Here is a 72,089-nt window from a genome sequence, read left to right on the forward strand (position 1 = left end):
TTCCATGTCTCTTGCTACATTATTTGGTAAATTGTAGGAACACGAGATGGAACTCCAACGCCTTAATCAAAATGAAGAAAATGACAAAAAAAAATAGAATTATAGCCCTTAAAGCTTCACCATCAATGCAAGAAGAAAACGAAGAAGAAGATTCAGATGATGAAGAAGATTTTTCTTTCTTTGTGAAGAAATTTCATAAATTTATCAAGAAAAGAAGAATTGACAGGCATCAAAACTTCAACAATGGAAGAAAATCACAAGAAGATTCTCAAGTCCTTAGATGTTACAAATGCAACCAAATTGGTCACATCAAGGCCAATTGTCCTTCAAATGAAGAGTGGCCCGAGAAAAGCGAAAAGAAAAGGTTTGATGAAAGAAGGACTAAGAAAGCCTACATTGCATGGGATGACAATGATTCATCTGATGGTTCAGAAAAGGAGATTAATCTTCTAACCAAGGATTATGAAAGTGATGAGAACATCTCTCAAGAATGAAAAACAAGGAGAAAAAGTATGATCCTCATCTTTGAAGATCTAGACACTTTAATCATGAAAAAGGTAATATCAAAACAAGTTCTCTTATTAAAATTTCTCATAAGTTGAAATTTTTCTTCAATCAGTTTCATTATGATGACTAACAATTTTTTATGTGTTTGTTTTGATTGTTTGAAATTATGAATATGTGTTCTTGATTGAGTTTATCCTCTAAGCATGAAACTTTCATTAAAATATTTCAATAATATCTATAGTTAATATTCTTCATACTTATGTTTGATTGCTTTGATATAATTGATTATCTACATGTTTCAATGGTTTTGCATAATATGATATGTGAATTACTTGATTGAGAATTACTCATAAAGTATTTTTAATATATTTTTTTCTTTAAAAAGTATCTTGATAATCACTCAAAATTTCTTTTCTCCTAGAATGTCTATTGGTTTTTGTTTTCTGGCTAAAATAACCTCTGGTAATCGATTACCATAATAGTGTAATCGATTACAAGCAGTTATTTCTGGCTATGTTGCTCTCTAGTAATCGATTACCATATTTGTGTAATCGATTATAACGCGTCCTTGCACCTATATATTCAAATTTCAAATTCTGAAACCTACAACTCTTCTCTCTCTCGAAAACCCTCGCCCCCAAATCTTTGTCCAACCATATCTCACTTATTTCTTGTCCAAATCACTCCCCACAATTTCCACACTTCATCTTTTTTCATTCTTTTTCATTTGAACCGATTGAAATTTTGAAAAATCTCTTCAAATGGCGGAACCATCAAAGAAGCGAAATGGCACTTCAAGTCGGAGTCAACGGCATTCCGGGTCACAGGAAACACCAATTCCTTCATCCATTCCTTCTGGATCATTGTTTTCATCTGAGGAACAGCGGATACGGTACACAAACCTCTTTTCCTCTCGTTCCATTATAGACCCAAAATTCATAGATATGGATTTATTTTCAAATGAGAGTTTTGAATGCTTTCAAGCATTTGAAAACTCCAATCTTATTCCATTCACGTCTCTAAAATTGCCTGTTTATTCTGATCTTGTCAAAGCCTTCTATTCAAACTTAGAAATCCAAGAAGGCACCCTAATGTCTGAGGTTTATGGGATTAAGATGGTCATTGACCAGTCCCTATTCTATGATTTAACCAAATTGCCAAGTGAAGGTGTACCATTTGAAGGTGCACTGATTGACGATTGGAAGTTTGATTTTTCTGTGCATGATGCCCGCCGGTTGGTTTGCACCAACCAAGCGGATATGACCGGAAGGCTTCTTGCCGGTTCATTGGCTTTTGAAAGCCGCATCCTTCATTATTTAATTGTTCGCATCTTGCTTCTGAGATCTTCAAACCTTGCACAGGTTTCTGAAGAAGATCTCATTTTTATGTGGGCCTTTCATAAAGGTTTACAAATTGATTGGGCACATCTTATTAGATATCGCATGCATAAGGCATTGCGATTGAATGCTCCTTTGCCTTACCCTCATCTAGTCACCCTTTTCCTTCAACACTTCAACATCCCTCTTGATTCTGAACCATATGTTCCAATCAAGAGATCCTTCCTTATAGGCGCTTCAGTCATAGCATCCTTTGGTTATCAAAAAGAGCATGATGGCTCTTGAGTGAAGAACGGTGCTCAACATGTTGGTGAAGAAGGACATGATGGAGAAGATTCATCTCTTCTTTCAAAGATTTTGGACAGGCTTGATGGCCTTCAAACATTTGTTGGTGAAAGGTTTGACAATTTGGAATTACAATTAGATATGTGCTTCAATGGGATGGAGTCAAGAATCACTAAGGTTGAAGAAGATGTGTCTTACATTCGTTCAAGATTTGATCTACCACCACCGCCGCCACCATCATCTTAGTTTTATATTATTTTAATATTATTAGTACTTTGATTTTCAGCCGTGTATTTGGCTATATTATGATGATATTTGAACAATTTACTATTTCTTTATTTGCATGGTATGTTTGAACAAATATTAGTTATGTTATGTGGATTTTATATTTGATCTATTCATGGTTCTTGCTTCATAATTTGGTTTATATTTTTCAATGAATGATTGTGTGGATGCTTAGTTGTATTTGTATGATTTGAAACTTGTTATGCACTTTGGCTTTTTGTTGATGCCAAAGGGGGAGAGAAATAATCATAAATCAAGAAATCATATGAGTAATCAACTTAATTTTAAGAGAAGCATAAATTCAAAAACAAAGGGGGAGAATGGAAATCTATGAGAGTGATCGACTAGGAAAAAGTGTGTGTGTGTGTGTGTGTGTGTTTCTTGATTTCAGAAGTTGTCATCATAAAAAAGGGGGAGATTGTAGAACCAAGCTTCATGATGAATCAAGATTGATTCAAAGAAGTTTTGATGATAACAAAGGTGATGCCAAAAAGCTCAAATATCAAGAACAACTTCATGATAACAAAGATGATGATCTCAAGAATCAAAGAATGAGTTCAAGATGTTCAAGATTGAATCAAGAACATTTCAAGGTTCAAGAGGAAATTCGATTTCAAGATTCAAGAATCAAGATTCAAGGTTCAAGCTTCCAAGAATCAAGATCAAGATTCAAGACTCAAGAGAAGAATTAATTAAGATAAGTATGAAAAAGTTTTTTCGAAAACTGAGTAGCACATGGATTTTTCTCAAAACATGTTTACAAAAGAGTTTTTACTCTCTAGTAATCGATTACCAGATTGTAGTAATCGATTACCAGTAGAAAAATGGTTTTCAAAAAGCTTTCAACTGAATTTACAATGTTCCATTTGATTTCAAAAAGCTGTAATTGATTACAATGTTTTGGTAATCGATTACCAGTGTGCTTGAACGTTGAAATTCAAATTCAAATGTGAAGAGTCACATCCTTTCACAAAAAAGCTTTGTGTAATCGATTACACTGATTTGGTAATCGATTACCAGTGATAGTTTCTAAACAAATCAAAAGATGTAACTCTTCAAATAGTTTTTGACTTTTTCAAATTGGTTTTAAGTTTTTCTAAAAGTCATAACTCTTTTAATGGTTCTCTTGACCAGACATGAAGAGTCTATAAAAGCAAGGCTTTGTTTTACATTCCATTCATTCATTCAATCAATCATTCTACACATCTATCTTTTCCAATTCATTCTTTACACAAGCAATTGTTCAACATTGATTTCTGAGTCTCTTTGAACTTCTTCTTCTTCCTTGTGCCAAAAGCTTTCCAAAAGTTTTATGGTTTTCTAAACCTTGAAAACTTGTGCTATTTATTCTTTTCATCTCTTCTCCCTTTGCCAAAAAGAATTCGCCAAGGACTAACCGCCTGAATTCTTTTTGTGTCTCTCTTCTCCCTTTTCCAAAAGAACAAAGGACTAACTGCCTGAATTCTGTTGTGTCTCCCTTCTTCCTTGTCAAAGAATTCAAAATGACACAGTCTGAGAATTCTTTTGATTCTTCCCTTTCCCATATACAAAAGATTTCAAAGGACTAACTGCCTGAGAATTCTTTTGTATCCCCATTCACAAAGTTTCAAAGGTTTAACCGCCTGAGAACTTTGTCTTAACACATTGGAGGGTACATCCTTTGTGGTACAAGTAGAGGGTTCATCTACTTGGGTTTGACTGAGAACAACAAAGGGTACACCTTTTGTGGATCAGTTCAAGTGGAGGGTATATCCACTAGGTTGTTCAAAGATAACAAGGGAGGGTACATCCCTTGTGGATCTTTGCTTGTAAAAGGATTTTTACAAGGTTGAAAAGAAATCTCAAGGACCGCAGGTCGCTTGGGGATTGGATGTAGGCACGGGTTACTGCCGAACCAGTATAAAACTCTTGTGTGTTTGTCTCCTTCTTCCCTACTCTTTTAATTTCCGTTGTGCACTTTAATTCCTGCTTTTACTTTTGGTTAAAGTTTCTTTTCTATTCTTTATTTTCTTAACAACATAGTAAAAGCCTAAGAAGGGTAATTTTTTAATTAGTATAGGTCTAGTAATAATTAATTCAACCCCTCCTTCTTAATTATTCTGAGGCCACTCGATCAAACAACGTTGAGACGGGTCATGAATCGTAGCTCGACATTGAATCGCACGAGTGTGTGGCACGTGGGGCATGTGGCAACCTTGAGGAGCCACGTGTTGACACACCTATAGTGAAATGCGTGGCGCATGCAGTGAGCTTTCGACACCATTGGACATTGTGAAAGGTGTCCAAGCAGAGGACACAATGGGAGTTAGGTCAGTTTTCGGGTCCTTTGGCGACCCAAAAATGGGGTAGGTTGTTGATATCATGAGGGGGGGGACCTTTAGAGGAGGCGGGGGCAGTGGTAACGGAGGGGCAAAAGCAAAGGGGGTGGAAGGTGCCATTGAGGAGGAAGAGGTCGAGGAAGAGGAAGAAGAGAAAGGTAAACAGAAGCATGATGATGGGCTTGAGGAAGAGGGAAAGGAGATTGGGGTTAGGTTTTGGTTGGAGAATACACAGAGCGTGAGAGAATAGAGAGAGATATTAGAAACAGTTGTAAACCTTCTAAGATGGTTTTGTAAAAATCGTCTTAGAATGATAGCCTTCTAAAATGATTTTTGCAAAATCATTGTAGAATGGTTGTATTTATTTACAAAATTGTCACCGCGTGATATTTTAAGACGATTCCGCATAACCGTATTAGAATGTGCATTGTAAAATATAGTTTTTTTAGTAAGGCTAGATGGCTTTCTTTAAAGAATTAAAATTTTGCAAGAATTGGTTTTGAGCCTAAAGGATGAACTTCACAAAGAAGGCGATTATGGATGGAAAGGATCGAGATGAGCTCTTTCACAAAAGAGGAAGGCTTAAGAAACAACTAAGATTATGAAATGCTTTTATGTGTATGCTAAAATAGGGAATGAAAATGAAAGATTATGAATCCAAGATAAAGGACAAAGAGAAAACACTAGTGCAAGGGGAAGCATTTAAACTTTGTTGTTTTGATTAAACTTTTGTTGACTTGCTATGAACAAAAATGTATCACCTTGACGTGAAAATTCATATTTTTATGCATGATTGATATTTTGATCACCTAGATCAAAATCTGTATTATATGCTTGGCTGGTACGATAATCCTATATATACGCTTTATTGTATATGCTCTGGTAATCTTATTGTCTTGCATATATGAGACTCTTCCTCTAATTTATATTGCTTTTATTTAATTGAATGATTGTATATATGATTTTGATATGGTCTGATGTAGTAAATGATGTCTTTCTGACTCTTATAGTCCTTTATATTTAAAGAGATGATCTAATATCATATTTAATAACGTCATGCCTCTTAACAAAATTACATGCTTGCTTTGAAACATCTTATAAAAACTTGTATATTCTTGTCATCATAAAAGAATGTAGAATTTTTAAATCGAATGACATTTATGTATCCCTCACATGTTTTGCGTATATAAAAAAAAAAAATATATATATATATATATATATATATAAGTTTTTAAGTTTGAAAATAATGAATGACGGACAAATCATATTGACAGACGAATAAATAACATGCCACATTTTATTATATATGAACAAATTCTATACCATATTTATTTTTGTATCATCTTTTTTTTTTTTTATAATGTTATTGGTCGGAGTATTCATAGACTTTTGCGAGTAACTAATCCCTATTGGAGAACCTAGTTTCCCTCCTTTGGTAGGATATTCACATCCAAAAAATTATATGACAAAATGTGCGCACAGTCCGAATAAAAAAAAGCTTCACTTTACAGTCAAAATGCATTTGACAATACCCACCCCATGGAAAGGCGTGCTTCTAAAAAAAGGCACAATAGTGGAATATATTTGATTAGTCAGAATGTACGAGAAATGAAAGATAAGAGAGTACTTTTTACTAAAATGACTAGTTGGAGATTAAATGTTATATTTAATGTCTCAAACTTTCATTTTCTCACTGGATCGAAGGAATCCTCAACATTCATCAACGTAAACATTTACCGATCTTATAAAAAGCTTAGACCATGAAGAAGTAGTTGATTACACAAGTTTTGGAATTTGAACTTGAACTTTCTCTTTTCTTTGAGATACTCATTGTAATTTGTTTAGTGTTTTTGAGTTAAACTATTCTTCAAGGACCAAATTTCCCAAACCTATACAATTTCCAAAACCAAATTAGTAATTCGCCCCAATAAAAATGAACATACTAACGATGACCACCACAAAAAAATTGAAAGAAGTAGCAACGGTTAAAATGACCCATCTACTCAAAATCCCTTTACTAAAACAAAGGGAATTGTTATATTCACCTGAAACATTTTAAAAAATAAACCTGAAACTCCAAAATAACCTTACTCCCCCTTCTTTACACTCTTATTTTCACCCTACTCCCTTCTCTTTTAGAATCACGTTTCTGCCGCCACCACCAAGTGACCTTCACATTTTTGGCACCCCTACCCCATGACATTGTCACACCAAGACAGCGGTGACCTTACAGTTCAAGTCTTCTGAACACTCACCCCATCACGGTCTTTTGCCATTAGAAAGGCGTGATTGTAGTTTTTTCAAAAATCCTAGATATATCGAAAAACAAACACAAATAAATCCCATTTTTGCATGCAATAGTAGGTTGACGAACATCAAAAATGAGTTTCATTGTGTATCCAAATCTGGATACATTGCAAAAACTCGTTTTCATTATATACCAAATTCCAAATTCAGATACATAAAAAAAACACATTTTTGCCATGTATCTAGATTCTAATACATATTAGAAAGTCATTTTCGCATGCGTGTATCCAAATTTGTATACATGGAGGAATTCGTTATGTATCTAAATTTGGGTACATAATTAAAAACATGTTTCTTCTATGCTTATTTTAAATTTTTATTTTTTATTTGTTTAACTTTTTTATTTTTTTATATTTATTGATTATTTAGTTAATTTAATTCAATCTCAACTCCGGATATGTAATTATTTAATTATAACATTTATATTAATTTTAGTATTATTTATTTTAAATCAAGTCTAATTAGTATGTATTTGAATTAAGTTATAGTCAATTAGTTAGTTAATTCTTAATGTAGTTAGTTATTTAAATGAAGTTATAGTTTTAATTATCTAATATTTAATTAGTTAGTTAATTATCCCTCAGGCACAACCATTACTACAAGCCCTCTCTGAAGAGCATGTATCTGATGTAGATCATTTTCATGTGAGGTTACTATATATTTTTTATTTTTACCTCATATAGCTAGTTTGATACCGACTAATCCTCCGTTAACAATTTTTGTAATTGTTTGTGTAGGACTAGTGGTAATTAGTTGATGAGAACTTGGAACACATCATGCAACTTAGATTTGCACTTGATGACACACATGTTTATATTTTTTGCACTAGACATTGGCATTGCATAGGCAAGCTTGGCAGTTGGATGCACGTCTCAAGCACATATGAAGAGGACCAATGTCGAATGAGTAGAGACACTACTAAAAAAGCATGATTTAACATCATTGTATCTAGGTCGATTTTAGAAAAAACAATGCAGAAAACATGTGGTGGCATTTTTGAAATTAATTCCAACTATTTTAAGACGGTTTTATAATAGTCGTCTTTGATAGAAGACATTAACGACGATTTTTATAAAATCGTCTTTGATGTGAAGGTTACGAAGGCGGTTTTTGAAAAACCGTCTTTGATTTTAAGCTAACTACTACAGTTTTAATAAAAACTATTGTTGAAATGTACTGGTATTTTTTAAGCTCCCTCACATAATCTTCACCATTCACCTTCTTCTTCTCCGATTACAACCAAACTTTTCTCTCTCTCATGTTCTTGTAGCAGAATCATTCTCGCTTCTCAGAGAACATGGCCTCCATCTCCTCCGTTGAACTCAATTACCTCGTTTATCGCTACCTTCAAGAATCAGGTTTCTTTGCTTTTCCTTTCTTTTCTTTTCTTCTTCTTCTCCTCTCTTATCGCATTCCAAAACCCATTGATATGTTTATATACTTGTCTCCTTTTCTTCTTCTTTTTTTTGTATGTGAGTGTGTCTGTAAGATGTATTCTATTAGCTTTACTTAGTTTTTTTGTACATTCAAGAATCAGGTTTCTTTGTGCTTCATTTTTTCTTGCTCTCTCTCTATTCGTGTTTCAAAACATGTAGGATACTTTTCTCTCTCTTTCTCTCTTTTGTATGTATGTGTGAGAGAGAGATGTTAAGGTTCTGATGTTTTGAGGAGTATCGAGCTCTTTTTGTAATTTCTTTTCAATTTAACATTTTCGAGCTGGTTTAGGCGTTTCAATGTTGCTTCAATGAATTAGGGTTTGATTGTTGAGAAAAGAAAAATTAGTCTCGCGGGAACAAAAATAGTCCTTAAGCTTCATTTTTTCTTGGTTGAAGATATAAGGACTTAAAATTGTTAGATTTGCTACTGAAAAAAATAGATGTGGTGTTAGGGTTGATGTTTGCAGTTCTGAAATTCTCTGTTTATTTTATCAATTATGGGTTTTAGTTAAGATACATAGAGACTGCAATTATATGTTGATAATGAGTTGTTGTTGTTCATTTTAAACTGAGTGAGATGTGTATAGTGAATCAAAATGATGCCTATGATGAGATTCATTTTTTGCTACTCCTACTTGATTATGTTGTGGTTGTGGTTGGTGTAAGTTAAGAATTATATTTGGAAAAGGATGGTGTAGAATTATTGATTGAAAGGAAGCTTGATGGAGTTGTGAGCTATATGGAACTGAGTGGTTGAGCTATGAGTTGTGAGTTGTGGTTGGTGTAAGTTAAGAATTATATTTTCAAAATTTATAACATATTTGTTGGCCTTTCAAATAGCAAACTTGAGTAAATTATGTCCTGTTCTTCAGGCACTTGACAACCAGGTTGGCTTTGGGGTGGTGGATTCGTTTGACGCAACCTCTACTGAAAAACTACTTAAGAAACAATGCATTATACAAGGTAATTGAATATGAATTGTTCACTAATTCTTTTCCTTCCCCAATTTTTTCAACATTGTAAGCTTGTTCTGTATTTTTGCTTCAATGTTTAGTCAATTGTTAAATCATGATTGACTACATTACTTTGTACTATTTTACATTGAATTTTTTCTTGAAATAATTTTGTTTTTCAGTTAATTATAGGTATGCTCATTTTCCCCTTCAAAGTTAACTCAGTTTTTAACTTGGTTCCTTGATTGCTTCAATAGTATTCCACATCCCTATAAGCTGTAACTATTAAAGGAAAAGTTTGATGCTCAAATGTTAGTAATATGTTATGCTTTGCATGACTTCTGGTAATTACACCAAGGAGCAGTTGGGTATGTGAAATTTGAAATTTCCATCATGGGGCATGGGAATGACAATCACTGGAAACTGGAAAGCATGGATTTTTTTTTTGTTTTTCCTATCTATATATTAATTCTCGGGTTCTTTCTCAGGTGGTTTCCCAATCAATTTCATACTTAAGCTTTGATTTTTTGTACATGTAGGAGAGTCTATTAACTTAGAGACAATACTAAGTGTTCAGAAGCAAGTAAAGGGCCTCCATGCACTGGGTAACTGTTACTTTCCTTGGATCTGGTTGTGCTGTGTATTTTTTCAAGATGTTGTTCATTCTGGATCTTATTCACATGGTGTCATAAAATATGCTAAAGACTTTTCGATTTTCTTGTCATAAAATATGATTTTCCAATGCTTATAATTTGATATTCTCCTCTTAATTTTCTGTTTGTCATATCCATGCATGAATGCGTTATATGTAGAATTTTAGCCTTATAGAATTCCTTTTTTTAACATTTTGGAAAGTGAAAATGCATTTGAAATTTTAGAATGAATTGTTAAGCTCTAGCTGATTGATATTGTTGTTATCTTGTGCTAGTGAGTAAAATAAAATTGGATTGCTTTGCTATTTGTAACTAACATATAGGGTGTGTGATAGGGTGTGACCCCCAATTAAAAAGGTGTATGAAAGAAATAAGGGAATAGAGATGCTTAAGTTAGTTACATAAGTCAGCAGAGTTAGTTAGAAGTAGTTAGGATTGAGAGATGTTTTTCCAAAAGGGGAGCAAGGCATAGGAAGGGATATTCAGGAAAATTGGAAATTCATTGTGGGGAGGATTCTGGTCCCTCAAAGAACTAGAGCTATTCTTTCTATGATTCAATTCATTATAGGGGAATAACACAATTTCATTCTTCTTTTCTTTTCTTTTCTTTTCTCGATATTCTATTACTGTTATATCCTGATCCAGTTTCTATGAGTGTATCATGAACATATAGTGAAAATTGTACTAGATATTTGTCATCTTTAGATAAATGCTGGAATAATTTCTGGTATTTGTATTTTGTAGAAATTAACTAACAGGGGAAAAGATTTCCCTAGGAAAGTAAGGATTCCACTGTAATTTCTAACAGAGAGGAACAATGACCCTTAGGAGATTAAGGGTTCAAATGTAATTATATTGTTGACTTTGTAGTGAATTTAATCAAAGAGTTTCAGTTTGTAACTTCTCTCTGTGCCTTGATCCTTCCAAAGAGAACATTCACATGACAATTTGATATTTTTTTATCGACAAATGTTACTTGTTATCTTTCTTATGCATTTGGCTTGATAATATTTTTGTTTCATACATGAACCATACAAGGTTTCAATTCTATCCACTGAGTTCATTTACTAATCTTTTAATGGAAACTTGATTGAGAAGCTTCTATGGAGGCTGGATCTTTGAGCTTTAATGAGGTCCTTCAATGGTGATTTTCCACCATGGAGATGCAGCGGAAGATAAAGGAGAAGAGGTTAGAGGAGGTACCATCCACTAGGAAATAAGCCATGGAAGGAGAAGCTTCACCACTAAGAGAGTGCCTTGGATAAGAAGCTTAGAGAGAAAGCTTTAATGGAAGAAAAGAATGAGAGAGAGAGGGGGCGGGAGGCACGAAATTGAAGGAGAAAAAGAGGGAGAGAAGTTGAACTTTGAAGTGTTTCTCACAAGTTTCTCATTCATCAAAGTTATGACAAGTGTTACACATGTTTCTATTTATAGCCTAGGTCACTAACTAAATGAAAGCTTCCTTGAGAAACTTCCTTCAGAAGCTAGAGCTTAGTTACACACACCCTTCTAATAGCTAAGCTCACTTCCTTGAGAAGCTTCCTTGAGAAGCTAGGGCTTACCTACACACACCCCTCTAATAGTTAAGCTAACCTCCTTGAGATGAGAAGCTAAAGCTTAGCTACACACACCCCTCTAATAGCTAAGCTCACCCCCATGCCAAAATACATGAAAATACAAAAAAGTCTCTACTACAAAGACTACTCAAAATGTCCCGAAATATAAGGATAAAACCCTATACTACTAGAACGACCAAAATACAAGGCCAAAAAGAAGGAAAACCTATTCTAATATTTACAAAGAAGAGTGGACTCAACCTTGGCCCATGGGCTTAGAAATCTTCCCTGAGGTTCATTAGAATCTTAGGGCCTTCTTTAGCCACTCTAGTCCAATCCTCTTGGAATCTTCTATCCAATACCCTTGGGGGGTTGGATTGCATCATCTGTGGGCAAGATTAATATCCTTCCCCAACAGAGTCCAATGAATGCAAAGTTATTCTTTTCCTATTGTCAGACCCTAATTTCATCCAGGAACTATCATTCACTGATGTTTTGATTCTCGCTAGCCGAACGGTGTTGCTCGACACTAGTTACCGCACAAGATGAAAGATCGTTTGATGTTTTGATCAAGGATGCGAAAGATACCAAAAGGGAGGGGCAAAATGGTCTTTTCAGTGAGTTTTATGGACCCCAACTTGCCTAGGCTAGCCTCTGGCTCTCCTGGGCCCCCAAACTGCTTCAGGCAGAAGGAACCAACTCGCCTGGGCGAGCTAGTTACTTTAGGAGTAAGCATGAGCTCTCCTGGGCGAGCTGCCATGGTCCCAAATGCCATTTTTCCCTATAAATAGACATGAAGGGGAGCTGAGGAAGGGGTTCCAGCATTGAGTAGTGAAGAAAATTGATAGAAATAAGAGAGAAGAAGAAGAAAGAAGAGGAAACAAGGCCGAAGCGTTGCTGAATCATGACCGTGACCAATCCCTATGCCGTTTCTCGCTCCGTGATCTTCGTTCGTCATTCGATTAGTGTTTGTTTTTTAAGGATTTGATCATGATCTATGCACCCTTAGGGGTCCCCTTTGTTTTTTTTGTGCATATTCATCTCCTTCTTCTATAATTGGTAATCTCTTTTCTTTTGTAAAGTAAATTTTAACCGATCATTAGTGTTGTAAGTCATCTTTTAAAGAGATTGAAAGTTAATAAACAAAACCGAGATAAAATCAACATATAACTGAATTTCTCTCCATTAAAGCCACTTGAGATCGTTCAAGGTCCAATGCGTTAACGACCTCTTTTTTGTTTTTGTTAATTAAAATGAAATCTTTCAAAAGCATAAAACCAATTCAACACATAACTTTCTCACTTTAAAGAACTACATAGGTCTGAATTCCTCATCGCACCTGAGGATATGCAGGAGCAAGGGCAACACCCTTGTCGACCCCAAAAAAATAAAAATATAAAAGGGAAACTAAATAATATTGAAGTCATGTTTTTGCACACTCTATTAAATGCTGTAGTCCCTTGTGATGGGCGCGTGGGGTGCTAATACCTTTTCTATGCATAAACAACTCTCGAGCCATTCTTTTCAATATTCGTAGACCTTCTTATGGTTTTTCTAACATTTTACTTGAATAAGCGTTGGTGGCGACTCCCACGCGTTTTCCTTTTTGGAAGACGCCCTTTTTATTTTGCCTCGCCCTCTCGCCAAAGGGTAGGTTGCGACAGATGGCGACTCCACTAGGGACTTGTTAGAGAGTTAGGCCATTCGATCACTGTGCAATGGTTTATCATGACTGCTTCTTTATTTATGTTCCCTTTTCCCTTTTATCTTTTGTTTTTTCCATATTTGTATATAACCCTTGCTGTGTTACTATGTTTTTGTATGTCTACCTATCTATTACATTCGTAGTTAGGAATATTTGTTTGTTCTATGCACGCATGGCACCTACACCTTTGAACACATATTGAGGTATTAGGGCCTGTCGCAACCTACCCTTCAGCGGGAGGGCGACGCGAGACTCACGGGTGCGTCTTCCAAGAAAGGAAAATGCGCGGAGTAGCCACCAATGTTTATTCGAGGAAAACGTCGGAAAAACCGGAAAGGTGTGGTCTACGAACTTTAAGGATAAAAGGTTCGGGAGTTGTATTTATGCACGGGGAAGGTATTAGCACCCCACGCGTCTGTCACAAGGGACGACAACCTTTAATCGAGTGTGCAAACATGACTTCGATTTGTTTTATTTTCTCTTTTACGCTTTTTATGTCTTTTTATGCCTTTTTATATTTTTTATCTTTTTGTGGTCGACAAGGGTGTTTCCCTTGCTCCTACGTATTCCTCAATTGTGATAAGGAAATTAGACCAATGTAGTTCTTTCAGAACTGAACGTTGGTTAAGTTGTTTTTATCTTTTTTGCAAGATATATTATGACCAAACAAAAATTCGTTTAAGGCGTTGGACCATTTAAACGATCTTTTGATTCTTTTGAAAGGAGAGAAAACATTAAGGCATTGGACCATTAATGATCTCTTGGTTTTTTGAAAGTAGTGACAAAGTTATGGGTTGACTTTAGGCTTTCGAAAGTCCACGTTTAACCAATAAAAGAGGACCATTTTAAGGCGTTGGACCTTAAAATGGTTTTTTAGGTGACTTTTATGGACAAAGCTTGATTTGCGAGTTGATTTTAGCCTTAGTTTCACTTTGGTTATTAGTCAATTCAATTAAGAAAAATCCCAAAGAAAAATGTCTGATTGATTTTTTTTATTATTTTATTCAAAGATATTTTTTATTATTTTATTATTACTTTGCCTCTTTTGGTTTTAAACGTGGTTACGGCGTGAAAGATCGGTTGGATTTTATTCAAACAAAGATTAAAAGATATTACAACTCAAATGATCGGTGGAAATTCATTTTATTATTGATTAGGTGAGAAAACGGCTTAAATAAATGGTTAAAACATGTCAAAAGGGGGTACGAAAAGGAAATGAAATAAAAATAAAAGCACGCGAAACAAGTGGGGACCACTAAGGGTACATAGAAGGAATTCAAATGTTCGATTTCGGGAACTTACCGGTTGAAGACCGAAGAACGATGAAGAACGGTGGAAAATCTTCATAAAATCACTCACGGAAACGTCTCGGAAGCGCCTCGGCTTGGATTTTCTTCACGGAAACAATTTTTCTCACTAATTTCAAGTGAATCCTAAATCCTAGAAGGGCTAAACGAATTTACTCTTCCCTCTTTCCCCTATTTATAGGGGAAAAGAGGGAGGTGGTTGCCGCCCAGCTCGCCTAGGCAAGCTGGGTTGCTTCCACCAGAAGGCACCGCCTTCTGTTGGAACACCCTGGAAGGTCCAAGTGGGTCTGGTTTCTATTTGCACACCCATTTTTACTAAATACACCCCTTTGCTTTTTTTTATTGATTCTTTTTCCGTAATGTTACGGAACTTTACGGATTACGTAACGGTACTTGTTTTCTTTCCATAATATCGCGAAACTTTACGGATTACGCAACCATCCCCTCTTTGACTTCTGGAATGTTATGAAACTTTACGGATTGCGCAACAATGCTTCCTTTCGACTTCCAGCTTGTCGCGGAACTTCACGGATTGTCTAATGATGGGTGTTATGTACCCCGAAGCAGTCAAGCGAAGGTTGCCTGCCACCAAAAAAATGGTCCCCGGATGAAATTAGGGTATGACAGTTGCCCCTCGTTACTTATTTTTTATTGGAGATGTCATACCCTAATTTCGTCCGGGGACCATTGTTTGATGGCATGCAACCTTTGCTTGACCGCTTTGAGGTACTAGGCACCCATTGTTGCACTATATGTGAAGTTCCATAACGTGCCAGAAGTCAAAAGAAAGCATTGTTGCACGATCCGTGAAGCTCCGTAACATGCCGGAAATCAAAAGGAAGCATTGTTACACAATCCGTGAGGTTCCGTAACATTCCGAAAGCCAAAAAAGGGATGATTACGTAATTCGTAAGGTTTCGTAACATTACGGAAGGAAAAGAAGTATCGTTACGGAATTCGTAAAGTTCCGTAATGTTACGGAAAAGAATCAGCAAAAAAAGGCAGGGGTGTATTTAGTAAATAAGGGGTGCAAATAGCAACCGGGCCCATCTGGGGCTTTCGGGAAGTTCCTCCAGAAGGCACCACCTTCTGGAGGAAACAACCTAGCTCGCCTGTGTGAGCTGAGCTCGCCTGAGCGAGCTGGGTGGGAAGCTTCTCCCTCTTTTCCCTATAAATAGAGGGAGAAGGGAAGAACAAAAATGTTCAACCCTCCTGGTATTTGAGGATCACTTGAAATTAGTGAGAAAAATCGTTTCTGTGAAGAAAATCCAAGCCGAGGCGTTTCCGTGGGTGATTTCGTGAAGATTTTCCGCCATCCTTCGTTCGTTCTTCGGTCTTCAACCGGTAAGTTCCCGAAATTGAACTTTTCAATGCATTCTATGTACCCTTGGTAGTCCCCACTTGTTTCGCGTACTTTTGTTTTCATTTCATTTACTTTTCGTACCCCTTTTTGACGTGCTTTAGTCATTTATTTAAGTCATTTTCTCGCCTAATCAAAAAATAAAATAAATTTCCACCGATCATTTGAATTGTAACATATGTTAATTTTTGTTAAAATGAAATCTGACCGTTTGGTCATGTCGTAACCTCGTTGGAAACCTAAAAGAGGTAAAATAAATAATATAATAATAAAAAAATATATTTTAGTAAAATAAAACAAAAAAATCAATCGGACGTTTTGTCTTTGGGATTTTTCTTCCTTAATTGAATTGACTAATAACTAAAGTGAAACTAAGGCTAAAATCAACTCACAAAATCAAGCTTTGTCCGTAAAAATCACAGAAAAAACGTTTTAAGGTCCAACGCCTTGAACGGTCCTCTTTGCTTTTTATCGGTTAACATGGACCGTTCGAAAGCATAAAATCAACACATCACTGCCTTTTGTGAGAACTACGTAGGTTTGATTTCCTCTTCGATGGAGGATACGTAGGAGCAAAAGCCCTGCTTTTGTCGACCTCGTGAGATGGTTAGAGGTCCAACGCCTTAGCTTTTCTCACCAAGTAAAATGGATGATTTTAAGGTCCAAATGCCTTAAATGACCACCTTCCAAGTAAAAAGAATCACATGATTCGCCCCTTTTGAAAGAACTACGTAGGTCTGATTTCCTTATCACAATTGAGGAATACGTAAGAGCAAGGGAAACACCCTTGTCGACCACAAAAAGATAAAAAATACAAAAAGCGTAAAAAGACATAAAAACGTAAGAAAGGGAAAATAAGATAATTTGAAGTCATATTTGCACACTTGATTAAAGGCTGCCGTCCCTTGTGACGGGTGTGTGGGGTGCTAATACCTTCCCCATGCGTAAATACAACTCCCGAACCTTTCACACTTAAAGTTCGTAGACCACGTCTTTTCCGATTTTTCCGACGTTTTCCTCAAATAAACATTTTGGATACCTAGATTTTGAATTGCCTTGGTCTGAAGCTTTTTTTGGTTTAAATATGATTTATACATGATTTAGGACTTGTAGGATCCAATTTAACCATAAAGCAAGATTTATTTACAAAAATCAATACAAAATAACCATAAATTGATGAACTATACAAGTTTTGGAAAATGTTTTCTATACAAAAGTTAGTCATATAAGACGACTAACAGTTGTCAAGTATTTAAAATTAAAACGGAGTGATTCGAGTATCGAACTCAGGGAACTTTCCTATTAGACAAAGTTTTATTAAGAAGTAAGGCATTGTTGGAACAACATTGATAATCAATGGTTAAAAATAGAAATAAACTACTTCTATGGTAAAAACAATAAATGCAAGTAAGTAAAAGTTGATAGCAATAGGTAAAAAGCGTTGGGTCTTTCTAACGAACAAGTTGATGCATATGAAGATATTTCTCTAATTAATCATGTTCGTGTGTTCTATGTTGTAGCCTAAAGTACTAATTCTTGATCCCTCGTAAGTTTAGACTAATTTAACCTAAGCTTCGTCTGCAGATCCCTCTTGTAAGACTAGGCTTAACTTAAACAGCATTATCATCACAGCATATTCAGAAAACCAAAACCCCAACAATACATCCCTGGTAATGTGGTTATTCAGTCCTGCTTCTATCAAGTTCTAAGGCAACAATACATTTCCCAATGCTAAAGTCACCTAACTGTACACACAAATGGGTGATAAGACCAAGTGCATGCAAAAATTAAGCATTGAACACATAAAACACAATTAATTAGATATTAAAGTAATTACATCAGTTGTTCCTTAGAAATCCCCAACAAGGGTGTTTAGCCAGCCATTACAGAAAAACCCTAACACAAATGAGATTGAGAGTACAGAATAATTGTTCCTTACACAAGAAGGGGGATCCCTCCTCCTCTTCTCAGCACCTGACAATCACTCTACAACTCACTAATCTCTCTCTAATTAAAGAACCCTAGGCTTCTCTGCAAAGCTACCCCTCTTGCTGCCTCTAGAGCTTTTATCTCGAAATTAGCACTGTGGTGTCCTTGCTCTGGAATTCTGTATTGCTTGCTAAATATTGTGTACTGTTAGTCGCTTCATACGACTAACTTTTGTATAGAAATCATTTTCCAAAGCTTGTATAATTTCCCAATTTATGGTTATTTTGTAGTGATTTTTGTAAATAAATCTTATTTTATGGTTAATGTTGTCTCTAGAACATTTCCATTGGATTTAATGATGAAATCTGTGCATTTTCAGGTGAAAAAGAGGCTAAGTTTTGAATTTCAAAATGTAGCAGTTGGGCTAAGCGCATATCCACCGCTAAGCGCAGCTTCAACGCGCTTAGCGCAAAGGAGAATCAGGCTAAGCTCGAGACTGGCGCTAAGCCCAATTTCACTTACTCGCGCTAAGCGCAGCGTCGCAATTTCAGAGCCTATTTAAAGCATGTCTTGTGCAGAATTAGGGTAACAACTTGTACAACTTTTACCACCTTTATGACAGCTTCTACAGATGGCCAGGGCACAAAATTCCAGAGCAGCCATAGGCCTATTTGGGGAAAAAAGCCCTAGAAGGAGAAAAGAGTAGTAGCTTGTGCATTGATGCCTAGGTTTTGTCATTTGAGAGACATTATTGAGTAGAGAGTGAGTGTGAGATGCTGAGAAGAGGAGGAGGAATTCCCCTTCTTGTGTAAGGAACTATCATTCTCTGCTTTTAATCTCATTTATTGTTAGGGTTTCTTTATAATGGCTGGCTAAACACTCTAGTTGGGGATTTCTAATGAACAATTGATGTAAATACCTAATATCTAATTGATTGTGTTTTCTGTGTTCAATGCTTCCTTCAATGCTTAATGTTTGTATGCTTTTGGTCTGATCACCCATTTGTGTGCACAGTTAGGTGACTTTAGCATTGGAAAATGTATTGTTGCCTTAGAACTTGATTGAAGCAGGATTGAAACTTAGCCTTACATGAGGGATCTGCGGGTTAAGTTTTGGTTTTAATTATGTTGTTACAATAATGTTGTTTAGTTTAAGCCTAGTCTTACATGAGGGATCTGGGGACGAAGCTTAGGCTAAATTAGGCTAAACTTTAGTAAGCTACTTGAGCTGAGTCTAGTCTTACATGAGGGATCTGCAGACGAAACTCAGTTTAAGTTAGTCTAAACCTAAGAGGGCTGTCTAAATCGGGTGTAGTCTTAAATGAGGGATTTGCGGACGAAGCTTGGATATTCAGCCTGACGAGGGATCGAGGGTTTAGTAATTTAGGCTATAGCATAGAACACAAGAGCACGATTGATTAGAGAAATATATTTCCATGCATGAGCTTGTTTGTTAGAAAGACCCAACATATCTACCTACTGCTGTCATTTTATTTACCTTGCATTTTATAGTTTTTTTTAGCATACAAGTTTAGTTTAAATTTTGTTTGAAATTATCACTTATACATGTTCTCTCAACAATGCTTCAATTCTGAACTTAATTCAGGCTAACAATAGTTCCCTGTGTTCGATACTCGGATTCATCCGTTTTAATTTTAAATACTGACGACCCGGTGCGCTTTCCGGTGAAAACTCCCCATTGAAAATTTCCTTGAGACATAAATGCACAAAAAGTAACTACACTGGGGAGTGATCATGTACCCTAATTCTGCACAAGACACGCTTTAAATAGGCTTTGAATCCGTGACGTTGCGCTTAGTGCCACCCTCGCACTTAGCGCGAGTTAGTGGATTTGAGCTTAGCGCCAGTCATGCACTAAGCCTAGTAAGAGACAAACGTCTCGCTTAGCGAGCTGATCTTGCACTTAACGTGCAGCCTTGATATTTATGCTCTGCCAGATTCTTTTGTCACGCTAAGCATGCTGAAGCTGTGCTTAGCGTTGGATGCGCGCTGAGCCCAAATGGTGAGCTGAGCGCAACTGCCACTTTTAACACTTCAAGACTTAGCCTCTTTTAACCTGAAATTGAACATATTTTATCATTAAATCAAATGGAAAATATTCTAGAGACAACTTATAACAATAAAACAAGATTTATTTACAAATCCCTACAGAATAACTATAAATTGGGGAAACTATACAAGTTTTGGAAAATGTTTTCTATACAAAAGTTAGTCGTATAAGACGACTACCAATTGCTTTCTAGCTTTTGAATAACTCACCTTTTTGAAAGTCTTGCTTCTGATTGTAGAATCTGTCATGGATAATCTTCCACTATAGGCTAATGCTTCACACTTGTGCTATTCTTCTGAATATGTCTTGTCTTAATATAAACACTTAAAACAACCATTAGTAGCTAAGTTTAGAAACTTTGGTTTTGCTTAGTGGTTTATCATCATTAAAACATATAGTTCCTGGAGGGACTTTGTCTGAACACAACCTTCATTAGAAAAATCATACAAACTTAATATTCCAACGAACATAACATCTCTACTACACATTAAAAATAAGAAAAAAAATAATTCCTAACAATTGCACATTTTCCTTATCCTTACATTGCAGACTTCCAATGCTATCACAAAAGAAAATATATGTCGCCAGATTGGTCAAATCATAGTTTATGAATTAGGACGTTGTTGAGGTGATTATAGGTTACTAAACTCGTCATCATCTTCTTCAGAAGGGAAAGCAAGTAGAGGTAGTGAGGGTGATGAGGTTGAGATCAAACGATAACAAATCGATGACTAGGTTGTGATTGTTGCCAGAGTCTTGACGACACTACTTTGGTGTTCTACCTTGCGCATCTCTTTATGATGGTTTCAATTTCCCCAATATGTTGAAATAAAATTTTGTAGATACATCCATATCTCAATTTTATAAGACTAAATTACAAAATTCATAACTAAAATATTAAAAAGTATTCAATCTTTAACCCCCTCCTTTAAATTTTTTATGAATCTTTAACCAAGGAGGTCTAGCTCAATTGGTTGAGTAGGGTGTGTGAGTGTTGTAAATCGCCTGATACCGTGTTCAATTCCCAAGGATAAAAAGCATTCTAATATAAAATTTATAATTAAAATAAGCTCGACTAAAATATATTTTTCATCCCTATAAATATCAGAATGCTTGGAATTCGTCCTTGCAAAATTTTGAGTCTTTTTTTCATCCTCAAAAAATTGAAATCTATTACTTTTTAGCCTGAACTTAGGATAGGGTAATAGAACCTGCGCGTCACTCTTCATTGAATCCATTGATGACTATGAGAGTGAGTGATTTCTGAGGATTAAAAACCGCCACAAAATGTAGAAAAAAAATCCCACAAATTTGTAAATCTCTCTTTCGTAAGATTCTTCTTCCTTAACTTTCTTCATCTTCTTCGAATTTAAATAAGTATTTTTTTTTTTCTTTTTTAAATGTTCTGTTCAACTACAATACCAAACAACAACTTGTTGACCATATCATCTTCTTTTTCTTCTTTGAATTTCCCTTCCTTCTGAAAACCTAACACCTTCACTTTCAAACTCAACGTTACGAATACCAATTTTAATGTTTTATAGGAATCAAACGTTGCCGACAAACTCAATAACTTGGATTCCAAATTCACCTCTCTCAGATTAGCTTGCTGGACGGAAAAGATGAAGAAAGTTAAGGAGGAAGGAGGTTATGGTAGAGGGATTTACAAATTTGTGGATTTTTTTTCAACATTTTGTGGCGATTTTTAACCCCCAGAAATCACCTACTCTCATAACCATCAATGGAACTAATGAAATAGTGACACTAGATTGGAATTTACTCGAACCTATGTCTCGGGCCAAAAAATAACAAATTTTAATTTTTTGAGGATGAAAAAAAGACTAAAACTTTTGCATAGGTGGATTTTGAACATTTTGATATTTATAGGGATGAAAAAATATTTTAGCCTATAGTTTAAGTTGTAAAAATTGGTTTGTAGGCTTGGATTTGTCTAAACCTGACTCCGAACAAAAAAATAACACATTTCAATCTTACAAGGACAAAAAATAATACTGATAATTTTGCATGGACAAATTTTGACCTTTTCAATATTTATAGGAACAAAAAATATATTTTACACAATAATATTTTAATTACATTAAATCCTTCAAAATTATTTTTATTAAAATTATTCTACCCAGTTTTTTTTTGTTTTTTTTTATCTTAAAAAACTTTAATTATATTAGGTGAATTTTCATCATCACAAGTGCACTGACTCCCTCACTACATGCTTCAACATAAAAAAACAAAAATGCACTCCCGCACCCTCACTCCCTCATCAGTATCACACTGTTGCGCACAGTGAAATACCTAGGAGGGGGCGGTGACAAGAAAACAGAGATGTTAGCAGCCGCGTCTGTGACCACCAGATCTTAGCCATTTTTTTTTCACTGTACAACAACAACATCTCTCTCTTTTTGCAGCCATGAATTCTTCAGGCTACGAATATCAACAAGAACAACAACATGGCTACGACCCATCTCAAACTCAAACTCCATCGTATGATCAATCATCACAACCTTATTATCCCTATAATTACGCACAAGATAACCAACCCCAACCCCAATTCCAACAAGACCCTAACTCGACCCCAATAGCCCCAGAACAGTCTCATTCTGCTGAACCCTCGCAAGCCCACGCGCCGGACCCGCTACAGGCTGCGACGGTTCCCGGTTCCATCAACCCGGCGGCGGTGGCGGTTGTAGCCGGAGCTCTGGCGCAGCTTGTGGGGAACCTTGACGGGGTGCCCAGGGAACTGGTAAAGTTAAATGAGATCAATTTTGTTGTTTATTTTACACACTCTCATTTTCCTTTTTCTCACTCTCAAAATTATTTGGTTAATTCTTATAATGTGAAGGAACCGCATTGCATATTGAACTTTTGTGTCACTATGAGTGGGATGCCATAGATGTAAGATAGTAAATGGTTTTCTTCAACTGCTGAAAATTGTGAGTAAACAATGTACCATTATTTGCTCTTATTGTTGTTCTATCCACTTTTTGCTCAAACATGGAGTGGAATTTTTCCAAATAAAAGCTCATGGTGGGTGCTTCTGTTTGTTTTATATTTATATTTTATTTTTTTTAATGTTTTATGAGATGATGTTGTATAAATATGTTGTAGGCGTTATGTTCTTCCTGTCATATACATTACCTGATGTTGAATCTCCTTGTAATGCTAGAATTTATTATCTTGTATCTGACTTTGTTTATGTGCATGACATTCACTTTGGTACTATGAAGCTGCTTTGAAATGAGTGATTTGTGTTTCTTCACTCTGTTTTGATGATTGATTGGTTAACCTTAATAATTGGGTTCGTATTTGGTTGATTCGGATAAATTTGCCTTGCGTGTTCTGTTTTTAGGGGTTTCTGTGTGCCATATCTGGTATTGAACTCCCATTTAAATTTCTATTAGTGTTATAGTCAACTTGTAGCTTCAGGCTGGAAATACAACAAGGAGTTTGGCCAACTGCTTTATATTGTTGTCTATATATTAAGGTTAAAAGGTTTAAATTGAAATGAACAAAGTTCAACTAGAGGTGAGCCTCGGAAAGTATAGGAAAATGTTCTGTGAAACTGAAATAACTTATGGGGCATTTGAGTTGCCTTCACATAGAGTATACATCATCATGTACATAAGTTTGATTGTTAAATCAGTTACATTACATGTAAGACATAAATGTCCATGTTAACAATTAAACAATATAGTAATGACTTTTATCTGAAAAGTGAAACGCAACATTGTAATGTTTCTTGGTCATAAGCTTATGTCTCCCTTCAGTCTTCACCTTAATCTAAGTGCAATGGTAAAAACAATCCTCTTCAAATATGCAAATTTTTCTGTTATGTGCAACTATATTTTCACTGCTATTTTTATCCTTTTAAAGCTTCTACTCAAATTATCTTGTAATTCACTTGAATGCTTCTGTATTTTCATTTCATGATATTTATACTATTTTTTCCAATGTCTATATTCTAGATAAATAATACTACTACTTGAAATAGTTCATTTTTTTACTATATGTCTCTTTATTTTATTTGTTCATCAACTTTCTTTTCTTTCTCTTGGTCTTATTTTTTTCCTATCAATCTAACACTTAGCAGGGGAGACTGTATAGTAGTTCTGGAGAATTTTATTTTCCTCATTCATGTGTTACATAAAATGCTAACCAAACTTTGCCCCATTTTGTAGTCTACAAATTTCTGACATATGCCATATTATACTTGTTTAAACCCAGCTACCCTCTCTCTACCTTGTGACCGATCATGAGTTTAAATTCTGAAAACAGCTTCTTTGCTTGTGGGTAAGACTATGACATTGTGTACATCTGTCCTCCCCAAACCTCACTACCGGTGTGACATTGTGTTAACTTTCAGTCTTGACCGTTTTATAATATATAATTTCCTCTGAATTCGAGGCCAGAGTTACCTCCAAGAAAGATATAAGAGAGGGGAATGACAGATTATATTCAGCATATCCTTCCAAATGGGATTACAGGCATATATAGCTACACGCATATGCCATGTGCCTTATTCTAACAGCTCACCCTCACACGACTAATTCTAACATTCCTTGTCTAGAATCTTCTATTCCCTTATGCCAGTAATATACATATTCTGATCCACATTTCTGCTTCACAATCCTTTTGGGCCTCTCCTGTTGGACTTCCTCATTCACAGATTGGGCTACTCCATTCTCTATAACCTTATCAATACCACCCCCATCGAAAGCAACCTTGTCCCCAAGGTTGTAAGTAGACTGCAACTCATCCCAATTTCCCCAAAAAGTGTCATCAGGTGATAGTCCCTGCCGCTGGACCAAAGCTTGTTTGATTGGAACACCAGCCTTGTTGAAGACTAAATCTGAAATCTGTTTAAACAATTTCACACTTTCATTAAAACTTAGTTCAATTTACCTATTAAAGCTGTGCAACCTGACTGGGGGGGAGTATAGGCCATTTACTAAATATCTTGCAGAACTTGGTGTGCAACATAGGTTGATATGTCCACATACCCATCATCAAGATGGGGTGGTGGAAAGGAAACACTGGCACATAGTAGAAACTGCCCTAATTGTGATGTCTCAGGCTTCCATGTCTTTTGAGTTTTGGGACCATGCTGTTATCTCTGCTGTTTATCTCATCAATCGCCTTCCCTCATCCTCTATCCATCAAGAGGTACCTTATCAGAGGTTGTTTAAAAGGCTTCCGGATTACAAGTTCTTAAAGGTTTTTGGCTGTGCTTTGCTATCCCCTACTAAGGCCATACAATCAGCACAAACTTCAGCCAAAGGTATCAAGAGTGTCTCTTTCGGGGTTACTTATGATTACAATGTGACTTTTTCGCCTGTAATCAAACCTGTTACTGTCAGAATTCTTCTCTCTCTTGCTGTGACCCACAAGTGGAGTCTTCAACAGTTAGATGTAAACAATGCCTTTCTTAATGGCATCCTTGAAGAAAATATCTACATGAGCCAGCCTCCTGGATTTGAAAATTCCAACAAGCAACTTGTGTGTAAATTGAATAAGGCAATTTATGGTCTCAAACATGCCCCTAGAGCTTGGTTTGACATGTTAAAAGCTACTCTTCTTCGGTTTCATTTCAGATCAAGCAAGTGTGACCCTTTATTTGTTTACACTGATTCCAAAAATACTGTTATTTATATGCTTGTGTATGTGGATGACATTATTGTTACTGGAACAACCCATCCCTCATCAAATCCCTAGTCACTAAACTCAACTGAGTTCTCTCTTAAAGACCGAGTCTTGAGTCTCGACTACTTCCTAGGAATTGAAGTTTGACCTCAGCCCAATGGTGCTCTCATTCTGACTCAGTCCAAGTATATTAGGGATTTGTTGGGGAAAACAAAAATGGATGAGGCCAACCCAGTCTCTTCTCCAATGGTTTGGTGGCTGCAAGTTAACTAAATCAGGGTATGAGGCTTTCCCTGATCCCACACTCTACAGGTCTGTTGTGGGAGCCTTGCAGTATGCAACAATCACTAGGCCTGAAATAAGTTTTTCTGTTAACAAAGTTTGCCAGTACATGTCAGACCCATCAGAACAGCATTGGGCAGCAGTGAAGAGGATTCTCAGGTATCTGGCAGCTACCATCAACTTTGGCTTGAAGTTTCTTCCTCCTTCTACTGGACCTCTCTTTTCCCAACATGCATACTATGATGCTCACTGGGCATCCGATCCAGATGATAGAAGGTCAACTTCTGGTGCTGCCATCTTCTTTGGGTCCAATCTAGTGTCTTGGTGGTCCAAGAAACAATCTGTTGTTGCCAGGTCTAGTACAGAAGCCGAATATCACAGTTTAGCATTGGCCACAGCAGAGGTTACATGGATCAAGTCACTTCTGCCCTGTGAAGCCCCGATACTCCAAAATGATTAACATACTGGTGTTGTGCCTGTGTCGGACACTGATACTGCCCTGATATGTATCAGGGAAGTATTGAAATTTTTTTAATTTTTATTTTTAAGAAAATAACGGATACGGCTAGGACACGGCTTAGGTTGGGGGAACACGGCTTAGGTTGTATTGGGATACGGCTCCAATACGGCTTGAGCCATTTTCTAAATTTTTTAAAGTTTTTTTTAATTTTAATATTTTTAAATTGAAATTTTAGAATTAAAAAAAATGCTAAAAGGGTATGATTAGGGAAAAACTCTACTTCCCTCTTAAATCTGCATATTTGCATACATTTATAATTTTTCATATTTTTTTATTATAAGTATCGAAGACGTATCATATCCTTAATTTTAAAAAAATTTCCGTATCGTTGTATCTGTGTCGTGTCGTACCCATGTCATATCCTGTATCTAGGCTTCATATTTTCTGTCTGAACTGCACATTCCTCACCATACTCCAGTCATTTTCTGTGACATGACCACTGTTGCCCTTGCTCACAATCCAGTTATGCACTCTCGCACTAAACATATGGAACTGGATCTTTTCTTTGTCAGAGAAAAGGTTATGGTTAAGCATCTCCAAGTCATCCATGTTCCAGCTACTGATAAAGAAGCTGACATTTTGACCAAGGCTTTAACTTCTTCCAACTTTACTACTTACAGATCCAAGCTCAGAGTGGCTGAAAAGTTTACTTCCAACCTCTCATGAGCTTGCGGGGGGTTATAGGAGTATACTTACTTGATAGAGAGTTTCTTTTCTCAGCTATTGTGTATAGGCTTAACTACAGTTAATTGTATTCATAGTTAGTTAGTTAACTGTTTTCTAACTGACTAAAGTCAGTTGACAGTTACAGTTGTGTAACTGTCTATATAAACTGAGTTGTAACTGTTTCTTCTTTGGGTTGAATAACGTAACCTTTCACCTCAAGTCAGTTTTCAATATTCTCTCTCACAGATTTGTTTATCCAAAAAGGGGAAATTTGAATAATTCTAGAAGATCAGGGCACTTCCATGCATGAAAATTTGTTTGTTGTTTCTATATTTTCCTAGAAAATATACTGATTTATTAGGAGATCAAATAGACTAGATGAATTGTAGGAATGTAGGAACATTACTGAATTCTGGATCCAACTGCTGTTATAAGTCTGCATTGTTGAATTTTGGAATGGGCAAAAACAAATGTGAATGAAAGTAATTGGGGTGCATAATCAAACTGTCGAGTTGCTTTTCCTTTTCAGTATCCAATTTGAGATTCAAGAAGAGCATTATAAAAATATTCCTTGTTTATGTTTCATTTTAAAATTTTGATAGGCTAAGTAGATAAGCATATATATGAATTGGAATAGTTTAAAGGATGCCTTGAATGCAGTCACAGTTCCATCATGGACTGTCCACTTTGTTCATGTTTTTTACATTTTAAAATTACTTTGTCATAAAGTTTCCCTTGCTTATCAACTCATTGAACCAGATATTTCCTTAATCATGTTTTGTTTCTTTCTGTGAGTAGTTCTTTTCTCCAGTATCTGCATTCTTTTTTGAATTCTTTTTTCACTAAATGAATTATATTGCATCCTGTTGACAGCTTATTTTGGATTGAATTCCTTTAATGCTGTGTCTAGAATATATGAAAATGTCTTATCAATATAGTAGATTATCATCTACCGTTAGTTTCCCTATTTCTTAATTATCTCTTAGGATTGTGTGCCATATTTTCTTGTCTTATCATGATTTGTTTTCCTATTTAATTAAAAGTATGATTAGTATAAATAAGGGTTAGTGTTATAAGTTCCTGTAACACATCCCTGTTAATTTCAATATGCTGTTTATATTTAATTCATTATTCACAATAATTCACATCAATATGGATGAATTACTGAAAGTTCTCATTATGTTAAATTAAATGTTCTTTTATTTCTCTGTCATTCTTTTTCTCTCAAACTATCTTCCCTTATGATGATGGTGCCACTTATATGCACATATTTTTTTATCTTTCCTTCCTCAATCTTGCATTAATTTTGTAGGTTAAATTTGCTATCTGCAACCATATTAATGTATACTTGACTTCATATTTGAATGCTTATCTGCAGATTGGGCCATCTCAATACAGAGGTGCAGGTCGCAGGGGCGGTAGATCATTTAGAGGCTATGGTCGTGGCCGATTCAATCACCACCGTGGTAGGGGGCGTGGTAGGGGTGGTGATGGTAGACAGTTCTCATCTCATTCTTCTGGAGCCACTATTGCTAATGTAGCAGATGCACCTGCTGCTGATGGGGCCACTTCAGAGATGCAACCATCATCAGTCTCTGGGCCTTCATCATTACATAATCCAGCACAAGTTCCATCTGCACCATTGCAGGCACCACCATGTAAGTTATGGTGTGAAATTTGTAAGGCTGAGTGCAATACTCCAGAAATGATGGAGCAGCATAAGAATGGAAAGCGGCATAAGAAGAACTTGCTTGTGCATGAAGAAGTACAGAGACGCAAAGCTCTAAATGGACAACAGGGTGGAAATATTTCTACTTCTCAATCGAATTTAACAATCCAACCTGAGGAAGTTCAAGAATCAGAGGAAAAAAGAATACCAGAAGAAAATATGGGTTCTGAAGCTACAGCTGATAATCACAATGATGGAACTGAGCTTCAGAATAATGTAGAAGGGGTCTCTGAAGTTCAAACTGAAGAGCCTCAGGAGAAACCTAGAGACAACTCTGCCATACAGGGTCGTGGGTTCAAGCGTAAGATGAGAGGAGGCAGAGGAGGTAAATACATGAGGAGTGATGATGGGTCAAGAAAATCAGTGGAAACTCCAAAGCCTAAGCAAGTTACATCTTTGATATGTGAGTTGTGCAATGTTAAATGTGATTCCCAGGTCGTCTACAATAGCCATTTGGCAGGAAAAAAACACTTGTCAAATTTCAAGCGTGTCCATGGCTACCAGCCTTTGAATGGAGAAGCTGGGATTCAACCACTTCACCCTCCTAATATCATTGCTCTGTCAAATGCAAATAATTTTCCGGTCCAACAGGGTGTTAGTGTCCCTCTAGGCATCAATGATCCACGAAACCTTCTGGCTCAGCTCCTGATGAATGTGTTATCTAATGTCCAAGTTCCAGCAACAACACCACTATCAGGTCCTGTGGCCGCTCAGATACAAGTACCAGCATTGATGGCTGGATCAAGTCATGAACCCCTATCTCAAAATTTGTCACAGATACAAGTCTCAGATTCCTTGGCTCATTTTGAGAGTGAAAATCCTATTGGGGAAACAAAAGATCAGATGTCATCTGTCACATTCCAACTTGATGAGACTGCTGGTTCAAGCAATAATGGTAATATTGAAACTGCTGATGGAACGGTGGTGAAACTTTCCCAGGATTGTTCAGTAATGACACCAGCAGAAAACCCAGTTGCAGCAGATAAGCAACTACCTTCATAATGTGAAGCTCCAACATTAGACATTTAGTAAGGCTAAAGATGTCATTTTTTTTTCTCTTCCATGATTTCATTTTTCAATACTTTTTATGTGATTTAAAGTTTAATATTTTCACACTGTTTGAACTATAACATAGGTGGGGGTTCCCACACCTAGCTTTATAGCACGATTTTAAAAGTTACCAGGTTAAGTTCATGTGTACTTATGCTTGAAACATGTTGACCTTAATGCTGTCTGAATTGCTGTTGAGGATGTTAGGGTACATGCCAGAAAGCCATCGATGTGCTACAACTCCTTTTGATGTGATGAGTAGTAGCTGCAACATTGTATCTATTTATCAATGTTCCAAAGTGGCTTATTAGAGTTGGATTAAATGGCAGGATTGACTTGAACGTAGAGCTATGTACCCCACTTTAATTTTTTGTACAGCCAAAAGAAAACATTCGACAAAAATTTCTTTGCAGTGTCATAATTGTAGAGCAAGGGAAAGGTTACATACCCTTTTCCGGTGCCAAAAAGTTACAATACAAGTCATAAATCACTCTGGTACTGATTAGCTTGTGCTTCTGAATTTTAGGTATTAATCATGTAGTAAAATAATGTTGTTAACGGCAATAGTTAAGGTTAATTTTAAGTATTCGAAAGTAATATTAAAAAATATTGTATCGAACATGCCAAACAATAATGTTTTCATTTTAAAAGTTAATTACTTTTAGTTGCTTAATATTGGTCGTAAGGTTGACGTTGGTATTTTTCTTAATTAAAATGACATTATTGTCTCAAGTGTTAACTTGACAATGGATACATGATTGAAGAAAAAGTGAGATTGTGTGCTTTGGGAAAGACGGTTAACCTTTAAAATACTAAAATGCTTCTATGCAAATAGCAAATGATTATTGGGGACTCACATTTGAAAGAGACTATTTAAAATTGAAGGGTGAATATAATGTGAATGTTTATGAAGAAGTCATAGATATTTGATATAAAATCGACAATGTGTGAGCAATATATAAAATGATTCATGAATCTGAAGTCGTAAGATTTTGTTAAAATGTGACACAAATCTCACCACTATAGTTCCTTAGTCTTTCGAAACACTTATTATAGTTCTAGTCCCTAATGGTCCATCAAATGTTGTCATATCTTGATTTGGATCATTTAGAATGAGTACCATAGTTATGCATGTGGAGACAAGACTTATTGAATGGTCAAGAGTGGTAACTAGTATGATGTAGCACATAGAAAAATAGACACTAACTAGGTTTAAATTATCAATCGTACATAAAACAGTCATTACGTCACTCAATCTAGGGAAGAATGGGGATACATTTGTAGATACATGATTTTTAAAAAAAATGGACGTGGTGTGCACGAGAGTTTGGCAATTGTCTTGGTCAAGGTGATAAGGTGACAAATATTGCACAACATGGTGGTCAAGATGCGACTCAATTTAGTAAGTTTAGTTTATTTGAGGAAAGTGTTTACCATTATATATTCAAAAAAGGCTTTCATGAAGTAGAGTTTAAAGACTCACAAATGAGGGAGAGATACAAGTGTTGAGATCATTATTAGAAATATATTAAGAGGTACAAACTTAGGTAAGTTTGGTTGAACTTTGAATATCTGCTTAAATTAGTTTTGTTATGATAACAATTACCAAGAATTAGAAGATTAAGTTTCCAATGAGATTTCTAGTGGAGCTATTAGGCTGACATTGAGTCCAGTTTAGGAGGGGAAAGTTTTTGTTGGTGTGCTTGTTGTGTGTTTTCTCTTCATCTTCCCAAGTAATTATGTTTTATAAGAGGATTTGTTAGTGGGAAAGTTAGTTATGCCACATGGCATGTTTTGGATATTTCCCCTTAAGTCAACTAGAGTGAAATTATGTTAGGTGTTGTGAGGGTGGCTGGGTGAAGCACAACCCTAGAGGTTTCCTTCCCGCCTTGTGATTCTCGAGTTGTGGTAACTTCCAAAACAAGTTTTATTTTGCTAATTACAAAATAAAAGGAGTCAAGTTTGATTGTGGATCACAATTGTACTGTCCAAGGTTTATAAAATACACGTGTCATGCTACGTGACACTTTAAGACACACGTCAATCCTCCATGTCATCCCTGGCGCAAGAGCATGAACATCCAGCCCTTAGCATCCAGGCTCTCAATGGACAGGTTATCTCTAACCATTTAATTATTTGAATACACTGTCATCTCTTTATCTCTTAGCAGATATTCAATTATTTACAAAGCTACACATTATTTGTAAGTAACAATTATATACTAGCTTTTATCTCTAAGCTATGCATTATCTCTAACCTTATCTATAAGCCACCTTTATCTACTGGCTATTATCTACAGACCAATAATTATCTATAGGGGTTGTTACGTCACCGTAACAACCCCCTATCAACAAGGACCCACAACTCCCTTTCCACACTATAAGTACCGGGTTTCCTCGTACTCTTTTCACACATTCTCACATACTCTTCTAACTCACGTACTTACTTGAGCATTAGAGTCCTTTGTTTTGCAAGTCTCCCGTCTTGTCATCTTAACGAAGGCCACTCTCCAGCCAACGTGCGAAGTCTAAGAGCCCACCTTGACCATGTCCACCCTGACGTGTCCCAGCTCCAAATTTTGGTAAGTCCATTTGACGCCCACCGTGGTTAGCACGCAATCTGGCCTCAAACGCGAGACCCATTTCGAAGGCTCCAATCCTCCTCCAGCAACCATGACAAACATCAACACTCTCTAGCAACTCCAAAACAACATTGTGGAGATGGAGCGACACCATAAGGAGGGGCTAAGAAAGCTAAAAGCTGACCACGATTAGCTCAAGGCTTGTGTGAGACGCCCCCAGGGAGACGAGCACTCTGCTCACACATTGCCTGAGCGTAATGAAAGGGAATCACACCCCTGACGCATAATCAACACTCAAGATGATCCAAGTCTCTCCCACATCCACTATCCTATAGGATAGACTGCTCGTTTACACCCCTTTTGTTGACCGCATTATGGAAGCTGACATACCCCTAGGTTGGAAACCACTCAACCTAAAGCGGTATGATGGGACCACCGATCTAGATGAACATCTGGATGCTTTCTTCAGCCAGGCGAATCTGTACACCAATGACGATGCAATTCTATGTTGTGTCTTCCCCACATCCCTCAAAGGGGCGGCATTGACCTGGTATGGTGGACTTCCTCCAAGGTCCATCGACAGTTCCGACACTACTGTCGAGTGCTTTAGTGCACAATATGCAACTATCCGATCACATCGTATGACATCTACTACACTAGCTAGTCTGCAACAAACAGATGATGAATCTCTCCAAAAATTCGTGGATGGGTTTGGACACATTCCTATCCTGATCCAAAATCTCAACCCAGAGGTAGCATTACACTCTATGCTCCTTGCACTATGGCTTAGTAAGTTTACGGACAGTCTGTGCAAAAAGCCCCTTAGTAGCATGAACAAGTTGCGCAAATGAGTGAAAGACTACATCAAGATGGAAGAGATGTCCAAGTTTCAGAATGAGGTTGCCGGAAAAAAGCATTTCAAGCGAGAAGGAAACACCAAGACCGACTCACACAGGTCAGACAACAGGCACAAGCCGGGCAAGCGCCAGCCTCTCCCAAAAGGGCCCAGGTACGAGTGCTACACAACCCTGACGACCAATCACACTACAATCCTTGAGGAGGCTTTCAACTTGGAGGTACCCATCAAGCTACCTCCGTTGCTTTCTCCCAGGCTGGGGTTAGACAAAACCAAATACTGCAGATACCATTGCAATATCGGTTACAACACAGAAGACTGCTGGGCTCTAAAGGAAAAAATAAAAGAGCTCATACAGGCTGGGTATCTAGCCAAGTTTGTTAAGAGACAGACAAAATAAAAGAGCTCATACAGGTTGGGTATCTACCTAAGTTTTTTAAGAGACCAAACAACCACCAAGCAGAAGCAAGACCTAGAGGACCCCAAGAGGATCAACATAGGAATCACGACATGGACAAAAGAAGAGACAAAGCAAAAGATCGAGGAAGATAGAGACACCACCAGTAGAGATTGACAACCTCCATAAGAACAGGAGCCCGCCCAGCAAATCATAGGTGTAATCAACATCAATGCGGGTGGATTCTCCTATGGAGGGCAGTCCAACCAATCTTGCAAGCATCACCTCCATGCCATTCGGGACATCGACATCAACTATGTCGATATTCCATCACCCGAAGTCACCCTCTTATGACTTTCATTGATAGAAACTTCAAGGGTATCAACCCTATCAACCAAAATGACCCCGTAGTTGTCTCTATCGCAATCGCTAACTTCATGGTGTCCAAGGTCCTCATCAGCCAGGGTAACTCCACTGACATCTTATACTGGAAGACATTTCGAAGACTTGAAGTTTCACTTGACACCATCCAGCCTTACGCCGGCCCACTCCTTGGCTTTGCAGGAGAAAGTGTAGAGACTAGAGGCTATGTCAACCTAATGAGCACTTTTGGTTAAGGTCAGCTCTCCAGGAGCTTTACAATCATGTATTTAATCGTCGGTGCAAATACCTCTTACTTTGCATTGATTGGCAAGAAAACACTCAATGAACTTAGAGCCATCGTCTCCACACCGCATCTGAAGATGAAGTTCCCCACCTTGACGGGAGATTATGACGATTAAGGCCGATCAAAAGCAGGCACACCAATGCTACACAGAAAGCCTGAAGGTGGCACCTTATCCTCCCACTAGGGAGCCTGTCAAGCCTCACCCCAAAGCGAATGGTACCACTCAATTCATGAGTATGGATGAAGGGTCTACAGTTTGAGCCCTTACTATCTACCAAGCAAGCCTGGATGATGAATTCAATGTAGATCCACGCAATGACACTTTTGATAGAGGCCCAAAGCCTATTGAAGAGCTTATCAAGTTGCAGCTCAGTCATAAACTCAGCTCGTGTATGTAGCTCAACAAGAACCTCAATAGCCATGAGCACAGACGCATAGCTAATGTCCTACACAGGAAAAGGGATCTGTTTGCTTGGCAGCCATCAGACATGTCAGGAATCCACCCTAGCATTATCTACCACAAGCTCGCCATCTGTCCTTAGGCCAAACTGGCATCACAGAAGAAGAAGAAGATGGGATAGGATTGATGCAAAGCGGTCAGAGAAGAAGTGTATAAGCTCCCCAAGGACAACTTCATCAGAAAAGTCAGATATTCCACCTTGCCTGCCAACTTCGTCATGGTCAAAAAGGCTAACGAAAATTGGTGAGTGTCCATCAACTACACTGATCTAAATAGGGTGTGCCCCAAGGATGCATACGCTCTGCCTAGCATCGACAAGCTAGTCGATGAAGCGTTTGGGTTCTAAGTACTAAGCTTCCTGAACGCATACTTTGGATACAACTAGATCCGGACGAACGCTCCAGATGAGGAGAAAATGGAATTCATCACTGAAGACGCTAACTTTTGATACAGGGTCATGCCCTTAGGCCTAAAAAATGTAGGCGCTACATACCAGAGATTGATGGACCAGATTTTCAAACAATAGATTGTACAAAAAGTTGAGGTCTACATTGACGACATGGTGGTCAAATCCCATAGCATAGCCCAACACGTGGGAGACCTGGAAGAGGTATTCAGAGAAATCCAAAAATATAACATGTGCCTCAACCCAAAAAAATGTACTTTCGGGTCAGTGGAGACAAGTTCCTGGGCTTCATGATCACGTTTCGGGGAATAGAAGCCAACCCCAAAAAATGCACAACCATACTAGAGATGCATAGTTCTACTAACGCCAAAGAAGTCCATAAGCTGAATGGTAGACAAGCATCACTGTCCAGGTTCCTTCCTAAGCTTGCCGAAAAGGCAAAGCCATTTTACAAATAGCTCAAGAAAATTGAGTCATTCCTATGGGACGAGACCTACGAACAAGCCTTTTTAGCCTTCAAGAAGACCATTGCCACATCACAAGTCCTGAGTTGATCCTGGCCAGGAGTATCCTTACTCCTATATCTCTCAATAGTTGAAGAAGTCGTTAGCTACACCCTCGTACAAGAGGAAGGGAAGTACCAGTTCCCTATCTACTTCACTAGCCGCATACTCCATGATACCAAGAAGCGCTACTAAATGATAGAAAAGGTGGCACTAGCACTCATTACCTCGGCCCGACATCTTAGGCCATACTTTTAGAGTCATCAAGTGGTAGTCATGACGAACTACCCCATTAAACAAGTTTTGTGAAAGCTTGAACTAGTAGGGAGGATGGTTGCCTATTCCATAGAACTTTCAGAGTTTGATCTCTAATACGAACCCCGCGGCCCCATGAAGACATAATTCATGGCAGACTTCCTGGTAGAATTCACTGGGAATGACCAAACCACCCCAGACTGGTGGAACTTCTACATTGACGGGATATCCAACATGAAGGGAAGCGGGACAAAAATCATCCTCGAAGGACCTGACAATGTCACTCTAAAGCAAGCCCTTAAGCTCAACTTCACAGCCTCAAACAATCAAGCCGAGTATGAAACACTCATTGTAGGTCTAAAATTGGTAAGAGAAGTTGGAGTCAAGAAGCTATGATGCTACATAGACCCACAACTTGTCTAGGGGAAAGTTACCAATAGATACCAGACCAAGGAATAGTGTTGCTCAAGTACTACCACATTGCCAAAACTCATTGAGAACTTCAAATGCTTTGAGATGTACTACATACCAAGGGAGAACAACAACAGAGCAGACTTGCTCTCCTAGCTGGCTAGCACTAAAAAGACTGGGCACCTCAAGACTATAATCCAGGAGATGCTCCAAACTCCCATCATAGACGTTGAAGAAGTTATGGTTGGAGAAGAGGAGGAACCAAGCTGGATGACCCCCTACAAGAATTCCCTAATTCGGGGGGTGTTGCTATCAGACGAGAATGAAGCCCAACACTTGAACATCCATTAAGAAGGCCAGTTATTATGTCATCCTTGATGGTGAGCTATTGAAAAAAAGGTTGATAACACCCTCGTTAAAGTGCATGAACATCCAACAGGCATACTATGTCACGAGAGAACTCTATGAAGGGATTGGTGGTCTCCATACAGGGGGACGCTCCCTTGCAACAAAAGTGGTGTGTGCCAGCTACTACTAGCAACCACTCAGGGAAGACACCCTTGACTTCACAAAGAGATGCAGACGATGCCAAGAGTTTGCATACATTCCATGCACCCCTCCTGAAAATCTCCACAGTATGAACTCCTCTTGGCCCTTTTCCATGTGGGGAATGGACATATTGGGATCATTGCCAAAGGCCCCATGAGCAGTCAAATATCTACTAGTCACTATCGATTGCTTCACCAAGTGGATCGAGGCAAGACCACTCTGAGAAATCACAGCCAACGAGGTGGAGAAGTTCACCCAAAAACACCTCATATGCAGGTACAACCTCCCATACATCATTGTCACTAACAAAGACACCTAATTCAAAGCTTAGACCTATGAATACTTTCTGATAAGGCTAGGCATCAAGCACCTCGTCACCTCTATCAAACATCCTCAGACCAACGGTCAGGCAGAGGCAGCCAATAGAGTTATCCTTAGGGCCATGAGAACCAAATTGACAAGTCTAAGGGTCTATGGAAAGAGGAACTTAGAATACTTTGAGCCTACCATCGTTCACCCCAAACAATGGCTAATGAAAATCCTTATTGATTCACATATGGCACAAATGCCATGATCCCCATCGAAGTAGGGGAACTGTGGACAAGGAGACTATTGTTCCAACAACAACAAAATGAAGAAAACATAAAGGTAGAACTCAAGACAATAGATGAAGTCTAAGAGATGGCCAGGATCAGAGAATAAACTACGAAGCTCTGAGTGATAAAGAGATATAATACAAAGGTTCAACCACGAGCCTTTCAACCCAGTGACCTCGTACTGTGAGTTTGAGGCGAAGCTAGAAAAGATTCCCCAACGCTTGGTCCCAACTGGGAAGGCCCATTAAGGGTCACAACAAGCTTATACAATGGAGGGTACAAACTACATGAACTGGATGGAAAAGCAATTCCAAGAACACGGAACACTACCCATATGAAGATCTACTTTAGTTGACCTAATGCAAGATTGGATGTTGTACTCTTTTTCCTACTTAATTCTTTTGTCCCTATCAGACCCTAATTTTGTCCGGGGACTATCATTTGCTAACGTTTTGATTCTTGCTAACCGAATTGAGCTGCTTGACACCAGTTGCTGCGCAATATGAAAGGTTTTTCGATGTTTCGGTAAAGAATGCAGAAAATACTCAAATGGGAGGGCAAAAGGGTCATTTTGGAGTTTTTCTGACCCCTGGCTCGCCCAGGCAAGCCTTTGGCTCGCCTGGGCCCCCAAATAGCTTAGGGGTGAAGTAACCAGCTCACCTAACCGAGCAAGGTTACTTTAGGTTGAAGCAACAGCTTGCCTGGGCAAGCTGCAGATCAACCAAGTCCCCTCATTTCCTATAAATAGGCATGAGGGGGCTGAAGGAAGGGGTTCAACTTAAAAACATTGAAAGGATTTGGTGAAATTTGAAGGAAAGAAGAAGAAAGAAGAGAAAAACGAGGTCGAGGCACTACCGAATCGCGACCGTAATCGATTTCCACATCGTTCTTCGTTCGTCATTCTTCGTTCATCGTCTGGTTAGTATTTATTTTAAGTATTTGAATACTATCTATGCACCTTTAGGGGTCCTCTTTGTTGCTTTGTACATCTTCATCTCATTCTTCTACCATATATAATCTCTTTTCTTTTGGTAAAGTGAGTTTTGACCGATCATTTATGTCACCAGTCATCTTTAATGAGTTTGAAAGTTTAATAAGTGAAACCATGTTAAAATCAACAAGTAACTGAGCTTTTTATCCACGAAGGTCACTTGAGTCCATTCAAGGTCCAATGCCTTTTTGGTTAAAATGACCCTTTCAAAAGTTTAAAATCAACTCAACGCATAACTTTCCTGCTTTTACAGAACTACGTAGGTCTGAGTTCCTCATCGCACTTGAGGATACGTAGGAGCAAGGGCAACACTCTTGCCGACCCCAAAAAGTAAAAAAAAAAACATAAAAAAGGGAAAAATAAATAAGTATTGAAGTCATGATTTTGCATACTCGATTAAGGGCTGCCATCCCTTGTGACGGACGCATGGGGTGCTAATATCTTCCCCGCGCGTAAACAACTCCTGAACTTTTTTCTTTGAAATCCGTAGACTCCTTTTTGGTTTTTTCTAACGTTTTCCTCAAATAAACGTTGGTGGCGACTCCCACGTGTTTTTTTTTTGGAAGACACACCCTTGAGTCTCGCCTCGCCCTCTCGCTGAAGGGCAGGTTACGATAGTTGGCGACTCCACTGGGGACTTTTTTTAGAGAGTTAAGCCATTTAATCGGTGTGCAATATTTATCATGACTTTCTCTTTGTTTTGTCTCCCTCCCTTTCTTTTATGTTCTTGTGTTCATATAACTCTTTTGGTACTTTTGTATTTGGTGTGGCTGTTTACTTATTACATGCATGTTTAGAAATATTTGTTTGTTCTATGCACACATGGCACTTCCACCTTTACACACACGGTGAGTTATTAGGGCCCTATACCCAGGTCCATGGAAACATAAGAAGTGGAGGTTGATCTGTGGTCATGTTGAGTGTTCGACTCGCTTGATGATAGTGAAGCCTCATCTAGAGTTCTTCTCTTTGATGATACGTTGTCGCTGGTAGTTCCTACCGCCACAATATTTGATATCAAAGAGGATGATATCTCTAGAAACCTTTGAAAGATATGTGCGGCCACCTTTGGGAGTTATCATTAAATAGAAAACCTTTAGTCCATCCCATTAGGTTCCTAAAATAGGGGCACAAAACAAACACACTATGTTTTGTTTCCTTGATATAGCTATGCATATCTTTATGATGTCATGATTGTGTGCGTCATCCCTGTGTATGCCGTGTTGTTATGTCAGTTTGGTATTAATTTATCGCGTTGTCATGTTTCTCTTTGTGTTTCCAACCACATGCTCTCACGTATGCATACTCATGCCGTGTCATCACTCATGCATTACATTTGTCTCGTCATCTTTGTCGCGGGAAGCCGGAAGGTCCGCGTCACCTTCTTAGCTATCATGCATTGGGCACCATGGTGATGTTTGCAATCAAACCATGATACCCGATGCATTGCGGGTGAGAAGGGACACTCTTTCAAAATCTTGTGTCCATAGATAAACACATTTTGTCATGCATAGCATAAACATTCCCTCATGCATTCATCAAGTCTCTTCTATGATAGGGTGTTGAAGTATTGATCAGTAGAGTTTTCATTCTAGCAAACATGGGGTTGAACCAAGCGCCCTCTTTTAAAAATTGGTTCTATCATGTCAAAGTCAAGAGCCTAAAGGTAGCCAGCTTGTGAGAGCTAGGGCAGCGGATGGATCAAGTCCGACGTCAAGCCTTCCGTAAGGCATATGGGAAAATTTTGGATTTGGCCATGATAGAAGTGTTTGTTGAAGCCATCACATCCCTCGCACAATATTATGACCGGTCACTAAGATGCTTCATGTTTGGGGACTTTTAGTTGGTACCAACCATAGAAGAGTTTGAAGCAATCTTGGGATGCCTGCTAGGAGGGAGGAAGCCGTATCTGTTTTCCAGATTATACCCCTCCATGGCAATAGTGGCAAAAGTGGTCAAGATCTTGGCACAAGAGTTAGACCGGGTGAAACAAAATAGAAATGGGGTGGTTGGGATACCAAGGAAGAACTTGGAGGAAAAGGCAAAAGATTTGGCAGATCAAAGAGAATGGACTTCATTCGTTGATGTTTTAGCACTGTTGGTATTTAGGATCGTGATCTTTCCGAATATAGACGGGCTAGTGGATTTAGTGATGGTCGATGCTTTTCTTGCTTATCACTACAACAAGGAAAGCCTAGTCATTGTTGTTTTGGCTTATGCCTATGACACTTTCGACCTAAGATGCGAAAAGAGCAGTGCTAGAATTGTCTGTTGTACACCCGCTCTTTATGTATGGTTGGTCTCCCATGTTTTTTGTCATGAAAGTAGACTCGTCTGTCCCCTACAAGGTCATTGCATGTGTGCCGAGAAAGGGAAAACAAATTTGGAGGAACTCTTGGCAGGTATGGTTTCCCCGATGGAAGGAAGGAGGCGTCGGAGTTTTGTGCTCATGTGAAGGCTTCCCAAACGTCCCCTTGATGGGATCAAGGGGTTTATAATCCCATGCTGGCCATAAGACAACTAGGCTACCCTGTGAGAGGGGTGCCATCGGAAGAGATTATTGTGCCTTTCATCACACGGGGTTTCAGTGAAGGCAATGTAAAAGTGCTTCAGAGATTCCGAAAAGCGTGGAATACGGTGGAAAGAAGAGATGGGGAGCTTAAGGGAAGCAACAACGATGTCATCGGCGGCTATCATAAGTGGTTAAAGGTTAGGACGCAAGAGATTACTTGGCTCCCAAAGCTAAAAAGTCCAAGTGGGGAAGAAACTGAAGTCCTTGAGGAAAGTGAAGAAGTACAAGCCTTGAAAGCAAAACTTGAAAGAACGCGAGTGGTCAAAGAAAAGCTAAAGACGATAGTCACTAGGGCCAGGAAGGAGTGTGATGAGTTAAGGGATGTCAACATGAGCACAACCCAAGAGTTAGAGCGGGAAACAAAGAGGGCCCAAAAAGAAGAATGGGGCAGAAACAAGTTCCGAGGGGCTCTATGGGGCAGCAACAACGAGCTCAAGCTTTGATGGGCCGAAAGGGATGAGTCAAGGGTGGAAGGTGTGATATTAGAAGACAAGTTGAAGGCTTGTCAAAGGTCAAAGAGGAGTTTGACTGAACAGCTAAGTAGGACGGAAGAGAATATGTTGATAATCATTGACCAATATAAAGAAAAGCTAAACCTAGCTACTAGCCATGAGCAAAGGCTAGAGGACGAGCATGCGAAGGTATCGACTCTGCACGTGGAAAGAGAAGCAAGAGAGAGAGAGTGATAGAATCATTGCACGGAAAAGCTATGAAATGGATGGATAGGTTCGCTCTAACTCTGAATGGGAGTCAAGAGCTTCCAAGGCTATTAGCCGGAGCCAAGGCAATGGCGGACGTATACTCAGCTCCCGAGGAAGTTCATGGGCTTTTTGATTATTGTCAACATATGATCGAGTTGATGTCCCACATAATTAGGAACCGCTGAGGCGTTTTTATTTATGCTTTGACTTTGACAAGATAAACATTATTGTCTCTTAATGAAAATGAGATTCGATTCAACCCTATGTCTTTGCTGAAATTTCTGCGTGGGTTCAGTACTTCGACAACTTATCATTGTCATGCATTCATGTTTAGTTTGTTGTCGCATTACTCATTGCATTTTGTTCTTTTAGCAATCATAGTCAAAGTAAACACAATAACCAAAAAGAATGAACACACTTTACAACACCCCTATCAAACACGTGCCAAAACCAAAATCATGAGTGAGATAGAGGAAGTGCAAGAGCAGATGAAAGCCGACATGAAGGCCATGCAGGACCAAATGATCTCCATGATGGAGGCCATGTTAAGTATGAGATGGATGATGGAGGACAATGCGGCCGCAGTTGCCGCCACCAGCGTTGCCGCCGAGGCAGATTCGACTCTCCCATCCGACATATTCTTTCCCATCGAAAGAAAGCCTTGGCCAAACACTTGCAAAATTTATAAGGATTCTTGTGTGTTCTTCATCTTGTAATATTCTTATCTTCAAGAGAGAAAATATCTTCTTACTCAAAGCAAACATTTGTTGTTCAAGAGACTGTGAGTCTCTTAAGTTGTAAGGAATTTTGAACACAAGGGAAGGGTGTCCCTGTGTGGTTCAGACTTTGTAAAAGGATTTTTACAAGATAGTGGAAATCTCAAGCGGGTTGCTTGGGGACTGGACGTAGGCACAGGGCATGGCCGAACCAGTATAAAAATTGAGTTGACATTCTTTCTTCCCTTAAACTTCTTTTATTTATTGCAGTTTATCTTTTGCTTTAAAGAAGTTTATTTTGAATTGTTCTTTGAGTAATTCATATTAAGGGTGCATTGTTAAACCAAAAGAGAGTTAAAATTTTAATTGGGGAAAGTTTTGTATCTTAATTGAACCCCCCTTCTTAAGATACTGAGGCCACTTATTTAACAAGTGGTATCAGAGCTTCATTCTTGTATAAAGTTTAGAAACTTCAAGAATATGGTCTCATCAAACTATTTATTTCCTGAAGGGAATTCTATAAATAGGCCTCCTATTTTTAATGGCATGGGTTACCATTATTGGAAAATCTGCATGCAAATTTTTACAGAGGCTATAGATCTAAATATGTAGGAAGCCATAGAAATTGAACCTTAAATCCCCACTATGGTGGCAGGAAATACAACCATAGAAAAGCCTTGGGAACAATGGAGTGAGGAGGAAAAGAAGTTAGTTCAATACAATTTAAAAGCCAAAAATATAATTATATCTGCATCAGGAATGGATGAATACTTTGGGGTGTCAAATTGCAAAAATGCAAAAGATATGTGGGATACCTTATAGGTAACCCATGAAGGAACAACAGATGTGAAAAGGTCTAGGACAAATACTTTAACTCATGAATATGAATTATTTAGAATGAATCCTAATGAAACCATACAGGACATGCAAAAGAGATTCACACACATAATTAATCATCTTGCATCCTTAGGAAAAATATTTCCAAATGAAGATCTTATCAATAAAGTTTTGAGATGCTTAAGCATGGAATGGCAACCTAAGGTAACAACCATTACTGAATCAAGAGATCTTTCTAACATGTCTCTTGCTACTTTGTTTGGAAAGTTATAGGAACATGAAATGGAATTGATGAGATTGAATCAACATGAGGAGAATGATAAGAAAAAGAAAGGAATTTCTCTTAAAGCTTCATCTTCAACCCAAGAAGGAAGTGATAAGGAGGATTCAAATGAAATAGACGAAGATGATGATCTCAGTCTTTTTGTAAAAGGATTCAAAAAATTTCTAAAAGTCAGAGAAAATCAAAGAAGATCAAATTTCAAATCAAAGAAAAGGATAGAAGATTCATCCTCTACTCCAAAATGTTATGAATGCAATCAACCTGGACATTTGAGGGTTGATTGCCCAATTTTCAAGAAAAGAATAGAGAAATCTGAAAGGAAAGCTTTTAATGAAAAGAAAGCTAAGAAGGCCTACATTACATGGGATGACAATGATATGGAATCATCTGAAGATTTAGAAAATGAAGTTATAAACCTAAGTATGATGGCCAAGAATTATGAAAGCGATGAAGAGGTAACATCTTCTGATAACAACTTATCCATTTCATTTGATGAATTACAAGATGCATTTGCTGATTTACATAAAGAATCAGTTAAACTTGCAAAACTGGTTTCATCTTCTAAGAAAACTATTTCAAATTTAGAAAAAGAAGTTTTTAAATTAAATGAAGAATTAGAAAATCTGAAGACTGAAGTTATAACTTTAAGATCAAATGATACAAATCATTCTTCTACCATGCATGATAATATAGAAGTATCTAATTCATGTAATTGTTGTAAGAAGTCATAGAAGAAATTAAGGATTTAAAAAATTCTATTGCCATATTTTCTATTGGCAAAGATAATCTAGATATTATATTAGGAAAGCAAAGATGTGTTTTTGATAAAGCAGGGTTAGGATATAAACCTGATAAACAACAAAAATTTTATAAAAATTTCTTTGCATCCACACAAAAATATAGTTCTCCTTTCTTAACCTGTTTTTATTATGGAAAGAAAGGACATGGTACATCTACATGTTATTTTCAGAAAAATAGCAATAATATTAAAATGATATGGGCCCCAAAAGGATCTTTTATTAAAATTAACACACAAGGACCCAAGAAAGTTTGGGTACCTAAGTCATCAACATGTTCATATAGGTTTCCTTGAAGAAGAGTTGGTACATAGATAGCGGATGCTCTAAACACATGACGGGAGATGCATCAAAATTCACTCAGATTTCTCCCAAGAAAAGTAGACATGTGACTTATGGCGACAACAATAAAGGTAGAATTCTTGGAGTCAGAAAAATAGAATCTTTAGAGGAAATGCATATTCATGGAGAAGATCACAAAGACAAAGGAGATGGAAATAATGAAGATTTTGACATTGATGAAATAAAAATAGATGTTGAAATTCCAAGAGAGTGGAGAACTTCTAGATATCATCCTCTTGACAACATTATTGGTGATATATAAAAAGGGGTAACCACTAGACACTTTCTCAAAGATATTTGCAATAATATGGCTTTTGTTTCTGATTGAACCTAAAAATTTGAAAGAAGCCATAATTGATGAACATTGGATAATAGCTATGCAGGAAGAGTTGAACCAATTTGAAAGAAATAATGTTTGGGAATTAGTTGAGAAGCTTGATAATTACCCAGTTATAGAAACAAAATGGGTATTTAGAAACAAGTTAGATGAAAATGGCATAGTCATTAGAAATAAGGCTAGGTTAGTAGCCAAAGGATACAATCAAGAAGAGGGGATAGATTATGAGGAAACATATGCTCCAGTTGGTAGATTAGAAGCCATAAGATTGTTATTAGCCTTTGCATCCATAATGGATTTTAAACTTTATCAAATGGATGTGAATAATGCCTTTTTGAATGGCTTTATCCAAGAGGAAGTATATGTAGATCAACCCCTGCTTTTGAAAACTCAGATAAGCCTAGTCAAGTTTTTAAATTGAAAAAGGCTTTATATGGCTTAAAACAAGCCCCCAGTGTTGGATCGAGTGGCCTCAGAATAATTAAGAAGGGGGGTTGAATTAATTATTCCTAAACCTTTACTAATTAAAAATTTACTCTTCTAAGGCTTTTACTTTGTTGTTAAGTAAATGAAGAACAAAAAAGAAACTTAACCAAAAGTAAAAGTGGGAATTAAAATGCACAACAAAAATTAAAAGAGTAGGGAAGAAGGACATAAACACACAAGAGTTTTTATACTAGTTCGGCAACAACCCGTGCCTACATCTAGTCCCCAAGCGACCTGCGGTCCTTGAGATTTCTTTCAACCTTGTAAAAATCCTTTTACAAGAAGAGATCCACAAGGGATGTACCCTCCCTTGTTCTCTTTGAAACCCTAGTGGATGTACCCTCCACTAGAACTGATTCACAAGAGATGTACCCTCTCTTGTTCTCAGTCAAACCCAAGTAGATGTACCCTCTACTTGTACCACAAAGGATGTACCCTCCAATGTGTTAAGACAAAGATCTCAGGTGGTTAAACCTTTGATACTTTGTGAATGGGGATACAAAAGAATTCTCAGGCGGTTAGTCCTTTGAACACTTTTGTTTAATGGAATGGGAAGAATCAAAAGAATTCTCAGACTGTGTCGTTTTGAATTCTTTTGCAAGGGAGAAGGGAGACACTAAAGAATTCAGGCGGTTAGTCCTTCGTTCTTTTGGAAAAGGGAGAAGAGAGACACAAAAAGAATTCAGGCGGTTAGTCCTTGGCGAATTCTTTTTGGCAAAAGGAGAAGAGAATGAAAAGAACGAATAGCACGAGTTTTCAAGGTTTAGAAAACCAGAAAACTTTGAAAAGCTTTTGGCACAAAGAAGAAGAAGAAGTTCAAAGAGATTCAAGGCTTGTAAATGATTGTATAAGATTTATTGGAAAAGTATATTGAAAAGCAAATCAAAGCCTTGCTTTTATAGACTCTTCATGTCTGGCCAAGAGGACCATTTAGAAGAGTTATAACTTTTAGAAAAACTTAAAACCAATTTGAAAAAGTCAAAAACCATTTGAAGAGTTACATCTTTTGATTTATTTAGAAACAATCACTGGTAATCGATTACCAAATCAGTGTAATCGATTACACAAAGCTTTTATGTGAAAGGATGAGACTCTTCACATTTGAATTTGAATTTCAACGTTCAAAGACACTGGTAATCGATTACCAAAACATTGTAATCAATTACAGCTTTTTTGAAATCAATTGGAACGTTGTAAATTCATTTGAAAAAAATAGTGTGTGCATGCTATTTCATTATTTTGCAGCATACACACTTATTAATTTCATTTGTATTTATAGTTTTTTTTACACTATATACAGAGACATTATGTGTATATAAAAAATAGTGTGTGTATGCTATTTACTTTGACCATTTCAATTCTTATCCAGTGCTGAAGCTGCTGATGAATCCTGGATAAGCTGCTCTGCCTCCGTGACTGGTGTAGATGGCTGGGTCTCCTCAGGAACAGGTGCAGGAGATGGCTCAGGTATCTGATCTATGGAAGTCCCCTCCTCCTGAGCCATGTGTGCATCTGCATCAAAATAAAAGGGCTCAGGAGGGGTGAGCTCATCCTCCCCTTCTATTGTTGTTGCTGCTGGCTCCTCAGGAGCAGGCTCCTAGGCTGTGGAGGGCCCACCCCCTCTAGAAGGAGAAGGATGGGCTCCTAGCCAGGCCACCTGCGCATCAAACTCATCCATGCTCATAATGGATGGCAAGCCCAAGCCCTGAAGGCTCTACATGATAATGGACTGCCCCTTGTGGATGCTCTAAAGCATGGAATGAAGCATCTGAGGTGTAAATATAAAGTCTGATAGTCCTGTAGATATAGGAGCTGGAAGTGGTATCTATGTAGATGTAAGAGGAATAACTGGAGTCTGAATGGGAGGTACTGGAGCTGTGGAAGAAGAAGGAGCTGGTGTCTCAAGTGTTGCAGAAGTAGTGGGGACCTCTGATCTCTTACCCCTGGCCTTCCTGGGCCCTCTAAATTCACTGTTCGATCATCAAGATTCCAACAATTCTTCTTAATATATGCCAAGTTAATGGCAGGGCTAAAGTTCTCCAGGGATCTAGAATCTGACTGGACTCCTCTGGCCTTGCATAGAGCTGTGATCAAGGCAGGGAATCCAAGTCTGGATGTATCATGTTGTGCAATCAAAGAGATCTGGTGGGAGATGAGGTACCCCAAGTTCATATCCATCTTCATAATGATGCCATAAATCAATTTGGCTCTGTCCAAGGTGACATCAGATGTGTGGGAGGTAGGAATGAGGTTAGAAAAGGAAAGAACGCTCTATGTCTGAGCTAAGGTGGTCATGTTCTTCCTCAGTATCTTCAATGACTGCCTATCAGCATTAAGCTCGAATCCCCTCCCTGGGATACAGAGCTTAGCAGCCTACTCCTGAGGATCAAGCCTCAGGAGTGAAAATCTGGAATAAGTACACAAATTCTCCCCCTCCTCCCGCACTACAGGGGTCTTCAGAAATGTATTAAGAGTATCTTCATCAAGTTTCACTAAGTGACCTCTCACCCTCACCTGTTTAGGTGATTTATCCTCAGGGTCATAGAGGTTGGCATAAAACTCCTTCACAATAGCGATGTCTATGCTATTATCAGAAAAATCAGTCAGCTTCTTATCCCAATGTCTTCTCTTGAGTTCCTCCTTGAACTCGTCAAACTTTGTGTAATAAATTACAACATTCCTCTCTGGTAGTAGCTTTCGAGGCACCACAATGTCAGCATATCTCTCCCAAGCCTCTAGGGATGTGAACCTGGATCTATCAAATCTGGCCTGGGTAGTTGTAGAAGGAGCTTTCCTATTCTTAGATGTCATCTGCAAAATATAAGACAAACACAAGAGATTAGCACAAGTTATTTTCACAAAAACATAAAAATAAAACTGAAATTTTGACTGGGCGCTTAGTGCAGCAGGCTGAGCTTAGCACACCTTATGCAATTTTACTCAGGCGCTAAGCGCAACAAGCTGGCGCTTAGCTCGAAGACACAAATTTTTTTTTTTCTGCAGAATAGGCTTAGCGCACAGCTAAGCTTAGCCTAAGTCTACAATTTTCAGAACCGAAAAGAGTTGGAGCTTAGCGCAGCATGGCGCGCTTAGCTCAGCCTCAACCGAATAACACTCAGGCTTAGCGCACAGGGCGCGCTTAACCTTACTACAAAAACTTAAAAGACAGTGAAAAAGTTGAGCTTAGCACAGTAGGGCGCTTAGCTCAACACACAACAAGGGCTTAGCGCACAGACGCACTTAGCCTTATTCAAAGGAAAACTTACAGAAGCAAAGTGGCACTTAGCCGTACAGGTCAGGCTTAGCGCTAAACAAAAATTCTCAAAACCTTAATGTCTGAACACTAGTCCCGCTTAGTGCACAGACACGCTTAGCAGGCTCATCACTTACGTTCATCAGCAGGGATGAACGCGCTTAGCGCGACATGGTCTGCTTAGCGCGTTCATCTGGAAATCCAAAATTTTAACAGTTGTGATGAACAGGCTAAGCACACAGGCGCGCTTAGCGCGTTCATCGCGATTTCCAGACAGAACCACAGGGGTCTTCACCCCTTTCAGCCACATTAAGTTACCTAAAATCCTACATTGACTAACCCTAAAACTAATAACCTTAACCTAACAGCATACAACTAAGAAAACAAAAAGTCATTTGTCCTAAGGTTTGAAGGATGAAAAATAAAAATGGAAATGGATTAACTTACTTGGATTGTTCTTGAAATGAAGCAATGAAGATGAAAAGAAATAGTACACATGCAGCAGAAAGTACACAAGTGCTCAAGGTTAGGAAGGTGCAGAGGTTTGGGTGCAAAGGTAATACCCAAAGTCCCTCTGCCTTTGATTTTTAAAAATTGAAATTCGTATGGCGCGCTTAGCGCATAGCTGCGCTTAGCGAGCCAACGTGACGTTTGAGTTTAAAACCCAAGCGCTTAGCCTAGCCTCGCACTAAGCCCAACTTGAAGTTGTAAAGTCCCATAAGCATCTGGGGCTTAGCGCGGCAGGCTGCATGTGACATCCTGGAAATTTCTACCCGGAATTTTGTAAGCGATATATTTTAAATAATTATATATATATAAGTATTATTCAATGTATATATATATATATATATATATATATATATATATATATATATATATATTCTTGGAAGAAGTATGTACATTGGGGGAAAGATACGCGGGTTAGGCTAATTAACGAAGAGTAATCCATAACTGGACAGTTATAGATTAATTCTCAATTAATTAGTCTAAAAATTATCGTTTTGCGTGCAACTAAAAATTTAACAAAACCAACCTCTGAACCACGCTCAGGATTTCATTCTGAGCATTTTGATATATATATATATATTGCCTACTTTAGAAAATGGGCCTCGACGGGTGCAGAGAAACGCAAGGAATTGGAACCAGAGAAGCGGCACACAAATCGAGGCATGATTTTAGCATTCAAAAGGTCAAATTTTTCTCTCCTTGTGGCTGAGTATGAAGTCACATCAAGGGGAAGAGGTGGGCCCCTTTTGCTCCACTCAATGGGCCTGCACATGGGGTATAATAGAAGTGCTTATCCCTACGGCTTACCCCCCAATTATATGCCGCCCACCATGCACGAGAACGTTGATCATGCTGTTCCCGTTACCTTCGAGGGCCAACAACCCCAGACTATAGGGGGCGTCTGTGAAGAGCCTCTGAAGCGTGCCTAAGGCGACTTCGACTCATATCCCCTGTTCACCACCGAGGGGTCGACGCTTAATGCTATTCCTCAACCCAACACCACAGGAGCATCTCAACCCCGCCCCCTGCAACCGCTGCATTTCTTCGTAGAGGGGCCACCTCTGGCAATGGAAGGAAGAGAGAAACTTGATCTCATTGAAGATAGATTAAGATCTATCGAAGGGTTTGGTGATTACCCTTTCGCTAACATGACAAATTTGTGTTTGGTATCGGATGTCATCATCCCTCCAAAATTCAAGGTACCAGATTTTGATAAACACAAGGGGACTACTTGGCCCAAAAATCACTTGAAGATGTATTGCCAGAAAATGGGGCCGTATTCTAGGGACGAGAAGCTATTGATGCATTTGTTTCAAGATAGTTTAGTCGGAGCAACGGTCATCTGGTATACCAATATGGAAGCCTCTCACATTCGCTCATAGAAAGATTTGATTACTGCTTTCATTAGGCAGTACCAATATAACACTGACATGGCTCCCGATAGAACCCAGCTGCAGAATATGAGCAAGTGGGAGCATGAATCATTTAAGGAGTATGCCCAATGGTGGAGGGACTTGGCAGCGCAGGTGGCGCCCCCCATGGTAGAAAGAGAGATGATCACAATGATAGTAGACACGCTGTCAGTGTTATACTGTGAAAAGTTGGTCGGCTACATGCCCTCTAGCTTCGCGGATCTAGTATTCGCGTGTGAGAGGATTGAAGTAGGCATGAAAAGGGGAAAGTTCGACTATATCGCCCCTACCGATACAAGCAATAGAAGATTCGGAGTGACTGGGGCAAAGAAGAAAGAAGAAGATGCCCACGCCATGACCTCAACTCCTACTTGGCCGAAACCCCAGCACATCCCTCACACTGAAAACCCCTCCAACTCGGCGCCCGTCCAGCAAAGGACATTCGTTTAGTAATAAAGGGCTCTAGCTCAAAGCTCGGCTCCCATGCAACCTTGCCCTGGTGGCGGTTCCAATCCTAGCACGAGTGCCAATTTGGGGGGGAACCTTCCAGTGAAGAAGCTTTCGGAGTTTGCCCCGATTCTGATGTTGTATGGGGACTTGTTGTTGGATCAAGTGGCCTCAGAATAATTAAGAAGGGGGGGTTGAATTAATTATTAATGTACCTTTACTAATGAAAAATCTACCCTTCTTAGGCTTTTACTATAATGTTAAGAAAGTAAAGAACAGAAATATAAACTTAACTAAAAGTAAAAGCGATAATTATAGTGCACAACGGAAAATAAAGAGTGTAGGGAAGAAGAAGACAAACACAAGATTTTTATACTGGTTCGGCAACAACCCATGCTTACATCCAGTCCCCAAGCGACCTACGGTCCTTGAGATTTCTTTTCAACCTTGTAAAATCCTTTACAAGCAAAGATCCACAAGGGATGTACCCTCCCTTGTTCTCTTTGAACAACCAAATGGATGTACCCTCCACTAGAACTGATCCACAAGAGATGTACCCTTTCTTGTTCTTAGTCACAATAACCCAAGTAGATGTACCCTCTACTTGTACCACAAAGGATGTATCCTCCAATGTGTTAAGACAAAGTTCTCAGGCGGTTAGTCCTTGGCGAATTCTTTTTGGCAAAGAGAGAAGGGAGAAGGGAGACACAAAAGAATTCAGGTGGTTAGTCCTTCGTTCTTTTGGAAAAGGGAGAGGAGAGATACAAAAAGAATTCAGGCGATTAGTCCTTGGTGAATTCTTTTTGGCAAAGAGAGAAGGGAATGAAAAAGATGAATAACACACTTTTGTTTTCAAGGTTTAGAAAACCAGAAAACTTTAGAAAGCCTTTGGCAAAGGAAGAAGAAGAAGAAATTCAAGAAGATGTTCAAAGAGATTCAAAGGTTGTAAAGGATTGTAATAATTGTTGTTAAAATGCAAGTTAAGGTCTTGCTTTTATAGGCTCTTCATGTCTGGTCAAGAAAACCATTAGAAGAGATATAACCTTTAGAAAAACTTGAAAACCATTGGATGAGTTACATCTTTTGATTTTTATTCAAAACTTATCATTGCTAATCAATTACCAAATCATTGTAATCGATTACACAAAGCATTTTTGTGAAAGGATGTGACTCTTCACAATTGAATTTGAATTTCAACGTTCAAACACACTAGTAATCGATTACCAAAATCTTGTAATCGATTACACCATTTTGAAATTAATTGGAATGTTGTAAATTCAGTTTGAAAGCTTTTGAAAAACAAACTTTGCTACTGGCAATCGATTACCAGAGAGTAAAAACTCTTAGGTAAAAGCTTTTGTGAAAACTTCATGTGCTACTCAATGTTTTGAAAAACATTTTAGTACTTATGTTGATTGAGTCTTCTCTTGATTCTTGAATCTTGAGTCTTGAATCTTGAAACTTGATTCTTGAATTTTGAAATCAATTCTTGACTCAATCTTGAAATCATTCTCTTGGGCTTTTTGTCATCATCTTTGTTATCATAAAAACAATCTTGACTCAATCTTGAAATCATTCTCTTGAGTACACCCTATGTCAGTAGAGCCAGGATCCCAGCCCTTATGCGTGGCCTACTGATGTGTCATTATTTTCTCCTATTTCTTAACCCTTTTTGTCACCATTTTAATTACTGATTAGCCTTAATTGTCAAATTAATTATGCAATTTTATCATTTGGGCCTACTTGACTAATTTTGTGTTTTTAATTTAATTTCAGGAGAAATATAAGCAATTCGACTTGAATCTGGAATTGGGCTTGGACTTGAAGAGAGCAAACAATTTTATTTTATCAAATCTTATCTTATCCAAATTTTATTTCATCCAATCTTATCTTATCTTGTCCAGATTTTATTTTATTTCGTTTATGGGCTTGGACTGAAAATAGATTTTGTAAGCTTTGGGCCTGAGGACCTATATAATAGCACCAGGGTTTTAGTTTAGAGAATTTTTTTGGAGAGGAGAATAATTTTAGGGTTTTGCAATTCCAGTTTTTATTACTGTTGATGCACACTGTTCACGTAGAATAAAATTTGTTTTCTGCAATTTCATTTTTGCTTCAATCTGCAATTTCATTTTCTGCTGATTAATGGAAGGCTAAGTCTCCAGCGTTGTTTTCTCTTGAGGATCAAGCACAACTCTCTTTGAGGTTTTGTTATTACTATTGAATTCTGATCAGTTTTTGCTCTTTACCAATTACTCTGTATTTGTTGCTATAAATCCATGCATGCTTAGTGCTTGATTAATTGTCTTTGCGCTTAATTTACGTTCATGCTTAATGATCAGTTTCATTCATGATTAATTGGTGTATGTGTTGCTTAATCACATAATGACAGCCTTATGTTAATTTTTGCTTAGTAATTTAATTTAGGGTTGGATTAAGTGGTTGAACTAATTAAGGATAAATTCTCGTAACCTAGGATAAGAGACTTGCTTGTGAATCAAGGGGAAACAACATGTTTTAATTCTGTTATTTTCCAATTCAAACTTGCTTGATGTTTAATTTACAAAAACAAACAACCCCCCCCCAATTCGTTACTATTTTATTGTTATCTATTATGAACGTTGGTTGACCATTGCGTGTTGGGAGACGACCTAGGATCACTTCCTAGATATTGCATTTCAATGTTTATTTGATTCGGGTATGGCCTCGATCAAGCTGTTACAGCGAGTGATGGACCAAGGCCGGTTTGAAATTGGTGTTGCAAGCAAGGGAGAGCAACACGTGTGCATGCAATTGGTAGACAAAATCCCAAGCAAACTGAAACCTTTGGTGATACACTTCACCATAGATGCTGCCTCCCAAAACCCCAAGGCTCTCAACCTATTCCGGGCAGCAAGCCTATCCCATTCCCTTATGGAAGCAACAAGGCGGTTCCATGGAGGTACGCCCTTCAAAAGCCAAACGAAAAGAAGGACAAGGCCACCAAGGGTGACCTATCCTCTGCCAAAGTTACTAACATCACCGGCATAAGCGGTGTGACCCGTAGTGGGCGTGTCTTCGTGGCACCTGACCCGTTGGTGCGATCCAAGGACACCAAGGGAAAAGTGAAGGTGGGCACGGAAGAGACCGACAAAGTAAGCCTCACTCTAGATGAGGATGTCCCGACCGGGAGATTCGCTGAGAATGAAGGAGACTTTGGCGGAAAGAAGGTATCCATTGAGGAACCGAATGAATTACTTCAGATCATTCAACAAAGCGAATTCAAAGTGATTGAGTAGCTCAATAAGACCCCAGCTAGGGTCTCCTTATTGGAACTACTCATGAGTTTCGAGCCTCATCGGGCGCTGCTGGTTAAGGTATTAAATGAAGCCCATGTGGCCCAAAATATCTCTGTGGAAGGCTTCGAGGGCATCCTCAACAACATTACTGCCAATAATTACCTCACCTTCACCGATGAGGAGATACCCTTCGAGGGACGGGGACATAATAGGGCCTTGCATGTGTCTGTCAAGTATATGGACCACATCGTGACTAAGGTACTCATCGACAATGGCTAATCGCTTAACGTCATGCCCAAGAGTACATTGGACAAGTTGTCTTTCAACATGTCACATCTAAGGCTGAGTGATGAAAGCTTGCTTGTGGAGCTTCTATGGAGGCGGGATCTTTGAGCTTCAATGAGGTCCTTCAATGGTGATTTTCCACCATGGAGATGTAGTGGAAGACAAAGGAGAAGAGGAGAGAGGAGGCGCCATCCACTAGGGAATAAGCCATGGAAGAAGGAGCTTCACCACCAAGATGAGCCTTGGATAAGAAGCTTGGAGAGGATGCTTCAATGGAGGAAAAGAAAGAGGGAGAGAAAGAGAGAAGGGGGAGCATGAAATTGAAGGAAGAAAAAGGGAGAGAAGTTGAACTTTGAGTTGTGTCTCACAAGACTCTCATTCATCAAAGTTACAACAAGTGTTACACATGCTTCTGTTTATAGACTAGGTAGCTTCCTTGAGAAGATTTCTTGAGAAAACTTCCTTGAGAAGCTTCTTTGAGAAAACTTCCTTGAGAAGCTAGAGCTTAGCCACACACACCCCTCTCATAACTAAGCTCACCTCCTTGAGAAGCTTCCTTAAGAAGATTCCTAAAGAAGCTAGAGCTTAGCTACACATACCTCTCTAATAGCTAAGCTCACCTCCTTGAGATGAGAAGTTAGAACTTAGCTACACACCCCCTATAATAGCTAAGCTCACCCCCATGACAAAAAATATGAAAATACAAAAAAAAAAGTCCTTACTACAAAGACTACTCAAAATGCCCCGAAATACAAGGCTAAAACCCTATACTACTAGAATGGCCAAAATACAAGGCCCAAATGAAGGAAAACCTATTCTAATATTTACAAAGATAAGCGGGCTTATACTTAGCCCATGGGCTTGAAATCTACCCTAAGGCTCATGAGAACCCTAGGGCCTTCCCTTGGATCCCTAGCCCAATCTACTTGGAGTCTTCTACCCAATGCCCTTGCGGGATAGGATTGGATCACTGAGTTCCATGATAGTATGGGCTTTTGATGGCAACCGCCGAAACGTAATACGGGAGATTGACCTCCCAATTCAGGTTGGACCTCACCTTTGTCAGATCACTTTCCAAGTGATGGATATCAACCTGGCCTATAGCTACCTTTTAGGCCGGCCTTGGATTCACGCAGTCGGGGTGGTCCCTTTGACGCTCCACCAAAGGTTGAAGTTTATGGTGGAAGGGTAGTTGATAATCTCCTCAGAGGAAGAAGACATTGTGGTAAGTTGTTCCTCCTCTACGCCCTATGTAGAGGCCATAGAGGAATTCTTGGAGACGGCTTTTCAATCATTCGAGGTAGTGAGCAACACCTCTGTCGAGTCTCCATGTGCAACCATGTTTATCCAGTGCCGCGTTGATGGTGGCCCGAATGATGTTAGGGCACAAGTACAAGCCTAGAATGGGCTTAGGTCGGAACGGCGATGGCGTGGCCATCTTGGTGGAATTCAAGGAGAACCGTGGAAGGTTCAGGCTAGGATATAATCCCACACGTGCTGATGTGAGAAGAATCACCCTAGAAAGGAAAGGCAGAAGCATGGGTCAGCAGTGAGGGCCATAAGTGAAAGAGACTCCTCTATGTCACATTAGCGAAAGTTTTGTCAGCGCGAGCTGGATGTGTGAAGGGCGAGTCACATTGATCCATGACGAAGTCCCCCAAGAGCATTTAAGTTAGGAACAGTCGTGCCTTCCTGAGTTTGAGTTAGGAAACTGGCAAGTTGTTGAGCGACCCAGAGTTTTCATGGCAAACATAATGTAATTTGTTAGTCTTAACCCTATGGGTAGGCCTAGGCTTTAGGGTTTTTTCCCCATTAAGGCGTTTGCCTTTTGCTATCAGATATATATAAAATACGATCTTTTCTTCATTTGTTCTTGCACCTTCATCCGTCCTCATTCGTCTGCATGTTTATTTCTGTTGTGATTAAATGGTACAAATCCAATGACGAGTCCTGTGAAGGTACTAATACCGAGGACCCTGACATCGATTTTGAGTGAATATTGAACCAAGCTAAGGATGAAGAAGATAAGGATGCGGGGTTTCCCCCGGAGCTAGAAAGGATGGTCACACAGGAAGACCGAGAAATGAAGCCACACCAAGAAGAGATGGAAATCGTGAACTTGGGTGTTGGCGAGGAAAAGAAAGAGGTAAAGGTTGGCACGTGAATGACTACACCTGTCTAAGATGAATTGGTGGTTTTGCTACGAAACTACCAAGACATCTTCGCTTGGTCGTACCAAGATATGCCCGGCTTAAACCCTGACATTGTACAGCATTGATTACCGCTGAATCCCGTTTGTTTCCCGGTAAAACAAAAACTAAGAAGGATGAAACCTGAGATGTCCTTAAAGATCAAAGAAGAGGTGAAAAAGCAGTTCGACACTGGCTTTTTGACCGTGGCTTGATACCTCAAATGGGTAGCCAATATTGTGCCAGTCCCTAAGAAAGATGGGAAGGTACGAATGTGCATGGACTATCGGGACCTAAACCGAGCCAGTCCAAAGGATAACTTTCCTTTGCCACACATCGACGCCCTTGTAGATAACACAACCAATTTTGCTTTATTTTCCTTCATGGACGGGTTCTCGGGTTATAATCAGCTAAAGATGGCGTCGGAGGACATGGAGAAGACTATGTTCGTCACCCTGTGGGGAACATTTTGCTACAAGGTGATGTCTTTTGGGCTCAAAAATGCTGGGGCAACCTATCAACGAGCTATGGTAGCATTATTCCATGATATGATGCACAAAGAGATTGAAGTCTATATGGATGACATGATTGCCAAGTCTAGAACCGAGGAGGAACATCTTGTCAACTTACAGAAGTTGTTCGAGAGACTGTGGAAGTACCAGTTAAGATTGAATCTCGCCAAATGCACCTTCAGGGTCATGTCGGGAAAGTTGCTCGGCTTCATCATAAGCCAGAAAGGGATAGAGGTGGATCCCGACAAGGTGAAGGCAATCATTGAAATGCACGATCCACGCACTGAAAGTAAGTTTGAGGTTTCTTGGGATGCCTAAATTATATAGCGAGGTTCATATCGCAGCTCACCGCTACTTGTGAGCCTCTCTTTAAACTTTTGCGCAAAAATCAGTCCGTCCGGTGGAATGACGACTGTCAAGTGGCATTCAGAAGAATCCTCCTGTGCTTATGCCACCGATGCCTGAGAGGCCTCTTATCCTATACATGACGTGTTGGAAGTCGTGTTGCCATTTGAAGTAGAGGTCCCCTCTTTAAGAATTCTGGTAGAGTCTGGGTTGAAAGAGTTAGAATGGGCCCAAGCACGCTTTGATCAACTCATTCTTATAGAAGGTAAGAGATTGGCAGCCATGAGCCACGAGGGATTATATCAAAGATGGGTGAAGAATGCTTTCGAGAAGAAGGTACGCCCATACAAGTTCAATGAAGGGGATCTTGTCTTGAAGAAAGTATCCCAAGCCCAAAAAGACAATAGGGGAAAGTGGGCCATGAATTATGAGGGACCTTTCGTCGTGAAGAAAGCATTTTCAGGAGGAGCATTAGTACTAGCTAACATGCACGATGAAGAATTGTCGTCGCCCATGAATTATGATATCGTCAAACGATATTATGCTTAAATACTTGGGGCAGCTTAAGGGTTCAATGCATGATTGTTCTCCAAAGACTCATTGGAATCTCCAAAGTCTTCCAGTCCTTTGTAAACCACGATCGCAACACTAATAAACATTGGATTGATGATTTGCATTTCAATTTCTTGTGTTATGTCTTTTATTTCTTTAAAGTACACACTATTGATCTTGAATCTGGAACCATTTGGCTCCGTCAAATGGGGTGCCATAAGCGTTTAAGTAAAATTGGACATAATAACATTTGTTTAATTGTTGCACTTAAACTTCCTAAGCATAAGCATACACGCATTTGCATTTTGTCGTCCTGCGGATCGGTGGGTAAACAAGGATTCAGTTGAGTAGTGATCAATATCACACCAAATTGAAACAAAGGTAAGTGAAAGGTGATATTGGTATTTTGTGGTTTGTTTCGCATTTTGCTGCATGATGCCATTCCCTTAATCAAAAGCTTAGGGGCAGGTACGAGAAGCGCTACTAGGAGGCAGCCAAGTACCTTTAAAATTTCCATTTTTTTATTTACTTGTTTGATTTCTTAAGTTATGTGACTAGTTTATTTGCAATCCTTGGAATTAAAAACTATACAAGCACAAACAAGGGGGTATTTAAATTTTTACAAATAAATTTTGCAAAAAAAAAAGTACAGAGTTAGCTCGCCTGGGCGAGCACATTTGCACGAGAAAGCTTAAAAGGGGCAGGGGTGAAGCTTCATTCACCCCATTTCCTTCCCCCCACATTCAAAAAAACGTAGCACCTATGGAAACCACGAGAAAGCAGCCCTCAAGCCTCCATTTTTTAGTTTCTTGCTCTCCTTTTTGCATTTGTGTTCATCCCTACAAGTAAGTGCACTCCCCCTTGATTCTTTGGCTCTCCATTCATGTATTTTAGTGCGTTAGTTATTTAATTTTTGCCAATTTCGTGAGACAATGTATGCTTGGATTTGTGCTTGTTCTGTTTGAACTAGAGGGTTGTGTTGGATGGCCTTAGGCCTAATGTGAATTATGAAATAATTAGGCATGTCACATTGCCCCCATTCCCCACTTTTTCATGCCTATAGGTGTGCCCACCAAGTGCTCGGTGAAATGCCTCAATGGCATTTGCGTATGATTTTGTGAACTTTAGTTTGGGGAACTGACTTGTGCATATATGGGCGCCATTATTGAGTGTATGGACAGCTTGTAAAGGTTAGAATAAGTGCCAAAAATAAGGACTTAGACCTAGATGGTTTTGAATGCAAGAAAGCATGAAAATGAGAGTATGTTGGCGAGGTTTCCCCTTTATACTAGCGCTTGGTTTGGGCTGCACGATGATGATCTCTTGGCACCTAGATGGTGTGAAAATGTTTTTTGCCATGTACATGTGTATATGGAATAGGTAGCAAGAGGCGAATACCTTTCAAATAAAGTGTACGTATGTTGAATAGGTACCCAAGTGCTTTGCAAATGTGCATATATGTTAAATATGGCACGAAAGTGCTTCTCAAAATGGGAACATATGGCATAAAATTGCCTTTAAAAAATGTGAATAGGTAGTACAAAAATTGCCTTTCCAATGAATGTATATATGCATGAATGTATGACATGGAATTGCTTTTCAAATGAATGTAAATATGTGTGAATGTATAGCATGAAGTTGCCTCTTAAGTGTATGTACATATATGTGAATAAAATGTGAACGCATAGGATAAAATGCCATTCAAAATAGAGTAGATAGGTAGCAAAATACCTTGGAAATATGTACGTATGTTGAGATAGGTAGCAAAATGCCTTGTAAATATGTATGTATGTTGAGATAGGTAGCAAAATACCTTGGAAATATGTATGTATGTTGAGATAGGTAGCAAAAATGCCTTGGAAATATGTATGTATGTTGAGATAGGTAGCAAAATGCCTTGCAAATAGGTATGTATGTTGAGATAGATAGCAAAAATGCCTTGCAAATATGTATGTATGTTGAGATAGGTAGCAAAAACGCCTTGCAAATATGTGTGTATGTTGAGATAGGTAGCAAAAATACCTTGCGAATATGCATGTATGTTTAGATAGGTAGCCAAAATGCTTTGCCAATATGCATGTATGTTTAGATAGGCAGCAAAAATACTTTGCAAATATGTATGTATGTTTAGATAGGTAGGCAAAGTGCCTTGCAAAATATGCACGTGTGTTGGATAGATTAGTAGGTAACATTAGAAGATTCTTCGTAGACAGAAAAAGGTGTATCTCATAAAATGTTTTTCACCAAGAAAAAAAATGTGTGTGCATAAATATATGTATAGCCTAGAGAAATCCATGCATCGACTGTTAAGTTCATATTGACATTTGCGTGTTGTTGGAAAGAAGTGTGCACCATTATTGCTTGACTTGGTTTTTATTGTGATAAGTTGCTATTTCTTGTAAATTAACTTTACAAATGTGTCCTTGTAGGAGATGGCCCTGAGAAAGCTCCCCACGAAGAGGTCCAGGAAAGACACCACTGGAGAGGGTTCCAGTGCGACCCCACACGCCGATGTGGACCTCGATAGACACAGGTTCCGAAGTGTGGAACACCAGCAGCGGTTTGAGACCATCAGAGGCTGGTCATTCCTCAGAGAGAGACGAGTCCAGCTGAGGGATGAAGAGTTCGCTGAGTTCTAAGAGGAGATAGCCCGGAGGCATCGGGCTCCGCTCGTATCACCCATGGCTAAGTTCGATCCTGAAATAGTCATGGAGTTTTATGCTAATGCCTGGCCTACGGAAGAAGGGGTCCGAGACATGCGGTCTTAGGTGCTGGGCCAGTGGATTCCCTTTGACAGAGATTCCATCAGCCAGTTTCTGGGGCATCCACTGATCATGGAGGAAGGCTAGCAATGCGAGTATAGCCGGAGGAGGAGTCAGGCCTCAAGCTTTGATGAGGAGGCTATTAGCCAATTGTTGTGCATGTCGGGGTAGGACTTTGCCCGGACCGCAGCAGGGAGAAAGGTGCGGATCATGCGCACCAGCATGACCACTCTCACATAAATCTGGATGACGTTGCTGCTTAGCAAAATTCTCCCTAGCGACCATAACTCGGACCTCACCCTACTAAAGTGTCAGCTGGTCTACACCATACTGACACATGTGAGTGTACATGTGGCTCAGCTGATCTCTGATGCTATTTACCAGTTTGCAGGGATTGTGCGTACCAGACACCCGATGGACCCGGAGAAGTCCAACAGGGCCTTGAGATTTCATGCTCTGATTACAGGCCTCTGTCAGTTCTATGGAGTGTCGGTCACCCCCAGCAAGCTTATCCGCCCTCCTATTAATAGGGCTTTCATTGAGAAGTACTGCATGCCCAGGCAGGCACAGGGCCAGGCACCACAGCAGCCCGAGGATGGCCAGCAGCAGGCAGCTGCAGACGCACCACCACCATCTCCAAAGTCCACCTCTACTCACCTGCGGAGGTTGGAACGCTGTATACAACATGTGGCTGACCAATAGGCAGCCAATCATAGGGGTCAGGTACAGCTGAATGAGAGCTTTTATCAGTACACCCTACATCAGTAGGGCCAGGATCCCAGCCCTTACACATGACCTACTCCTGAGCAGTTCGAAGTCGCAGTGGCATGGCCTGGAGATTGGCCCGATTTTTAGACAAGGCCAGGGCCTGCAGGGACCTCCGAAGATGGAGACGGACCTCAGGAAGACAATGACTTGGCCAATGTGATGGATTTCTTCCTTGGAGGAGGCGGAGTCGTATGGCCGGGGTCGCCAAACTTGTGATTTTTCTTTATTTGACATTATTGCTTTTAGTTATTTTTGTTATTTTCATTGTGATAGAACTGAACTTGACATTATTGCTTTCAGTTATTTTTGTTATTTCCATTGGGATAGAACTGAACCTGACATTATTGTTTTCAATTATCTGTTATCTCATTGTGAGTAATTTTACCTCCTCTAGCATATTGTCGTATGTGCTCTACGATGGTTTGTCTGAAACACCAACAATAGAGGTCTTGTGTATTTTTATAGCACGCCTTTTATTCCTTTCAATAAAGCATAATCTTGGATACCAAAATTGCCTGGGTTTCAAACCATTTCTAATCTTTTTTTCTTAAAAGAAGTTGATTGAAATAAAAAGCCAAAAGAAAAAAAAACTAACCAAAAGCCAACACGCTTTTTGAAAGAAAATGATCGCCAGTTTTCTTTGGGAAATTCATGGGTCAGAACATATAAGGATTTTTAAAAAAAATGTATGCACACCTAAAGGGTGAATGCAATGAAAGATATTTCTCGGATGCCTAAAATGGGCTCGAATGTGTGCATAACTTGATAAAGAGCATTTTTTTAGAACCATTGGATTGATTTGAATGGGGAAAATGAACCCTAAGCCTTAGTGTTGTTAGACAAGTGACCTCGGTATCTTAAGAAGGGGGGTTGAATTAAGATACAAAACTTCCCCTAATTAAAATTTTAACTCTCTTTTGGATTAACAATGCACCCTTAATATGAATTACTCAAAGAACAATTGAAAAAAAACTTCTTTAAAGAAAAAGATAAATTGCAATAAATAAAAGAAGTTTAAGGGAAGAGAGAATGCAAACTTAGTTTTTATACTGGTTTGGCCACGCCCCGTGCCTACATCCAATCCCTAAGCAACACGCTTGAGATTTCCACTATCTTGTAAAAATCTTTTTATAGAGTCTAAACCACACAGGGAAACCTTTCCCTTGTGTTTACAAATCCTTACAACTTAAGAGACTCTCAGTCTCTTGAACAGTAATATCTTGAATATGAAGAAGAAAATTTCTCTCTTGAAGAGAAGGATATTACCATATGAAGATCACTCAAGATTCCTTATTGAATTTGCAAATGTTTGGCCAAGGAATATTTTGAGAGGATAAGACAATTTTTTTCAGAAAAACTCTAAGGAAATTCGAACCTCAAGTCACCTACTTATAGGTCTTTGATGGCTATTCAAAAACTTTTTGAACAGTTGTGACTTTTGGGAGTTATTTTAAAATTTCCTTACTGGTAATCGATTACATAAATGTGGTAATCGATTACATAATTAGTTTCGAAGAGTTATGACTCTTCAGACTTGAAATTTGAAATTTTCGTGTCTAGTAATCGATTACTCACTGTTGTAATCGATTACAGACTTTTTAAAATTTAAATTCAAATTTCTAAAAGCTGTTACAAACAGTTTTAACTTCTGGTAATCGATTACATCCATTGTGTAATCGATTACACAGTTTAAAATTCAAATTCAAAATTTGTAAAATTGTTCCAAAAAGCATTTAGCTATTGGTAATGGATTACATCCTTTGGTAATCGATTACCAGAGAGAAAAACATCTTATTTTGAAAACATAGTTTTACTAAAAAGATTTAAGGCATTTTCCTTAGCCAAACCTGTGCAGCATCATCTAAGAAATTCTTTTTAAGATCATATGGGCTAAGTTCATCGTTCTTCTTAAATTTCTTGATTCTTGACTTGGTTCAAACTTGAGAAGTGCTTATCTTTGGCATAATCAAAACTTCATATCATATATGCTTCTACAATCTCCCCCTTTTTGATGATGACAATAATCTGAAATCAAGATAAACGATACACAATTGATAATGCGTGCTCTCATTCCTTACTCCCCCTTAAGATTGGAATTTATGCCTAAATTCTACCCTTAAGTTCTCTCCCCCTTTGGTAACATCAAAAAGCCAAAAACGTTCTGAGAAAAGAACTAAATTAGGAGCTTAACACATCCAGAAAGTGATAAACCATTGCATAATCCAACTGATTTAATCCATAAAATAATTTAAACAAGTCTAATCAAACCAAGACAAAAGCCAAACAAAGGCTAAAATATCCAAACACAAAGCAACCATAACTGAAAACATCCAAGACAAGCAAGAACACAAGAAAAAGTAACCAAAGTACTAGGCATTAAAAGCCAAAATACAAGGCTAAGAAATAACCATAAAACTAAGGACATGAAACATAAGAAACATAACTAAGAATCGGCCGAGGGATCGAAGCAATGACTGATGAAACTCATATCATCTTCAAGCCTAGTGATACGAGTATCCATCCCATCAAAGAGAGTATTCATCGCATCAAAATGCTCACCCACAAATTGATGCAATCCTACCCCGCAAGGGCATTGGATAGAAAACTCCAAGTAGATTGGGCCAGAGATGCAAGAGAAGGTCCTAGGGTTCTTATGAGCCTTAGGGTAGATTTCTGGCCCATGGGCTAAGTATGAGCCCACTTATCTTTGTAAATATTAGATTAAGGTTTCATTATTTTTGGGCCTTGTATTTAGGGCTCCATAAGGTAGGTAGGGTACCCTAGAAATATAGGATTTTCAGCCCTTGTATTTTAGGGCACCTAGACTAGTTTTTGTATTAGGGGTAGTTTTGTAATTTCACATGCACTAAGTGGATATTTGATGTGTGTGGTTGGAAATAAATTTAATTGAATTGGTAGAAGCCCAATCCAATTAAATTTTAGAGGCGGAGGTGAGCATTTGCTTACTACACCCCATTGCCACATCATATAGTCACACTTTGTGCATGTCCTTCATGCTTTTCATGCCTCATGACACCTAAGCACACTTAGTGGAGAATCTTGGAATTGATCTTGGATTAGTGGGCTGAACCATAACTAAAATTCACTAATCATAATTAGTGAAATTTTGGCTCCAAAGTTTGGCTCCACAAATTCAATTTCAAATTCAAGTGAAATTTGAATTTCCCTCCAATTTTGTGTGACACTTAGGCTATAAATAGAGGTCATGTGTGTGCATTTTTTTCAACTTTGATGATTTGAATATTAAACTTCAGATTTCAAAGCTCATTTAGAGCACAAAATTTCGTGCTCTTCTCTCCCTCTCCCTTCATTCATCTCATTCTTCCTCCAAGCTCTTATCCATGGCCTCCTATGGTGGTGAGCTTCTTCTAGACTCATCTTCTCCTTGAAGTGGCGTCTCCTCTCTCTCTCCCTTTCTCCATTCCGCTGCCATTCATCTTCCAAGAAGCAAAGGAATCCATTGATGAAGAAGATCCTAGGCCTACAAGCTCCAATGGAGCTTGCATCACAAATGCTCGAAGACCGCGAAGCTCTATGAGGACTTTAGTTAACAAAGAAGAACAATCGTCCCTCTGTGGTGGAGGAGATGGTGTACGCTTATCGAGAATAGGCAGTGGCAAATCTTGATTGCAGACCCAACAAGTAATCTGCCGGTCATGTCAACCTGGTCATTGCAGACCATTCTGCGAGCATCATGACTTGAATAATTAAATTTCCAGTCATCAACAAGAGTGTCATCAAAAGGAACACCTTGACTGGGCAACTTAGTTAAGGAATAGAACAAAGATTGATCAACAATTATCAGAATTTTATGCACTTCAGAATAAAGGACACCATCCTAAATTTTCAAATTATTATAGAAAACCTTAACTAATTTGGGAAAATAGGGTAATTTGAGATACATGAAATCGACCAACGCAGAGTTTTGAAACACTTGGTAACAATTAAATGTTTCTCCATCAAAAAATTCATGCTCAAGGTACTTAGGGACAAGAATAAATCTATTACAAAATTGAGAGTAGTACCTTTGACGCTGACCATCAGAGGAAAATAAGTAGGATGACTGGGGAGATGAAAGAGAGGGAGGAACTTGTGCTGGTGGATCTCTAGAGGTTCCATGGTGGCGGTTGCCAGCAACGGTGGTGGTGAAGGAAGATCCCTTTCGTTTCTTCGATTATTCTGCCATTGGAAGATGTTTCAGCTGATTTTAATTGGTGGGTTTTGTAGAGAATTGAAAAAGACGAAGATTTGGCTTTGTTTGAAGCAATTTGGTTAAGAAATGAGGAAGATATGATGATTTAAAGACTTGGGAGAGTTGGGCGTCGTCACACGAAGGAAAGGAATGTGGATTCTGCAGAAACGCAGCTTTTTATAGTCAGGGACACTTTTTAATCGACTATAGATTCTTGTAATCGATTACAAGAGTACCCTGTAACTGCTTGAGCCTACTAGTAATCGATTACAGGCTTGTGTAATCGATTACAACCTTGTTGTTCTAAGGTAATCGATTACACGCTTGTGTAATCAATTATAGCCTTGCTGTTCTAAGGTAATCGATTACCAGACCCTTAAACAAGGCTTTTTCAACTAAAACTAACTATTCTTAGGTCATATACTTACTTAACTATAATAATCAAGCACAAGCAAATACAATCAATTAGCAATCATCAAGCACAAACAAATCTGATCAATTAACAATCATTTAGCACAAAAAAATCTAATCAATGAACTACACACAATAAATTATATTACTATTAAAAAATTCAAACAAAGGTAACCAAAGACAATTATTAAATGACAAACAATAATTAATGTGACTATCAAAAACAAAAACAACTACAATCAAATATAATCATTTGAACATAAGAAACAAACTTACTTATGAATAAGGAAGATAATACTCAATTTTGAGTTAACTATTTGTCTTGATCATTGATATCTAAAAGACCTAATTCTCTCCTAATTGCAAAGAATTTTTCTTTAGGGAGAGGTTTTGTAAAGATGTCAGCTAACTGATTCTTTGTATCAATGAATTCTAGTACACAATCCCCCTTTTGAACATGATCTCTCAAGAAATGATGTCTTATTTCTATATGCTTGGTTCTTGAGTGCTGAACAGGATTCTTAGATAGATTTATAGCACTCGTGTTATCACATCTTATAGGAATATGATCAAGAAATATTCCATAATCAGAAATTTGTTGTTTCATCCAGAGTATTTGAGCACAACAACTGCCAGTAGAAATATATTCCGTCTCAACAGTGGATAAAGCAACACTATTATGTTTCTTACTATGCCAAGAGACTATAGCAGATACAATGAAATGAAAAGTTCCACTTGTGCTCTTTCTATCAGGTTTAGAATTAGCAAAATCATAATCAGAATATCCTATTAAATTGCATGTGAAATTTTTAGGATACCATAATCCTATATTCATAGTTCCTAACAGATATCTTATAATTCTCTTAACTGCACTAAGATTTGATTCTTTGGGATTTGATTGAAATCTAGCACACATACACATACTAAACATTATATCAGGTCTGCTAGCAGATAAATAAAGAAGTGATATGATCATACCTCGATATTTCTTAATATCTATTGACTGACCGGTTTCATCTTTATCCAAATAGCAAGCAGTACTCATTGGTGTAGTCATATGCTTAGCACTTTCCATCCCAGATCTATGAATCAAGTCTTTGCAATATTTTGATTGATTGACAAATATTCCATTTTTGGTTTGCTTGATTTGCAGCCCAAGAAAGAAATTTAGTTCACCCGTCATTGACATTTCAAATTCACTTTGCATGTCTTGAGATAATTCTTTGCATGGAGAGTCATTAGTGGATCCAAAGATAATATCATCAATGTAGATTTGAACTAAGGGAAATTTAATAATGTTTTTAAACATTATTTTGAAACATGCAAGACAAAATTGATTGCAATAACATAAATGAGATAAGGGAAATTTTGAAACTTAATTCACCCTCACTCTTAAGTTATTGAGGCCACTTGTTCAACAAGTGTTACATGGCCACAAAACTTGATGCTTGAGTGTCTGCATGGGTGCGTGCATGATCAATTTTGCATGAATTTCTAATCATCATTATTATATGTGTGTCATGGAAGTGATTTGGGGCATTCCCTTATTCCTGGACCACTTGCTAAACAAAGATCCCGACATACATCATGTCCTGCCTTCCGCAAGCCTTTTTGAGCCAAACTTCAACTCTTTGGCCATAAACCTTGACCCAGGATAGGAATTTCTACCCTTACTCTTGGAAGAAAGAATAGAAAGATCTCCCTGAAAGAAGTTTCTTTTACCCTCGGGTTATAAATGTGCTTAAAAAGAAAAGCAAAGAAAAGAAAAGAGAAAAAGAAAATCAACCAATCAAAGATTGGAGGAAAGAGAAAGAAAAATAGAAAAAAAAAGAAAGAAAAATACAGAAAGATTCTTTGGACCAGACAATGTCTGAACAATGTGTAGAATTGTAAAAAAGAAAAAGAAAAAAAGGGGGGGCGCAAACAAAAGTTTGTTTGAAACCTGAGGGATGCCTGAAGCAGTCGCCTCCCGAGCTACCAACCAAACCCTTTGCGCGCTTGTTCCACGTCGAACCAAAGGGAAAAGAGAAAAAAAAAACAGATAAAGGAAAGGCCAGAACACCCAAAAGCCTAAATTTCCCACCAAAATTCAGCTTCCTAAAGAAGTCCTATTAATCCATGATTACGCATGTTATCTTTGATTTGATAGGAAATGACTTGCAAAGTCAAGTCATGACATATCTGTGGTTCAGAATTAGGATGAAACACTTGCCTGTCTGCGATTTATACACTTTGAGCGGTTTTCCTCTACTTCAATTGGACCTAGTATTTCTTCTAAATGCTCCTTTAGAAATGAAATGATAATATCCCAAATCTCATTTATGTTTATGGTAAATTCTATCAACATGCTCTCCTTCCCCAATAGACACATTGTTTTTCTTCAAAAAATATATGTTGTTCTGACCGGTCTGGAGGTTTGTTTCTTGGCTAAGCGCTTTCGTGTTTTAGTGAAAGATTTTCAGAGACTATTTTTAGTCTCCCCTTCGTCATCTAGAGACAATCGAGTCCGATGGCATGCAGAGACAAATATGGTCATTTGCTCCCTTTATCGAAGACTTAATGTCTTCCGACCGAGACTATTTTTAGTCTCCCCTTCGTCATCCAGAGACAATCGACTCTGATGGCACGCAGAGACAAATATGGTCATCTACTCCTTTTTGTCGAAGACTTAATGTCTTCCGACCGAGACTATTTTTAGTCTCCCCTTTGTCATCAAGAGATAATCGAGTCTGATGGCATGCAGAGACAAATATGGTCATCTGCTCCCTTTTTCGAAGACTTAATGTCTTCCGACTGACACTATTTGATGCAATCCTACCCCGTAAGGGCATTGGATAGAAGACTCCAAGAAGATTGGGTCAGAGATGCAAGAGAAGGGTCCTTTAACAATAGCATTCCATGCACTGGATTAATTGATTGAATAAAGATTTCCATTCTCTCTTTGCCAAAATGTTAAATGCTCTCCCTCAAACAAAGGTGGTCAATTGAGAGAGCCACCCTCTTTGAAAGTGATTTGTTTATAGCCCATATTCGAAGAATATAGTGATCTTGAGTAACTTTTCAGACAAGGCTCTGAAACCAATTGAAAAAAGACAATGGGACTATTTAAACCAAGAGGGGGGGGGGGTTGAATTGGTGTTAAAATCAAATCGTCAAAAATAGAGTTTTAAAACTTTTGTTGCCTAAAGAATCATATCACAACTTCACAACTTTCTTTTAAAATATTTAATTAATCACCTGAACATAGTACCCTTTTTCAAAGTGTATCAATTTGAAATATCTTTTAAACTTAGCAAATTAATAAAGAATGCAATAAAGAGAGATGAGAGTTAAACAAAAGATAGAGAACAAGATTTATACCTTTCATACCCTAATTTCGTTTGGGGACAATTGTTTGTTAATATTTGGATTCTTGTCGGCCAAATTGAGCTGCTTAACGCTAATCACAGTGCAATTTGAAGGGTTTTGCGACGTTTCAGAAGGAAGTGAGCAAAATACTCAAAATAAGGGCAAAATGGTCAATTTAGGGGCATTCTTCAGCCCCTGGGCCCACCTAGGCCTATTAGAAAACTTCAAGGAGAAGAAACCAGCTCGCCTGGGTGAGTTGTGTTACAACCTCCTCCCCCTATTTTCCTATAAATAGGCATGGGGGCTAAAGGGAAGGGGTTCAGCATCATTTATAAGCATATTTCACTGAAATTGGTGAGAAGAAGGAGAAAAAAGAAGAAAAATCAAGGCCGAGGCGCTTCCGTAACGCTTCTATAATGTTTCTGTGATCAATTCTGTGAACATTCTTCGCCGTTCTTCATTCATTCTTCATTGTTCTTCGATCTTCAACCGGTTAGTTTTCTATTTTGAAGCTTTGAATTCATTATATGCACCCTTAGGGGTCCATTCTTGCTTTGCATGTCTTCATCTTCATTCTTCTACTATCGGTAATCTTTTACTTTGTTTTAAGCGAGCTTCGACCGATCATTTAAGCTGTAATCTCACTTAATCAATGTTTAAATGAATTTCAACCAATCATTTGTGTTGTAATCTCGTTTAATCACCTTTAAAATAAAATTCAATAGATCGTTTATGTTGTAACCTTGGTTAATCATCAAAAAGATAAGTTTTAATCGGTCATTTACCTTGAAAGTTTTCTTTTAATGAGTTGAAAAATAATCAAGTGAAACCAAAGCTAAAATCAACTCATAAACAAGCTTTTTATCCACAAGAAAATCACTTGAATCCGTTCGAAGGTCCAACACCTTAAACGGTCTTTTTTTTTTTTTTTACTTTTAAAACGGTTAAAATGAACCTTTAGAAGTCTAAAATCAATCCTACATGCAACTTTCTTTCTTTAAAGAACTATGTAGGTCTGAGTTCCTCATCGCCATTGAGGATATGTAGGAGCAAGAACCCTGCTCTTGTCGACCTCAAAAGATAAAAACGTAAAAAAGGGAAAATAAAATAAATTTAAAGTCATGATTTTGCACATTTGATTAAAGGTTGTCGTCCTTTGTGACAGACATGTGGGATGCTAATACCTTCCCCGTGCGTAATCAACTCCTGAACCTTTATTTCTTAAGATTCGTAGGCCCACTTTTGGTTTTTCTAACTTTTTCCTCAAATAAACGTTGGTGGCGACTCTGCGCATTTTTCCTTCCTTGGAAGATGCACCCCTGAGCCTCGCGTCGCCCTCCCGTCGAAGGGTAGGTTGCAACAATACCGATTCACTCTCTATTCCTAGAGAAGCTAATTCAGTTATCTAATTTGAACTGAAATAGATTTTCACTATGCAATGTGAGTTTTACAAGTAATCACAAGAAATCTCAAATTTTACCTAGAAAATTAAACTTAGGCACCCAACCTTAGGATCCTTAGTGAATCTAAGACAAAGAGAAATCTACTCTTAGCTTCAAACTAGGAACGCATATTCTAGCATGCAATAAAACTCTTGCACATGTAGTGATAATGTAAAAAAATATATGAAACAAAATCAACGAGAGATACAACCTTCACTAATCATATAACCTTCAAAAAAAATTTGCTCTAGAAATCTCCATGAAACAAAGATTGACATTTGTGAGTTGTAAAAGTTGGTCAAAGATCGTTGAAAGTGAGAACACAAGGTGGGTATATATAGAGAAAACAATTATAACGACCTATAATCAGTTAAATTGTCAATGTAATAGATTATTTCATGAAATTAATCGACTACAATTCCCATTTAATCAATTAAAGTGTTCTTCCTTAATTCTAGAAAATGTTAAAGAAAAATGTAATCTATTAAACTCTTGATTTCATCGATTAAAGTGTTCTTGATCACTTTTGGGAACACTTTCAAGAATGATGTAATCGATTACTATATCCTCATAATTGATTAAACCAAAGACCCAAGAAAATAGACATGGTCTCAATATGAATTGTGTAATTGATTACAAATATATGGTAATTGATTAAACTAGAGCTACGATCTCTCTGCAAGTTCTCAAAGATTGATGTAATTGATTACAC

General features: G+C 38.3%; 2 protein-coding genes across 2 annotated transcripts; both read left to right on the top strand.

The window, feature by feature from the left end:
- Nucleotides 1-22,229: 22,229 nt before the first annotated feature.
- LOC114376477 lies at nucleotides 22,230-30,389 on the top strand. The gene is made up of 2 exons (XM_028334618.1): nucleotides 22,230-22,766; nucleotides 28,510-30,389. Exons 1-2 carry the CDS (start codon nucleotides 22,434-22,436, stop codon nucleotides 29,860-29,862), a joined length of 1,686 nt encoding a protein of 561 aa, XP_028190419.1. The 5' UTR covers nucleotides 22,230-22,433; the 3' UTR covers nucleotides 29,863-30,389.
- A 2,476-nt stretch (nucleotides 30,390-32,865) lies between these two features.
- On the top strand, nucleotides 32,866-33,342 carry LOC114372942. The gene has a single exon (XM_028330510.1). It carries the CDS (start codon nucleotides 32,866-32,868, stop codon nucleotides 33,340-33,342), a length of 477 nt encoding a protein of 158 aa, XP_028186311.1.
- Nucleotides 33,343-72,089: the final 38,747 nt, after the last annotated feature.

Source organism: Glycine soja, chromosome 11, assembly GCF_004193775.1.
Source record: "Glycine soja cultivar W05 chromosome 11, ASM419377v2, whole genome shotgun sequence".
Classification (NCBI taxonomy): domain Eukaryota; kingdom Viridiplantae; phylum Streptophyta; class Magnoliopsida; order Fabales; family Fabaceae; genus Glycine; species Glycine soja.

Bases quoted from the DNA above. Each gene is read 5' to 3' on its own strand.
- LOC114376477 (XM_028334618.1), top strand. From the start codon at position 22,434: ATGAATTCTTCAGGCTACGAATATCAACAAGAACAACAACATGGCTAC. The intron at 22,767-28,509 runs GTAAAGTTAAAT...GCTTATCTGCAG, and splicing joins ACGGGGTGCCCAGGGAACTG to ATTGGGCCATCTCAATACAG.
- LOC114372942 (XM_028330510.1), top strand. From the start codon at position 32,866: ATGGAAGCTGACATACCCCTAGGTTGGAAACCACTCAACCTAAAGCGG.